Source organism: Tamandua tetradactyla, chromosome 17, assembly GCF_023851605.1.
Source record: "Tamandua tetradactyla isolate mTamTet1 chromosome 17, mTamTet1.pri, whole genome shotgun sequence".
Lineage (NCBI taxonomy): Eukaryota > Metazoa > Chordata > Mammalia > Pilosa > Myrmecophagidae > Tamandua > Tamandua tetradactyla.
In genome coordinates, this window is record NC_135343.1 from 48,869,147 (window position 1) to 48,941,235 (window position 72,089).

At 39.8% G+C, this 72,089-nt stretch overlaps 1 protein-coding gene and 1 long non-coding RNA gene across 2 annotated transcripts; one reads left to right on the top strand and one right to left on the bottom strand.

The window, feature by feature from the left end:
• Positions 1–1,511: 1,511 nt before the first annotated feature.
• LOC143661609 (uncharacterized) lies at positions 1,512–13,766 on the bottom strand. Its single transcript, XR_013164722.1, has 4 exons — positions 13,665–13,766; positions 12,646–12,681; positions 3,383–3,514; positions 1,512–1,630 (listed from the first exon to the last, which is right to left on the bottom strand). It is a non-coding gene; the product is annotated as an uncharacterized LOC143661609 (long non-coding RNA).
• Positions 13,767–23,212: 9,446 nt separating this feature from the next.
• On the top strand, positions 23,213–54,220 carry POLE4 (DNA polymerase epsilon 4, accessory subunit). The gene is made up of 4 exons (XM_077134686.1): positions 23,213–23,436; positions 23,880–23,964; positions 24,660–24,701; positions 53,898–54,220. The coding sequence occupies exons 1-4, from the start codon at positions 23,218–23,220 to the stop codon at positions 53,909–53,911; spliced, it is 360 nt and encodes a 119-aa protein (XP_076990801.1). The 5' UTR covers positions 23,213–23,217; the 3' UTR covers positions 53,912–54,220.
• Positions 54,221–72,089: the final 17,869 nt, after the last annotated feature.

The window sequence follows — 72,089 nt, forward strand, 5'->3', positions numbered from 1 at the left end:
TACAAACAAACTAACTCCAGGAGGGAGGATTTAATTTGAGACAGACAGCAGGGAGCATGCATCTTTTCATCCCTATCAAAGCTGTCAGAGCCAGTTAGCATCAGAGCCCATCAAAGCCCGCAGTCTGCCCAGCAGCCTTCCTGTCACCAAGGAAACCACAAGTCAGAGCAGAAAGCGGTTAGGGAAGCCCCCAGGAACCAGCCTGAAACTCAGTTGCTTGACATATTTGTCATTATCAACTCTGCCTAAGTGCAGCATTCCTTGCAGGAATGATTCTCTGAAATTTCTCCTGCCCCAATCCTCCTACATTATTTCCCAAATCAAGAATATGCCCACCTCTAAGAAAGACAAGTGCTGGCTGGCCAGACAGACAACAGTGTGTGAGGCGGACTGTCTGTTTGCATTGACACCAGGAAGAGTGTCCCTGGGACCCCGCTACCTTCCCAGGCCCTAATGTCTTCCTATCAGCACAGCCCCTGTGGTAGTCAGATTCAGTTGTCAACTTGGCCAGGTGAAGGCACCTAGTTCTGTTGCTGTGGACATGAGCCAATGGTACGTGAACCTCATCTGTTGCTGATTACAACTGCAGTCGGCTAGGAGGCGTGTCTGCTGCAATGAGTGACGTTTGACTTAATTGGCTGGTGCTTAAATGAGAGAGCTCAATGTAGCACAGCCCAGGCAGCTCAGCATACCTCATCTCAGCACTCGCAACTCAGCCCAGGCCTTTGCAATGCAGAAAGGAATCACCCCGGGGAAAGTTGTTGGAACCCAGAGGCCTGGAGAGAAGGCCAGCAGAGATCACCCTGAGCCTTCCCAAGTAAGAAAGAACCTCAGATGAAAGTTAGCTGCCTTTCCTCTGAAGAACTAACAAAATAAATCCCCTTTTATTAAAAGCCAATCCGTCTCTGGTGTGTTGAATTCTGGCAGCTAGCAAACTAGAACAGCCCCTTACTAGTGGTCATCAAGTCTGTCCCCCACCTCCCCCCCACCCCCTCCCACACACAGCAGTCCCAGGACAGTGGGCTCCGCAGCTGTCCTTTCTTCTATCTGAATTGATGTCTGATGTCCCCAACCTATAAATGATTAAGGAAATTTCTGTCTTATTAATGACTGATAACTTCAGACATAACAAGGGGATTCATTCACTCATTTAATCATTCCACAAATATTTGTTGTCTGCTAGACACTAGGCTGGGCATTGAGGTTAATAATAAATTAATCATTTATTGGTGGGGGGTGCAGCTAATAGGCATCTAGGATATTTAGGAGGGCCTTTCCATGGAGGGGGGCAGATCAGCTGGGTTCTAGTTATCTATTGCTATGTAACAAATTATCCCAAAACTTAGTGGCTTAAAACAAGGACAGAGATTGTTTTGCTCATGAATTTGCCATTTAGGCAGGGCTCAGAGGGAACAGTGTGTCTCTGCGCCACACAGCATCCCCTGGGGCAGCTTGAAGGCTGGGTGCTGGCATCAACTGACGGCTTGCTCACTCACAAGCCTGGGGGTTGACTCCAGCTGTTGGCAGGGACCTCCGCTGGGGCTGTCAATCACAACACCAACATGTGACCTCTCCATGTGGCTGTGTGGCTTCCTTGCAGTATGCTGGCCAGGTTCCCAGGGTGAGCCTCCTAGGAGAGCATCCCAGGTGAAGAAAGTTGTATCATCTTTTTTAAATCTCATCTTAGAAGTTACACAGAGTCACGTCTGTGCATTTTGTTTATTAGAAGAGAATCTTCTCTCTAATTAGACTCCATCTTTTGATGGAGACATTGTAGATATGCTTTAAAACCTCTCAAGCTATGATTTAAAGAAGAAACTAACAGAAGAGCCTTCCAGGTAGAGGGAATAGCACGTAGGGGCTCAGAGACTAGAAAAACCACCGTGTGTTCAAGGGAATGAAAGGCCAGTGAGGCTGGAGCACAGAGAGTTTTGAGGTAGACAGAAGCAGTACCCGGAAGTTAGAGGAGTTAGGGTTTTATTCTGGATGCAGTGTGAGCCAATCTCCCAGCAGGGTAGGTTGGTTTCTTTAGATTCACATCTTGAAATGATTGCTCCAGCTGTTCTGCAGAGATGAGCTAGAAATATGGAGAACCAGCTGGACACTACTGGAGTGGTCCAGAGGAGAGGTGATGATGAGGGGCTAGAATGCTAGCATTGGAGATGCGGAGAGGTGGATGGACTTGATTGGCAGGAAGAACTGAGAGGACTTATTAACAGACAGGCTATGAGGGTAAGGGAAAGGAAAAGGAAGGTAACAGAAAGAACTCTCTGATTTCGTGCATGAGCATCTGTATGACTAGTGGACCCATAACCTTTGATTAGAAGAGTATGGGAGGAACTCGCTGAGAAGAGGAAAAGGTAAAATCCAGAGTTTCTTTCAAAACATGTCAATTTTGAGATAATTGTGAGCTTTTAAGGAATAGATCGCTGGCTATATAAGCTTAAAACTCAGTGGAGAGTCTGGGGCTGCAAATATAAATTTGGTGCTCAAAGCCATACCCCTGGATGAGATTACCTAGGAGAATCTAGAATGAACAAAGGAAGTGTGAAGACTGAGCCCTGGAAAGGGCAGCAGGGAGATTGAGGAGTGGCCGGAGAGAGAGAGGAGAAACTAGGATATTGGATGTGATGGAAACCAAGCAAAGAGAGGGTTTGAAAAGGGGGAATTGAGAAAGAAAAATACACAAGGCCCAGTGGCCCAGGTTTCCTTGGCTAACCTGTTCAGGAAACAGAGACAGAGTGGTGTCTGGAATCAGAAAGATGCAAGCATCTTGTACTGGTTCTCTTGCTGCATTGTTTTTCAACACTGGAAATAATGATCAATTGTTTGATCCCAATAGGCTAGTCTTTTTAGAGTTTCATTTGAGGATTATGTCCTATTGGAAGATAAAATGAGGAAGACATCAAATGAGCTAGGGAGAGACTGTGTACTTGCCTCCTGGTCTTGGACATGAACCACCCAAAGAGGTGCAGTGGGCAGAAAACCAGGTTTTCTTATTTAATCCTCCCCAAAGAATTTTTCTTTGCCTTTCTCACACCACAACTGTAATTAATTAACAAATTAATTTATCAATTGCCATTATTAATTTAAGTGACATCTTCCCCATTAGAAGGTAGGGACCATGCCTCACTTATTCCCCTGGTATCCCCAGGGCCTGGCCTGGTGCCTCTCCCATGGCAGGCACTCAATCATGTTTGTTGAATGAATGAATGAATGACTCATAAATCAATGACTTGGTGTATATTATTATCCTCATTTAATAGTAGAGAAAACTGACAGCTATGAAAATATTCTCAATACTCATAATCCAGAGACACAAATGGCATTTCCTTAACCAAAATTAGTTGAGATTAACTGGCATCAGATACCATGTACCAACCTTCAGGAGAAAAACGCACTAGGAGATGCTTTAGCTGGTCCATGAGGAAGGTCATATTTGCCCTGATTTTACTCTAGTGTCCTCTTCCTTCATTGGGATCAGAGATTTGCCAGTCAACAACCTGTTCTTTACCTGTAAATCAATGTACTCACAGTCAGCAGTCAGGTACAAAGCTCAGAGGAGTTTCAGAGAAAACGTATGTTTGCCAAACGCAGTGTGGGGCTGTCAGGGGATGAGTATTTGGCTGCCTCCTGAGAGAACTCATAGGGTGGCAGCACCTCTGCCTAGGGTGTGGTCTCTGTCCTGCAGGTTTAGATACAGGATCTGTCAGCACACAAACTGCAGAACCTCAGGTTCAACTCTAATGAATTCAGCTCAGAAAGCTGATGCATGAAACCAGAATGTCAATATATTGATTCACAAGAGTACTGGAATCACCTCTGCATCTGAAATACTTGTTTTCACGTGGCTTACACATTCTTTCACTGAAGACAGACCTCCAAGGAGGGCAAATTATCAGAAGGTTGCCTAGTGGGCATAGAATCCACATGAGGGGAGTGAGCTAGATGGTTCAAATGTTTGCTGGCACTAAGCTGGGAAAGCCTGACACTGCCCTTTTCACTGCATGGATGGCCTTTCCAATGGCACCAGAATATTCAAAACCATTGGCTGAGCGGCTGTCTCCCACGGGCATTTCTTAAATAGGCTCTGTGGATGCTCACCATCGTGATGCTTCTTTTTCTTTGCTTTCATGCCTAACCACCCTGCTTTGATGCTTTTAATCCTTCTATCTGCTCAGCCTTGCAGACCCATTCTGTCTCTTTGAGATGACTTTACTGGCAACTTCCTGCTTCTGGATCATTATGAGGCCTTCAGTAATCTGGATGAAGACCCACTCTCATTCAGTTGGGCCACCTCTTAACTAAAAGTAACATCCTCAAGAAGTCCTCTTTACAATGGGTTCACACCCACCAGAATGTGGATTAAGATTAAGAACAGGTCTAAATTGGGGTATATCATTCATTCTACCATACTAACTACAGCCCTGGTCACCCCAGCCATCTCATGTATCTTTCCCTAACTATTCATCTGCCTAGGTTGAGGTCTTCATTATCTGCCACATGGGCAACTATACTCACTTCCTAATTGGATTCTCTGCTTTCAGTTTTTCCTCCTGCCCATTGATGCCAAAAAGATCTTCCTGAGGTATACTCCAATTATGTCTGTCCCATGCTTCAAATCCATGTATCAGTGACTCCCCATAGCCTTCATGATAAAGCTCCCTGTGTTAGCATAATAGTCAAGGTCTGTGTCAATCTGATTGAGGGCCAACTTTCTAGTTCCAGAAGTGGAGCTGGAAGCAGGTTCTTTTCCCTCACAGATTCCTAAGACATGGGAAAACTCAGGCATGCGATCCTGCTGCCTCCCATCCTCCTGAGACCCTGTAGGGAAGACAATGGAGAGACTTTGGTCAAGAGAAGGCTTAAGGACTCCAGTCTCTCTTCACTTGAGAGGTGTGGTGGTGATGGGGTGGCGGGGGGAGTTGGTACATCCTGATGCCCAAGAAATAAATAGTGGGGGAAGCATTGCAATGATGGGTAAGGCTGTAGGTGACCAGTCCTTCATACAGAACTGCCCCAGCAACTCTTGGTGTGCACTATAACTCAGTACTGTACTGTAGTCTCAGGGTCTTAGACCTTCTTTTTTATGGAGCTAGCTGAGTGAAATCTTTTTTTAACTTTTTTACTGTATAAAAAGCTAAAAAATTTAAAATATTTTTATCATATATATATGTATCTACAAGACAAAGAAAGAAAAAATCCTGGTTTTCAAACCACTCTTCAATAGTTACAGGACAGATTCCAGAGTTTGTCATGGGCTACCATATCATCATCTCAGATTTTTCTTTCTAGCTGCTCCAGAACATTGGAGGCTAGAAGGAATATATAAATATTTTTATCATCACTTTTTATCTTTTTTGTAAAAAATAACATATATACAAAAAAGCAATAAACTTCAAAGCACAGCAAAACAATTAGTTGTAGGATATATTTCAGACTTTGGTGTGGGTTACAATTCCATAATTTTAGGTTTTTACTCCTAGCTGCTCTAAGATACTCGAGATTAAGAGAGATATCAATATAATGATTCAGGAATCATACTTGTTTGTTAAACCCTACCTTCTCTGTATAACTCCACCATCACCTTTGATCTTTCTCCCACTCTTTAGGGGTACTTGGGCTATGCCCATTCTACCTTTTTCAAGTTGGAAGGGCTGTCAATAATAAGGGGTAGGGAGATGGAACTACCTGATGTTCTGGAAAGGCTGGCCCCTCTAGGTTTCAGGACTCAATTGGTCCAGAGACCCATCTGGAGATTGTAGGTTTCTGGAAAGTTACCCTAGGGCATGGAACCTTTGTAGAATCTTATATATTGTCCCAGGTGTTCTTTAGGGTTGGCTGGAATAGTTTTGGTTGGGGTTTGGAAAGTTATGATAGATTGCAATGCCTAACTGAAGTTTGTGTAAAAGCAGCCTCAGAGTAGCCTCTCAACTCTATTTGAACTCTCTAGCTGAGTGAAGTCTTAACTCCTCATAAGACTTGAGCTGCCCTAACCTACTCACCTTTAAAAGTACATATCTAAAATCCAGTTGCATGCTTACAACTTCTATGTGACATTGAGTCCAAGGCTAAAGTGTTGTGTTATCATCAAATTGCATTGACTAGCTTGACTTGAAGGCTTACTGGCTTCAGCTATTTTAAGGGCAGGATCATCACTAGAACTCTCCAGATTCTCCAATATTTCTTGTCTGGAACTAATGAGATCATTTATATGCAAATTGTTCCCAAAGTGAAACACAAATTCATTAGCTTAAAGTAAAGAGGCCCAAATTTGAAAATTGGTCCAGTCATTGGCTACTTGTGTGAGGATTCATTTCTTCATTTGTTTACTGAACATACTGAATAGCTGCTGGAAGCAAGTTACTGGTCTGGGAACCAGGAAGATAGAAAACCAAATAAGACATGCATCCTCAGTGAGAAAGGGATGGGAAGGGAGGTGTAGATAATAACAGTGATTAAAATATAGCATGCTTCCAAAAGACTACACCCTGTATTTTTCTGTTTATATAAAGACAAAACCAGGCAAAACTAAATGTATGATTTTAGAAATCAAGATCATGGTTATCTTTGTGGAAGAAGGCAGGGGCAGGAGGCAGGATCTGGAATTTCAGTGATCTACTGCTTGTGTGGTGGTTGCACAGGTGTGCTCAATTTGTGATAATTTATGGAGGTGCACAATAAATGAGTGTGCATACATATCACTGGTGTACTTTTCACATGTATGCTGTTTTTTAATCAAGTATGTTAGAAACAAGGATAGACATGAAGAACACTTTTTTATACAAGTAGGAAATTGCACTAATTCAAGTATAATATTATGGGTAAGAAGGTGCTGTATATTTGAAAATATACATATAATGTTATCCATGATGTGGGACTTTCCACATAATAATTCAGTTGAACTATTTCAAACTATTAATAGTAAGAGAAAAAGTGGAGGGACTATTCTATAAAAGAGATGACGAGTCATGAAAATGAAATGAAATGCATATTTGATTGGATCCAAGTTAAAAATAAAAAAACAAGCTATAAAAGATATTGCTGCGGAAGGGGGGAAATTTGAATTTGGACTGGTTATTAAATGATATTATGGAATATTTGTTACTTGCATTTGGTGTAATAGTGATCTCGTGGCTACATAGAAGACTGTCTATGCCTGGTACTTAGGGGTGAAATGTAAAAGTGTCTGCAAACTTCTTTAATGCCAAAATGTTAACAATACTGAATGTAGGTGGAAGATAAATGTGCTTTTCTCTCAACTTTTCTGTCTGTTTGAAAATTTTCACAATAAAAAAGTTAGAAAAATGTATATGATGCAACAAAGGGATTGTAAACATTTCTATGATAAATCAGGAGATAATTCTCTCTTGGAAAGCTGGGCAATTCCCTTAAGTACTCTAGCCTTCTGCTTTCTCACTTCAAGCCAGAGAGGGGATTTGGGTTAGGAAATATTTAAAGTCTCTAATATCCTAGAGTTTGATACAGAATATAAATACACTTGCTTATGTTTGTTCTCCCCTCTTAGACAATAGTCAAAAAAACTTCATCCATTTGATAAATAATCCATTGATGCCACTGTATTTTCTGCATCATATCTCACTGATATTTATATGTTGAGGTTAACTCTGTAAATTTTTAGTGAGCACACTTAAGGATTAAAGAATAATTGAGTTCTAAATTAATTAACCAAAGAACCCCAGTCAGTAAATATTTATTAAGCAAGTACTTTGAAACCTCTCTTTGGTGCTGTCAGGAGTACAAAAGGACATCATCTCTGGTTCAAAGAATACATGTTGCTTTGGGGAAGACCGGAGTGATATGCATAAAGCAGTAAAGGAACAATCAAAGGCTTTGTAGTCACCCAGGGTTTCCAAAAAAGGAAAAAGCCTTGTGGCCAGGAGAAGCGTGGGGAAGAGTTGGCATGAGGAAAGTTGAGAGCACCTTGTTCTATCAAACGTCCACCAGCATTTGATTTGTGTGCATTTCCTTAATTATTTTTTTTTGACTTCCCTTATCAGAGTCTGACCTTTTTAAAAAGCAGGACAGTAGGTCAGGTTAGGAGGGGATATGAGTTTGGAGGGAAGCCAGATAAGGCAAGGGTTTAGGCAGAGGCACAGGTGAAGATGCAGTTGAGAAGGTGAGGGTCAGAAGCTGTGGGGAGCCAGCAACTGACTCCCAGTTATCAAGACTCTGAAAATCTTCCCTCGCAGCTGAAATTTGGGTTTTGGGTTGGTCTCTGGACTGGACTTTGAGACTTTAAGTGATCACAGACCACTTTGATAGAGCTGATGATTAAACATGCGGGGCCATTTGTTAGACCCCATTCTTCTTGAATAACCCATTACCCAACTTTCATGAGAACATCTCTAAAGGAATTTTTTTTTTTAAAACCCAGAAATGTTAAAAATGGCTAAGAAGTTGCTCCACACAGAATACCAAACAAAGGGTGAATTTATTTGTTGAGACTCACTGAAGGCTGGGATTCAACACAAGCACTGAGATCATCTCCCGGGGAAGACAAGTCTTCCTGAAAGCAAACTTCACCTGATTGTAAACATCAGACTGTTAGATAAATTCTAATTCCTCCACATTGGGCTCTGTGTCTTCTTCTCTTCAGCCCCTCAGTGACCATGTCTGTTGTGCTGGTTTGAAAGGATGTATGTCCCCTAGAAAAGCCATGTTTTAATCTAAATCCCATTTCATAAAGGCAGAATAATCCCTATTCAATATTGTATGTTTGAAACTGTAATCAGATCATCTCCCTGGAAATGTGATTTAATCAAGAGTGGTTATTAAGGTGGATTACATGACCACCATTTAGGTGGGTCTTGATAAGTTTCTGGAGTCCTATAAAAGAGGAAACATTTTGGAGAAGGAAAGAGATTCGGAGAGAGCATAGAATGCTGCAGCACCGCAAAGCAGAGAGTCCACGAGCCAGTGACCTTTGGAGATGAAGAAGGAAAACGCCTCCCAAGGAGCTTCATGAAACAGGAAGCCAGGAAAGAAAGCTAGCAGATGATGCTGTGTTCACCATGTGCCCTTCCAGCTGGGAGAGAAGCCCTGACTGTGTTCACCATGTGCCTTCTCACTTGAGAGAGAAACCCTGAACTTCACTGGCCTTGTTGAACCAAAGTGTCTTTCCCTGGATGGATGCCTTTGATTGGGTATTTCTATAGACTTGTTTTAATTGGGACATTTTCTCAGCCTTAGAACTGTGAACTAGCAACTTATTAAATTCCCCTTTTTAAAAGCCTTTCTGTTGCTGGTATATTGCATTCTGGCAGCTAGAAAACTAGAACGTCTATAAAACTGTGTCAGGGACTTCTGGCATTCATATTTTAGTCAGTTGCATCTTTTCTGTCGTAAATTATCAGGACTCTGAAAATCTTCCCTCGCAGCTGAAATTTGGGTTTTGGGCTGGTCTCTGGACTGGACTTTGAGACTTTAAGTGATCACAGACCACTTTGATAGAGCTGATGATTAAACATGGGGGGCCATTTATTAGATCCCATTCTTCTTGAATAATCCATTACCCAACTTTCATGAGAACATCTCTAAAGGAATTTTTTTTTAAAAGACAAATACAATCTCTAATTGTATAAAATGCCTCCAATGAGGCATTTTAAGAATGGAGCAAAATACCAGTGTGCACAGAATTCCTATTTCAATATATTAATCATAATGTTTCTTTTATACACACACACATACACAGATTTTTTTTTTTTTTAAGTCTTTGGTATGTCCAAAGTTTGGTCTTCTTCATTGATGGTTTCTAAATTTTTATCTTGTTCCTGTGGAAAGACCACTATTTCTTGTTGTTTTTTTGTTTGTTTGCTTCATAACCTTTTGTTGCACACTGTACATTTTAATATTTTAATATGAAAACTCTGGGATTTAGTCCCTGATCTGTCTGTTCCTTAAGTTTGTATCCAGCTAATGATATAACAGATTTCCTTGATCCTGATTTCCTGTCAGGAGCTAACAAAATCAAACAAATCAATACCAAAAAGTATCTTTTGCAGTCTTCATAAATTGACTCTGCATTGGCTGGTATTCTCCTTCAGAGTTTAGCCCTCTTATCAAGAAGATTATCCCATGGGAAAGTGAAATGCAAAGTTTTCTCTCCATCTCTTTTGAGACTGCATCTTGTTCTGAACTTGTGATTTCTTGTGGTTTTAGGAATTCCCCAGTGTACAGGTTCCCTCTACTCCCTATGAAATAGACCACCCCTCCCCTTCTCTGGGGTGCTCTGTTGTGTGTATTAATGCCAGGAATCTTTTGCTCCAGGCTGCTTTGACTTAATTGTTTCTTACAATGCTTTGGATGTTCACAAGCTACTTCTGCCTGAAGAGTGCAGAGCATGTCCCCAGAGGGCAAGTCAGAAACGAGTTTCCTTGTTCACTCAGGCTGCCCCCGTTGACTAGCACTGACATACAGGGTAACCCATGCCTGGCTGGCAAATTGTCCCAGCTGAGCCCCAATCCAGGTTCATTAGTCTTGACCCTAAAAGAATTTAGAAACAAGAGAGCTAGTAGGAATTAGTAGTAAAGTTTATTAAAAAAGAGGCATTTGTTAAAAAAAGAGATACATTAAAGAGGTTAATGTAGACGTGCTCAAGGGAGGGACACACACTGAGTGGGTTGGGTTTAGCTCACTTTATATGAAGTCTTGTTGGCAGTAGTTTTCCATATAAGCACTAGATATTTTCTTTGTGTAGGTTCTCACAGTGAGTGACCTTTGATCATTAGGGACTTACATGGTTTGTATTAACCAGGTGCTTACAGTGTTAGCACCTGTTTCAGGAAGAGATAACTATTGATGCCTATGACAAGCCCATCACATATCCAAAATTTGTCTTTGGGCAGATGTTTAACTTCACAACCCCAGGTTTTCTATTATTAACTAAGGGTTTGCTTTGGGTCCAGGATTTTACAGGCTTTTGTGGTTTTGTGAGGTTTCAATGGTTTGGGGGAGGTTTCAGGGCTTTAGGGGAAATTTTTGTCACATGAAGTTTGCAGCTCTGTATTAACTCTTTTGAAGATGAACAGAAGACTAGTGACCACAGCGTTAATGTCCTATTCTACCTTGCTTCACAGGCACTGCAGTATGTGCCTAGGGGTTACTCTGCTTGCTCCAGAAACAGGGCCAGGGATGCACAATGGAAGTACAGGCTGGCTCCACACCATGCTGGGGAACGTGTGGGAGAGTGGCCAGCAAGAACTCCAAGGTTCAACACAGGCTCTTCCACTTTTTGTTTAAGGTCCCTGAAGAGGAATGTACAGCATTGAGAGGTCGGCTTGTGTTTAGAGAGACTAGATCCACATCTGTGTCACTAACAGACAAGGTTTGCCCTCAGCCAAATTGTAATGGAAGGCCCATGGACAAGATGATTCTCTCCACAGCCCGCTTTTCCACTCCCTGTTCCCTCTGCCACAGGACAATTAGCCGCCAGGTTATTTATATCCCTCCAGACCCTGTGAAGTGCTGACAATCAATCAAGAATAATCCTCACTGGGATTTGTTTTGTCTCATAATAACTTCATGTGCACATTTTCCAGATGACATTACACTGAGCAGTCCTTCCATTCATTTATTCATTTAACAAAGAACAAGTACCTACTGAGTGGCAGCGTGGGGGCATTTCAGAGCTCATGATACTAATATCATGGTAAAAATGAAGATGAGGACAAGAGGGAGAGAAGGCATAAAAGAGGGAGAGCAGAGGGAAGGTCAGAGATGCTCGCACAATATTGTGAATGTAATTAACAGCATTGAAATACCTATCCCAGTACGGGTAAAATGGGAAATATTAGTTGTATATATGGAAATAGAGTAAAAATTAAAAAATATACACCCATGGAACAACACTACACAGGGAACCCTAAGTTAAACTGTGGACTGTAGTTAATAGCACAATTATAAAAATGTGCTTTCATCAATTGTGGCAAATGTACTACATCAATGCAAGATGTTCATACTAGAGTGTTCTATGTGGGTCCTGTATTTTACACATGATTGTTCTGTAAACCCACAACTTCTCCAATAAAAAAAGAAGAAATTCATACACACACACACAAAATCATACAATTATAAAAATGCTCTTGTATCAATTACAGCAAATGTACCACACTAAAGTAATAGGTAGCATATGGGAACTCTTGCATTTCATGTATGACTTTTCTGTAAACTTAAAACTTCTCTAACAAAAATAAATAAATAAGGAAGCAAAAAAACCAAAAGCACTGGGAGCATTTCCTACCATATTTAATGCTGTGTTTTCTTGTCTTAGCCCTCGCCCGGCTACCGCAAGCCTTTTAATCCTTTCCTAGAGTTTTGAAGAAGATGGTACTGCCAGTTTTTGCTAGTTGTTCAAAGATTCTGTGGGGGAACAGCCTCCTGAATCATCTTATTCTGCCATCTTCTTCTACCACAAGCTCATATATCCTTTTTTTTAAAGCCAAATGTAAACTTTTATGAAGCTTTCACATTAGTAAATTTGCAAGGTGGCATTGTAACAGTAGCAGTTTTTTCTAATTAATCATTTTAATAATTTTAAAATTAAGCTTGGTAGGGCTTCTTTCTAGCCCTATTAAAATTATATTTAAGGGCGGGCCATGGTAGGTCAGCAGGCAGAGTTCTCACCTGTCATGCTGGAGACCTGGGTTCGATTCCTGGTGCCTGTCCATGCAAAAAAAAAAAAATTACATTAATGATCTATTGTAAGAAATTAGTTTAATGTTTTTCTCTCCAGTTATACCATGAGCTCCAAAGGGCAGAACTGAGGGTACTGTTTCCACCATCACACCATACCTGGCGCGATGCTCAATCTTAGTAGATCTCAACAAATATTTGTGGAATATATAACTGGCTTTTTCATCTAGCCCAGTGGTTTTTGAGTTTTATATATTTTAAGTGTATTTTTAAAGTCAGATTTATCAAGGGATAACTTGCATACAGTGAAATCAACCTGTTCAGTGTATAGTTTCATACCAAATGTATGCAGCTGTGTAATCACTGCTATCACAACTATAGCAGCTTTGCTCTGCAGTATACACAAAGGTAATTGTGTAAGTGTCCATTAGTTCTGATGACATGGGGTAGAAATCATAATTTTTAAAATAGACTTTCTAGCACAACTTAAAAAAATAAATGTCCCTGTATTGGAACAAAAAAGCACCATTATCATGTCGTGATTTTTTTTTAGCAGAAACAGATCCAAGGTACCTCTTATTTACCAGAGGTAAAGTGAATTGCCCAAGGTAAGTGACAGCGGCTGAAACAGGAGTTCACATCTTTTAAACATCTTTTAACCTCCAGTCCTAATGTCTTTCCATTTCAGAAAGTGGATTCTGAATTGTTAAATGACATATGGCATTGAGCATTTATTTCCTTATTCCTGCTTGTGATCGTTATTGTACCTGGAAAGTCTTTTATTTCCCCCTTCTCCTCTTTATTTTCCTTTCAGGTGAGCCCCTGTGCCAGTTTGAATCTATGGTGAACCCCAGAAAAGCCATGTCCTTTAATCCTCATTCAATATTGCTGGGTGGGAGCATTTTGATTGTTCCCATGGAGATGTGACCCACCCAACTGTGGGAGGTAACTTTTGATTAGATGATTTCCATGGAGGTGTGTCTCCACCCATTGATGGTGGAGTTGCTTACCGGAATCCTTTAAAAGAGGAAACATTTTGGAGAGAGTCCCTTTTGTAGAGCCATGAGAAAGCCAGCAGGTACTGTCATGTTCGCCATGTGCCCTTCCAGCTGAAAGAAACATTGAACGTTATCGGCCTTCTTAAACCAAGGTATCTTTCCCTGGATGCCTTAAATTGGACATTTCTATAGATTTGTTTTAATTGGGACATTTTCTCAGCCTTAGAACTGTAAACTTATAACTTATTAATTACCCATTTTTAAAAGCCATTCTATTTCTGGTATATTGCATTCTGGCAGCTAGCAAACTAGAACATCCCCCAATAATGAGGGGTCTGAACCTCCATTGAGCACCCCTGCAGAAGGAAGAAGGCCATGGAATTCTTCTGAGATCCCTGCCTGGCTCCAATGATCTCCTTTCTTGAGATCTTTGGCTCTTCCTTGACATTTGCCAGTTAAAGTCTATTTTGAAGCACAAAACTATTCATAACTGATGAAGATCATACTTTGAAGTCTAACCTTCGTAACAGATGGTTGACTGGACTGGAAAGATTTGGAAACTTGGTTTTGTTTTATCATGTATGTAAACAACCATGTAGGTAAGAAGTGGTTAAAAACCAACCCATTTTAGCCACAGCTTTCCTTAGGGAGAGGGGAGGCTCTTTCTGACCAAGGCAGGGAGGCCAGCCTGGGCTCCGTAGCACCACTCTGCCAGGTGTAGCCATCCTGCCCTACCTCTTCTGCCCCTTGCAGTGAAACCAAGTTCCAAACCCAGATGATGGGGGTGTGGAGGGCAGTATGTCCAAGGGTGGGGGTGGTTGAGAAGTGGAGTCTTTGCTATTTGGGTGGAGAAATGAATAAGGCAAAAAAAGCCCTTCAGTTTTTACCTCTATGAACTTCAAGGCCTTCCATTCATACTGATTTCTCTCTTCCTTTTTTCAGTCTTGTTCTGAGAACATAATCCCGTAGTAATGTGTCCGGAAGGTACTTTTTGGAAGAATGCCCTAAAAGGAACCCTCTGTCCACTACTCCTTATCCCCAAATAATTATGCTTCTGCTTTTCTTAATAAAGAGGTTGAAGCTCCTGCCACTGCACCGGCCAGAGAAGGCGATTTTCGGAAGGCATTAATTAGCCAAGCCAGTTCCCACTAGATTGGGGACAGGTGGTGAGCGGCTCTCCAGTATTTTCACATTGTTAATTGCCAGATAGAAGCAGATACAGCTAGAGCAATACAAAAACAGTCGGGGTAGCCTGTATTATGACTGCACTCCTGGAATCCACCACTTTGTGAATTAGTGGATGTTAAGTGTGAGGTATAGATGTAATACATAAGGGTCCTAAGCAGATTCTGTAAGCGTTGACCTCTCAGGCAATACATAGTTAATAAGGACTGGCAGGCATGCTCACTATTATGGGGAAACCATCCAGTTTGGCTCTGATTTTGCATACCTATTAGGGCTAAGTTGGAAAATCAACTGGAGCAATTTACTGTTTAATGGCAAATCTTCTTCTTATGCAAATAAAAGTTCCTAGTATGCCTGAAAGCTTGAGCTGAATAGTGAGGCCCTGAATGAAGCTTGCTGTTGTGGCCTTCTCTGTGCTGGGGCTTGCTGACCTGGGGTTATCTCCCCAGAAAACAGACCCTCAGCCACTGCCTTCAGTGGCTCTCAATCCTTGGAAATCGATCAAGTAGGAACCCTGTATTATACATCAAAGGACCTACCCCATTTGCCCTATCAGAGAATGTTTGCCCTTGCAAGCTGTATTTTTTTTTTTTACTATATTTTGGTTTTCCTTCTTTTTAATGGGTGATTCTTTTCTTTCTATTACATTTATTTAGTTAATTTTACTTTCTTTAACTTTTTTTGGTCCATTTTACCTTTTAAACTTCTGCTTTTTAATATTTAATATTTTATATTATTTATTCTCAATGTTTATTCTCCTTAATCTCTTTTCTGCTCTTTTAATCTTAATGCTATGCTATTCATATAACTTTGTTTTCAGTACATTCACTTTACTAGCTTTATCTATTCACATGTAAGGTTTTATCTGACTTTGAACATAATTTAAGAGTGTGGGGCAGTGGTGCTATAAATGGGATGGTTATGGAAAGGGCCCCTGGCTATAGGTATCAAAAGGAAATCTCTTTTTCTTGAAGAGAACTTTTCAGCAATCCAAAGTAATTCACCCATTTTTTCTATAGTTGGATTTCCTGTCACCAAATCCCCTTGGCTTTGTACTTAATAGCTCCTCAGGCCTAGGAAAACAATGTCTATACGCACTAATGACTACTGAGACTTTCTGTAGCATCTTGCTTCATGATTGCGCTGGGGTGGGGTAGGAGGTAAAGGGATGGAGACAGACGCAGCTTGAGGAGGGAGTTCAGAGGACAGAGGGGGCAGGTTTGGTGGGATCAGTGATTAGTGGAGGTATTCCTGTTTACAATCTTTGAGTGAACAGTATAGGGAGATAGTGAATTTGTTCATAATTAAAGCTGGCAAGGAGTCCTTACCCAAGGCCATGAGAGAGAGTGAGAAACAAATGAGTAAGCAGGCATGAGAATCAATGCAATGAGAGGCCTGCCCCCCCATACATATTACATAGAATGATGAGGAGATCCCATTCGGCCTTTTGGGTAATCGAGGTTGTCCCTCCTCTGAGTAAGGGTTTCCTTGATCCTGGAGGGCAGAATCAAGCCCAGCATTGACTTTGGGGAAGTCAGGTCTTCTCATGGCAGGAGAAGATGGGGCAATGACCCAAGTCTGGCAGCAGCAGGGGCTCTCATCTGACCGTGGGTGGGTGAGGCTGACAAGCAGGCCTGAAAAGGGCTTCACGCTGAAGATGGGTAAACGGTATTCTGCAAACCAGATTACCCAGTTGTATGACATTCCCTGTAGTTATTTCCCAAAGTTGGTTACCTGACAAGACTTTGGTCATCCTCTTTTTATGTTTTGGCTGTGATTCAGTAGTGTTTTAAAGCTGCGTTTCTCAAAGTGGGTCTCTAGATGTGTTCTTGAGGGAGAGAACGTTCCACAAGAGTTTTCAAGTTTTGTGTTTTTGCTTTGAAGGTGATCTCACAAAAATAAATTTTAAGTGTCCTATCACATTATTTCAGTGCAAGAGGATGAGTTTGTGTTTATCATCATGTTGATGCCAACAGAAGAACAAATATATATCATGGCAGGAAATGGGAATAAAGATTTTGCAGTAAGTTTGACTAGAGAAAAGTGGTGGGAAATTGAGTGAATTCCTGGCTCAACGGCAGTATAGGAATCCTCAGTTCAAAAGGATGCCTTGTCATCAAGCTGTATCATGCTGAGAGCAGACCAATGGAACATCTGGACTTATAGCAATTCAATAGCAGTTAAAAAAACAATGAAAAAAAACAGGAAAAAAAAAGAGAAACAAACAAATAAAAACAAAGAAGTGCTTTTTTGTTCAATGGTACTTCTAATTTTGAGCTCCAACATTGTTTATGCATGATTGTGGAGTATGGATCAGTGGTTTAAACAAGTTTATTAATAAAAAAGATAAATTCTACAATGACAAGGAGAAAGACACAAGTGACCATCCCAAATAGTTCAAATTTAAAAGAATCAAGTGGACAAAAAGTGAAGTAGAAAACACACAAATAACAGGGCTATAAAACCCAACACTGGCAATTTAGTTTTAGGAAAACACCATCCATCACACTGATGCTTTCAATTTGAGTTTGTATTGGTTTTGTAGGTTTGTTTTTAATTTTTAGATTTGTTTGGGTTTTAAAGTAAATAAGATATATATGTGTGTGTGTGTATATATATATATATATATATATATATATATATATGAAATGTATACCAAATTTTATATTTGCCCATTTTAAAGTAAGGTAATAAAAACAACGTAGATCAACAGTAATGATTTATAGATTTTTTTTCTCTAAAAGATAGCTAAACATTACTGAATTTAAGAACATAAATTATAGTATAGAGAATTAGTGGCAAGATTTTTTTGTCTACTCTTTCTGTCTCAGGTTAAAAGGGTCATAGCTCCCCCTGAGGCCAGTATTGAGGTGAGAGAGGCTATTAATGAGAGACAAGGAAAGAAATTTGGGATAAGCATTAGATTTTTGCTTTCGTCTCACCAACAACAGTGGTAAATTACATTTTATTAAGGAAGCTGAGAGTTTCCTTAGATTTTCTAGAATTTATGAGTTCTAAGAACATCATGAAAGAGTTCTGAAAGTTGACAAAATCAAATACAATAATTGTGAGTATTGGGTCAGGGGTAAATTAGAATTTTAGGTCCATGGAGATGACATGAGGCTTATGTGTATCTGGGAAAAGTGTGTGTGTGTGTTAAGGGAATTTTGTTTAATCTGTAGATCAATTTGGGGGTATTGCCATCTTTTTTAACAATACTAACTATTCCAGTCCTGATGTTTTCTAGCTTTTTAGTGTACAAATTTTGTGCTTTTTTTTGGGTTAAATTTACTCCTAAGTATTTTATTCTCATTTTGATGCTATAAAGGGAATTGTTTTTTAAAATGTTTTAATTTCATTTTTTTTTGGAATGTTCATTACTAATGTATAGAAATGCAGTTGGTTTGGGTATTTTCGTCTTTTATCCTGCAACCTTGCTAAACTCATTTATTAGTTCTAATAGTCCTCTTGTACAATGCCTTTTTTGACCTAATCTTGAAAGCTAGACAACATTCTTCCACCACATTCTGGTAATTAGAAGTGAGTAGCTTGGCCCAGCTCACACTCAAGAACTCTTTAAGACTTCACCTTTTGAAGGGGGCATGTTAAAAATCTGTGGACATATTTTTAAACTATCACAATATACTTTTTTTGGGTCTTGATACCAAACTGCCATTCCAGCCTTTACTGCCAGCATCTCCTTGAATTCAACCTCATTCCTAGTCTCCTACCCCAGAGGATAAGAAGTGGTGACGGGGTAAAGCCCAAAGTTCTCTTGTGAAAAACTCTGCATTCTTAAACAAAAAAATATGGCATGGTTTCTTATGACTAGCTTGGATCAGGGAAAAGGACTGTTTGAACCCGGTTTTCTGCCTATTCTGGAAAATTACTGAAACTTATCAAAATGGCCAACAAAACAACTAACAAACCCAACCTCTATGAGCATTGCTAGTGGGAAGTCAAGCTTTATTCGCAGTTGGTATGGACTTTCTCTTATGTACAGATTTTCTTTCTTTGGAAAAAGTACTTTTAATGGTTGATGAATCTCATCCCCATTTGGCCACCAGGATGCAGGCTGTCTCCACATGTGTAAGCTCTTTCTGAGCTCTTTTGCTGAAGGACTTGGCCTTCATGATAACATCTTCGGGTGTGTTCCTCTTTCTAGAACATTGTAGCAGCCCAACTCTACCCCGTCAAATGGCTGGGGTAGTTTTGTCAGCATTGACCCTGGTTTCTTTCACCAAACAAAGGTTGACATTATGTTGAGGCTACAGTCAAGCAGTTGTTCTGTCTCATCTTCAGGTGATAAAACCTCATACTGATCTTCCCAAGTGGGTGATATTTGTCAAAACTGGTTCTGTGCTGAAGCCATGTCTCATGAATTCAGTCCCTTGGGGCCTTCCAGCGCTGGTTCTGAGAGCTTGGCTTGGCTCTGAGACCCTGAAGTTTCCTGGTCCATCCTAGTCTAGATGGCATACTCAGGATGGAGTGGAAGAGCTTGCACAGTTGTTCTATAGAAGAATTTGAAAATTAAATCTGATGAAACATCATCATAATATCCTAAATATTCTCCTGAATTAGGCTTAATTTAAAAAGTACAGCTGATTGTAAGCCGTAATGGGATAACTGATGATATGTAGCCATTTTATTGGCTAAATCATTTCATATAGCAGTTTAATCCATAACCGAAGTGCTTTGGTAACTTTCATTCATATATTTAAACACCTGAATTCTTAGGATCTCCTCTTTTTAAAGTAGTTCCTAAAGACCATACATAGCTCATAATCATTCCACTACTTCCTGAGATGAAGAAAATCCAGCTCTGTAATCTACGAAGCTAAAATGCAATCTACGGGAGATTATTTAGGGGAGCTTTGGCCCTACAAGATTGCTAATCCTGGTAGTTCATAAACTGTTCCAAAGTCTACAAGTCCCAAAGATTAGAGGGTAGAGCAAGTTCAATGCGTGGCAAGTTCAATTGATCAGTTTCCATTGAGAGAAAGCTAAATAAATGAGAGGAAATGATCCAAAGGGATCATTACCAGAATCTATCTCATTTTCAGGCTTTAATAATTTATAAAAGTCAGTCACATTTCTTTCATACTTTCAACATTCCCTGCCATTAAATGAAACAAAACAAACATACAAACTCTAAATTAATTGCCCAAGGCAGTGATTCTGAAGGTTGAAAGGATGGTATTCCCCTTATGAGAGTTACTAGAAACACTTGATTGGAATTTTCAAAGGATACTTTGCCAGTGTCTGATACAACTCTGTAGGCAGGGGTCACTTCCAGGTGAGTCACTGCTGATGAGTCATTCATTCAGTAATCTTCTATTACTAAGTGCCAGACATTGTACCACAGACTGGAGACTCAGGGAACAAAAGCAGAGACACTGCCTGAAAGGCGTTTACAGTCTGGGGTGGCAGGGAAGGGGAGGAGACAAACATTAAATAATCACACTGGCAAATGCAGGCTTGCATTCAATGATCAGTACTAGGAAAGGTGCTCAGTGGTAGGAGGGATTTAACCTGTCTGAGGGAGAGTGGGTTGAAGAAGGCTTCCATAAGGAGGTAAGGCTGGGATTTGAGGAAAGGTGAGAAAAGTTTTCCAGGCAGAATTGCTGAAGAACTGAAGATAAAAGCTATGTGGATAGAGTGTAGAGAGGGGAAGATGTACGATGGGGCTGGGGTGGGGGGTGGTGAGTTTTGGGGGGGATGGCTAGAAGGAGACTGACCATGCAAAGCCTTGACACCCACATTGAGTTTGTATTATTTCAGTCAAAATTGGGGGGGGGGGGGGAATTGGGAGAACTGCCTAAACAATTTCTTTTAACGATGAATTGAGTAAGAGTAATCGTTTCCTTTTTATCTTTTGTTTTTCCTTTTATTTTTCTCTCTGTGAGTGTCTGAGCATTCCTGCATTCCAAGGTTTCTGTGGCCAAGCTCCTTTCCCTTTCCCTTTTTATACAGTCCTATGGATTTTTTTTTATCTACCATACCCTCTGTTTCCTTGTGATTTTTAACCATTTGACCCTCAAACGTGTGTGTACACACAAATGCATATACAATAATATACACATATGTACATACAACATGCACATATATACAATTATTTTTTAAAAATAATTCAGAGATGAAGTGTTACCAGTGTCCTCCACATACATATTTCCTGGAAGAACTCTTACCCCAGCAGGGTAGATGGTAAGCTGTCTTTAACCACTAATTTATTACATAAAATGCTTCACATAACATTTTGTTTTTGTATTAATTTTCCTCTTGTAGCCTTTTAAAGACATTTTTAAACTTTCATTCATTAGAACTGATATGCAAACATTTTATTTTCTTTCTTGGCTTTTTTGACCTTTGTTTTCCTGTTTCTCCTGCCTTTTTTGCCACTGAAATTCAAAGACAGAAAATATGATTTCCCTTTTGAAGATACCTTAATGCCTTTCAGGGCTTGGTCAGGAAATCCTGAGTGGTCTAAATGAACCTCTTTTTGTTATTATAAAACCTGGGAAAGGAAGGTGGGACTGGGCCAAGTGTGAAAATGTTCAAGTGGTGAGGCAAAAGGTGGCATGGGGGGAAGAAAAGGGAAAATGTGAGTAACAGAGAAAAATGTGAAGAAAGAGTGATGGAAGGGAGAAACCTTTAAAAGCCAACTTAACTCACTCCCTACCTTAAGTCCTAACTCATCCTGCCCCCATGATAGTCAACTCTATTTTGCCAACTCAAAATTTTGGCTACAGTTAGTAATTTGTCCTTTGAGATTGCTGAACTGTTGCTCCTGTTAAGTGCTCTACTGAAGATACAAGAATCCCACCATGCCTTTATGGATCTGGTATGGAGCTTTCCATGCATTGTAGTGCCCACAAACTAACCTGATGACGGACTCAAGAGAAGCCTTAAAGTAGGCTCTAGTGAAATTTTCAGTGACTCAAGACTCCCCTTCTGCAGGTTTTAATTCTGGGCCATGCTGTTTGCTGTACTGTAGCGGAGCCTCTCTGTGCTAATTCAGCCACTTGCAGGGTTTACCACATAAATTTTGGAAAGGAGAGTGATTTCCAGTATCATTTAATCCAACTTCATTTGGGTTTTAACCACATTCCAGCTGTGGGTGAAAGATCAACTACTCTGCCTCAATTTCATCAACAGTAAAATGAAGTTAAAATATCACCTGTCTCAATAGGGCATTATGAAAATTATGTAAGGAAATGACTTAGCACTTTTAACCATGCACATAGTAAGTGCTCAAAAAAATGTGAGCTACTACTGTTAAAACTGACAGATTAAACCTGATATTGTAGATATGAACTATTCTATGCTAGTGTGATTTGTCATGGGTCTATGAAGTCAGAACTATTTTTTGAATAACGCTAGGAAGAAATTTCTTTTTTATTCTCGTTCTCTCAAGATGACAGTATTTTTCCAGAGCTACCCGAAAAGTGAAAACGGGAACATATTGATAAAAAAGCAGCTATGAAAATCCAGTTGTCTATTGAGACAGACAAAAACCTAAACCGGATGCCACTTTTCTCATTAAATTCTTTATTTTCGAAGTTACTTGTCATAGCATGTTACTTATGTTAACTTGAAATGGGATTATTATTTTAAATGAGTTAACATTTTAAAATCGTTTTATTCTCTAACGCCCATAGACACAACCTATTGAAACAAAAGCTCTTTGAGGTCCGCAATAATTTTTAAGTGTGTAAAGAGAACCCCGAAACCAAAACGGTGATGAACCAATGCTCTGGCGCAACCCATCATCAACACGGCGGCCGCCCGCCCTCACACCTCTGCGCTCTCCAGCCTCGGCGACTTTCTCCTCGGCAGGGAAACAACTTCTTCCGTTTCTGCAAGCCAGAGCCAGAGCCAGAGCCCCACCCCTCCCGTAAGAGCACCTAAAACTTGGCTCTCCCCGAGCCGGCTCCGGATCTCGCGCCCTCTTCGGCACCCCCGGCCCCGGATGCTGCGCGCGCCCGGGCACCCCGGCCTCCCTCCGGCATTTGCTCTGCCCGCCGAGGGTGATTGCCTCAGCTGAAACCCTCTCAAGGGTCGGGTCTGGACAGCCCGGTCCGATCATCGATTTTATTAAAGGACGGTACCTAACTAGGCTCGGCCGCACCGGAGGGTCCCTGGAGAACGGCCACGGAGTTACCGGGGGCCCAGCGGCGGCAAGGTACGGGACAGAGTTCACCCACAGGCTGCACACTCCCTACCGGCCCCCGCCTACCCGCCGGGCTTTCCCCGGGCCCCGCCGCGAGAGGGGAGGGGCCACGTGCCCTCGGGGGCGTGGCCTCCGCCCCGCGCGGGAAAGGGGCCGGCGCCGCGTGCGCGCGCATAGTCGGTGGCCGCGCGCAGCACGCTGGGGGCCGGGATGGCGGCGGCGGCGGTGGCGGCGGCTGGGAGCGGGTCGCCCCGGGAGGAGGAGGGGCCTGGTGGGGAGGCGGCGGCTTCACAACCGCCAGCCCCGACGAGCGCGCCTGGGGCCCGTCTCTCGAGGCTACCTCTGGCGCGAGTGAAGGCCTTGGTGAAGGCAGACCCCGACGTGACACTCGCGGGACAGGAGGCCATCTTCATTCTGGCGCGAGCCGCGGTGCGGTGCGCCCCGGGGACTGTGTGGAGCGGGAGGGCAGTGAGGGGCGGGGCGGGGCGGCTGGGCGAGGCTCAGCAGTGGGGGGCGCTGCCAAGTAGGTGCTGGGAGACCGAAGGGAAGGGGCAGATACCTACAGTAGTTGTGTTGCTTTGTTCATACTTGTGGGCATAGTCTTTAATTTGCTTTTTCAGTGCCTAACAGAACTTGTAGGAGTCACGGGTGGGGTGAATTTACAAGTAAGGGAGGAGGGCCGCGTCATTCTGTGCTGCTAAGGGAAGGGGGAGGAGAGGAATAGACCTTTATGACGTCCAGAAGGACCTTTAATTCCCATGAGAACCTCCCCATCTATTCCCAGAACCGCTTCTTCTCCGTCCCCCGCAGGAACCTATCTGTTCACCGCAATTGTGCTGGAATCCACTGATAAACTCTTGTTTGTTTAACAGGAACTGTTTGTGGAGACCATCGCAAAAGATGCCTACTGTTGTGCTCAACAAGGAAAAAGGAAAACGCTCCAGAGGCGAGATCTGGGTAGTGTGTCCCTGTGGTACCTGGGAGCGAACAAAGGAGGTTGGCCCAGGTTTCCCCATTCACTGCTTGAGGGGGCCTCGCTGTGCCGCTGTGCGGTGAGGGTGCCACAGGGTCTCTCACAGTGCTGTTTCCTGTGGGCGTGCCGTAGTGCCTGAAGGCTCTACTTGAGAGTTTGTGGGCATTGGGTAGCTGGAGGGGCAGAATATGAAAGGAGGTAGGGGTCTCCAAAGCAGGCTAGGCCCCTTCACACTCTGCCCCGTGGTATCAGGCTTGACATGTCTTTTTCCGTAGAAACTGTAGGTTTGATTTCTGGCTCTTCTCTCTAGCTGGTATTGTACTGCCCTTTTACAAACTTTCATAGATCATTTGCTCAAATTTCTTTGATGACTTTCAGAGCAAAGGGGATAAATCGATTTAGGTTTAAACCAGGAGTGTACTAAGGACCTCTTTCACCTTCCCCCAGTGAACAGCATATGCCCTGACTTTTCTTACTCTTGTGGGGAGACAGTTGATGTGTAGGAATTGATGGTGGAGCAGAAATGGATCTCAATGCAGGCTCAAGACAGCAAGGGGCACATTTTATGAATGTTCTCTTTTGCGTAAAGCTCATGCCCTTCATTGTGTGGATTGTACCGTTTTGGGCTGAGGTTCAAAAGACCTCAATTAATCAGGTGTCTCTTTTCCTTGTTTTTCAGATAATGCAATAGAAGCCGTAGATGAATTTGCTTTTCTAGAAGGTGAGTTCTTCTATCAGTGGGTAATCAGTTTCTTCTGTTCTAATGATCTGAGTTCACAACCTTACAAATTGAATGCCTGATTTGTCCTGTTTGTGTTGGGATAATTCTTTCTTCCTACTTCCTATTAGTATAGGAGAAACTAACTTGCTTAGTTTTCCTCCTTTGGGGAGTTAGAACTTCTACCTGAAAATTGCTAGCCATAAGGAAATAGGAGGGAATAAAAAAAACCCCATGAATGATGGATTCAGAAACTTGATTCCTACTTTGGTTTCTATCCCTAGATAGAAATCTTTCTCCTCATCCTCATGTTAGAGATAAACAACTGCCAACATTTAAAGGGCAACTTTTTTGTTCCTTTTTCTTCTTCAACAATCTGTGTAAAAAACATTTTTTTTTTGTATGCAATGAGAGTCTGTATTTCACTTTGTTCGTAGGAATTTTGGGTTAACTCATGTATACTAACTAAATCTTGTCATTGAAAAAGTAAACATTTGAAGCATCTCAGTTTAGCTACCTTTTCTCAGAACTATTTCTGTTACTTAATTCTTAAATCTGATTAGTTTATTTTTCACTAAACAAAATTCTGATTGAATAGCTTTTGGAAAGCCATGTGCCCTCAGTTCATTCTCCCTGCCGTGGTGTTCTCATTATCTCCTTTAAAATTTACTACCTTCCAGAAACCTTTTCTTGATTTATTTATTTCACTTGTTTTTTTAAAAAACTCCTTTCTTCTCCATCTCCATATTTACCTAGACCCCAGGCCCTTTTCATGTATCTTTTAAATGTCTTCTGGATACTTGCGTTCTTGCTAATTCCCATGGCTATCTTCAAGACTAGATGAATTTAACTGCAAATTTGTATATTAGTCTTTAACTTCTTTTTCTGCTCACTCATTTTTTCTTAATTTAACTTTAAAAAATTTCTTAATTTTTGTCCTTTTAGTTGCCTACCTAAGGCAGTCAGCTTCCTGTGAAGTTCTCCAATCAAAGATTTTGGAGCCTGTTTTACCTGTTCATATTTAAGTATCAGCCTCTTAAAGCAATAGGTGATATGATCAAAGTTGAGTTTTAAAGAGGTACTGCTGCTTCCTGGTGGACAATAAATTGGAGGATGCCAGGAATAGAAGTAGAGGGATCTTAGGTGATTTTCTACCCCACACTTCTCTGTGGCTCTTGATATCCAAATCTGCCTCCTCTTTGCATTCCATGGCCAGTGTCAGCTACTAAGGAGTTTATTCTTCTCTTCCATAGTATGGGGCAGTTCTTAATGTGCCATCTAGCATTTACCTTGTATTGTTTAGTTGTTCCGTGTATAATTGGTATCCTCTTATAGACTCCAGCCTCCAACGTGAAATAGTGCCTAGCCTGAATTTTTAATAAATGGCCGTTTATGGAGTATTTGATGTGTATCTTCATCCTCCCCTCCACTAACCTCAGTAATTGAATCCTTTTTCTCGATTTTGACTGTTTTAGCGACTGTGGACTCAATCTGTATGTCTGGTAAAATAATGTTCTTATGTCCTTAGATGTGTTTGTTCTAAGTAGATAATTCTTTTTCTCTTTTTTGGTCAAGGTAATATATATCTATGTTTAAAAAAATTAATGGATTATGAAATGAAGCTGCTAGCTTCCCCCCACTCTTGGTGTTCCTACTTTTAGCTTTTCAGGTGGTTATTTAAATTTCTAAATAGTATGCTTACCCCTTGATTTTTCAACTGTAGCCATTATTTATTGACTTCTTGCTAGGATAGATGGAGACTTGGCTAACCTACACCATCCAGTAAATTCTCTCCCTCCTTTCTGATTTGGTAGTTGTATCACTATTTTTAGTTCCTTTATTACCTTTGCAATTTAAATAATATACTAAAATATCTTTTTGTTGTGCTCAGCTTTCAATAGCACTTCTTGGTTTCCCACTATATAAGATGAGTTTGTGTCATCTATGCTTGTGCTTTGACATTGTTGAGGTTATTAACATTTACATCTTCTTGTGATAATTCTTTCATATGTTATTTGTAGGATGAATGTAGACGTTAAAAAGTAAACATTTGAGACATCTCATATCTTCCTCAATGCTCTATCCCTCAGTCCCTTATATAATTTCCCTGTCTGAAGGCAAATATTACTGTTTCTTTTGTAATTTTCTTGGTGTTTCAAGCAAATATGTGTATATATTTATTCTTTTCTAAACCTTTCCATATGAAATGTAACATGAGACACATGCAAAGTCAATACATAATTACAAAATAGACACCCTTATAACCATCACCAAGACCAAGAGATAAACATTGACAGCTCCCAGAGGCCTCACACATTCTTTCCCCATCATCATACCTCTCCCCACCCCAACTTTTTTCTTAATTGTTGCTTTTTTTTTTTAACCACATAAGCATGCGTCCTTAAATACTAGGGATTAGTTTTAAGTTTTTTGAGCTTTCTGCAAATGGACCCAAACTCTATGTATTTGTTGGTCAATATCTGGCCAACAGCTGTTTGTTTAGCTTAACACATCTGTGAGATTCATTTATGTGGTTGCATGTAGCTCTAGTTTGTTCATTTTCTTTGTTCTGTCGTATGCCATTGTATGACGGTACCCCCAACTGATCCATTCCATTGTTGATATTTAAATAACTTCTGGTTTTTTTTATTCTGGGCTATAATGAACAATTTGCTATGAGCATTCTTGTACATGTTTCTTTAGAGTATGTATGTGTGTTTGTATAAACTACATAAGATCTCTGGGACAGAAGACGTGTAGGGTGTTTGTATCTCCATGTTTATTGCTGAACTATTTTCTAAAGCGGCTGTACTAGCTCACATTCCCATGGCTCATCAGTCACCGTCAGTTGATATTATCAGAGTTTTTGATTTTTACCAATCTGGTAGGAATATAAGTGGTCATTGCATTGTGATTTTAATTTGCATTTCCCTGATTAATGACCTTGAACATCTTTTCTTATGCATATCCATTTTTTTACTGTCTTATTTTCCTATTGGATATTTATTTTTTGTTAAATTATAATAATGTTTTGTATTTTCTGGATATAAATATTTTTATTTTATGGGAACTAAATATGCTTTTCCAATTTATGGACTGGATTTTCACTAGGGTATATATATATATATATGTATATATATATATATTTATATGTATATATATATATATATATATATTTATATGTGTATATATATATATATATATATATATATATATATATATATATATATATATATATATTTTTTTTTTTTTTTTTTGCACGGGTAAACACTGAGAATCAACCCGGGTCTCCGGCATAGCAGGCAAGAACTCTGCCACTGAGACACTGTGGCCTGCCCTCTTTAGGATATCTTTTTTTTTTTTTTTTTTTTATTAATTAAAAAAAAATTAACAAAACAATTAGAAATCATTCCAATCTACATGTACAATCAGTAATTCTTAATAACATCACATAGTTGCATATTCATCATTTCTTAGTACATTTGCATCGATTTAGAAAAAGAAATAAAAAGACAACAGAATAAGAATTAAAACAATAATAGAAAGAAAAAAAACAAAAAAAACAAAAACAAAAAACCTATACCTCACATGCAGCTTCATTCAGTGTTTTAACATAATTGCATTACAATTGGGTAGTATTGTGCTGTCCATTTCTGAGTTTTTATATCCAGTCCCGTTGTACAGTCTGTATCCCTTCATCTCCAATTATCCCTTCTCTTTTTTTTTTTTTTTAATTAACGGAAAAAAAGAATTAACCCAACATTTAGAGATCATACCATTCTACACATGCAATCATTAATTCTTAACATCATCACATAGATGCATGATCATCATTTCTTAGTACATTTGCATTGGTTTAGAAGAACTAGCAACATAACCGAGAAAGATATAGAATGTTAATATAGAGAAAAAAATAAAAGTAATAATAGTAAAATCAAAACAAAACAAAACAAAACAAAACAAAAACCTATAGCTCAGATGCAGCTTCATTCAGTGTTTTAACATGATTACTTTACAATTAGGTATTATTGTGCTGTCCATTTTTGAGTTTTTGTATCTAGTCCTGTTGCACAGTCTGTATCCCTTCAGCTTCAATTACCCATTGTCTTACCCTGTTTCTAACTCCTGCTGAACTCTGTTACCAATGACATATTTCAAGTTTATTCTCGAATGTCCGTTCACATCAGTGGGACCATACATTATTTGTCCTTTAGTTTTTGGCTGGATTCACTCAGCATAATATTCTCTAGGTCCATCCATGTTATTACATGGTTCATAAGTTTATCTTGTCTTAAAGCTGCATAATATTCCATCGTATGTATATACCACAGTTTGTTTAGCCACTCTTCTGTTGATGGAGATTTTGGCTGTTTCCATCTCTTTGCAATTGTAAATAATGCTGCTATAAACATTGGTGTGCAAATGTCCGTTTGTGTCTTTGCCCTTAAGTCCTTTGAGTAGATACCTAGCAATGGTATTGCTGGGTCGTATGGCAATTCTATATTCAGCTTTTTGAGGAACCGCCAAACTGCCTTCCACAGTGGTTGCACCATTTGACATTCCCACCAACAGTGGATAAGTGTGCCTCTTTCTCCGCATCCTCTCCAGCACTTGTCATTTTCTGTTTTGTTGATAATGGCCATTCTGGTGGGTGTGAGATGATATCTCATTGTGGTTTTGATTTGCATTTCTCTAATGGCCAGGGACATTGAGCATCTCTTCATGTGCCTCTTGGCCATCCGTATTTCCTCTTCTGAGAGGTGTCTGTTCAAGTCTTTTTCCCATTTTGTAATTGGGTTGGCTGTCTTTTTGTTGTTGAGATGAACAATCTCTTTATAAATTCTGGATACTAGACCTTTATCTGATATATCATTTCCAAATATTGTCTCCCATTGTGAAGGCTGTCTTTCTACTTTCTTGATGAAGTTCTTTGATGCACAAAAGTGTTTAATTTTGAGGAGTTCCCATTTATTTATTTCCTTCTTCAGTGCTCTTGCTTTAGGTTTAAGGTCCATAAAACCGCCTCCAGTTGTAAGATCCATAAGATATCTCCCAACATTTTCCTCTAACTGTTTTATGGTCTTAGACCTAATGTTTAGATCTTTGATCCATTTTGAGTTAACTTTTGTATAGGGTGTGAGAGATGGGTCTTCTTTCATTCTTTTGCATATGGATATCCAGTTCTCTAGGCACCATTTATTGAAGAGACTGCTCTGTCCCAGGTGAGTTGGCGTGACTGCCTTATCAAAGATCAAATGTCCATAGATGAGAGGGTCTATATCTGAGCACTCTATTCGATTCCATTGGTCGATATATCTATCTTTATGCCAATACCATGCTGTTTTGACCACTGTGGCTTCATAATATGCCTTAAAGTCAGGCAGCGCGAGACTTCCAGCTTCGTTTTTTTTCCTCAAGATGTTTTTAGCAATTCGGGGCACCCTGCCCTTCCAGATAAATTTGCTTATTGGTTTTTCTATTTCTGAAAAATAAGTTGTTGGGATTTTGATTGGTATTGCATTGAATCTGTAAATCAATTTAGGTAGGATTGACATCTTAACTATATTTAGTCTTCCAATCCATGAACACGGTATGCCCTTCCATCTATTTAGGTCTTCTGTGATTTCTTTTAGCAGTTTTTTGTAGTTTTCTTTATATAGGTTTTTTGTCTCTTTAGTTAAATTTATTCCTAGGTATTTTATTCTTTTAGTTGCAATTGTGAATGGGATTCGTTTCTTGATTTCCCCCTCAGCTTGTTCCTTACTAGTGTATAGAAATGCTACAGATTTTTGAATGTTGATCTTGTAACCTGCTACTTTGCTGTACTCATTTATTAGCTCTAGTAGTTTTGTTGTGGATTTTTCCGGGTTTTCGACGTATAGTATCATATCGTCTGCAAACAGTGATAGTTTTACTTCTTCCTTTCCAATTTTGATGCCTTGTATTTCTTTTTCTTGTCTAATTGCTCTGGCTAGAACCTCCAACACAATGTTGAATAATAGTGGTGATAGTGGACATCCTTGTCTTGTTCCTGATCTTAGGGGGAAAGTTTTCAATTTTTCCCCATTGAGGATGATATTAGCTGTGGGTTTTTCATATATTCCCTCTATCATTTTAAGGAAGTTCCCTTGTATTCCTATCTTTTGAAGTGTTTTCAACAGGAAAGGATGTTGAATCTTGTCGAATGCCTTCTCTGCATCAATTGAGATGATCATGTGATTTTTCTGCTTTGATTTGTTGATATGGTGTATTACATTAATTGATTTTCTTATGTTGAACCATCCTTGCATACCTGGGATGAATCCTACTTGGTCATGATGTATAATTCTTTTAATGTGTTGTTGGATACGATTTGCTAGAATTTTATTGAGGATTTTTGCATCTGTATTCATTAGAGAGATTGGTCTGTAGTTTTCTTTTTTTGTAATATCTTTGCCTGGTTTTGGTATGAGGGTGATGTTGGCTTCATAGAATGAATTAGGTAGTTTTCCCTCCACTTCGATTTTTTTGAAGAGTTTGAAGAGAATTGGTACTAATTCTTTCTGGAACGTTTGGTAGAATTCACATGTGAAGCCATCTGGTCCTGGACTTTTCTTTTTAGGAAGCTTTTGAATGACTAATTCAATTTCTTTACTTGTGATTGGTTTGTTGAGGTCATCTATGTCTTCTTGAGTCAAAGTTGGTTGTTCATGTCTTTCCAGGAACCCGTCCATTTCCTCTAAATTGTTGTATTTATTAGCGTAAAGTTGTTCATAGTATCCTGTTATTACCTCCTTTATTTCTGTGAGGTCAGTAGTTATGTCTCCTCTTCCATTTCTGATCTTATTTATTTGCATCCTCTCTCTTCTTCTTTTTGTCAATCTTGCTAAGGGCCCATCAATCTTATTGATTTTCTCATAGAACCAACTTCTGGTCTTATTGATTTTCTCTATTGTTTTCATGTTTTCAATTTCATTTATTTGTGCTCTAATCTTTGTTATTTCTTTCCTTTTGCTTGCTTTGGGGTTAGCTTGCTGTTCTTTCTCCAGTTCTTCCAAATGGATAGTTAATTCCTGAATTTTTGCCTTTTCTTCTTTTCTGATATAGGCATTTAGAGCAATAAATTTCCCTCTTAGCACTGCCTTTGCTGCGTCCCATAAGTTTTGATATGTTGTGTTTTCATTTTCATTCGCCTCGAGGTATTTGCTAATTTCTCTTGCAATTTCTTCTTTGACCCAGTCGTTGTTTAGGAGTGTGTTGTTGAGCCTCCACGTATTTGTGAATTTTCTGGCACTCTGCCTATTATTGATTTCCAACATCATTCCTTTATGGTCCGAGAAAGTGTTGTGTAAGATTTCAATCTTTTTAAATTTGTTAAGACTTGCTTTGTGACCCAGCATATGGTCTATCTTTGAGAATGATCCATGAGCACTTGAGAAAAAGGTGTATCCTGCTGTTGTGGGATGTAATGTCCTATAAATGTCTATTAAGTCTAGTTCATTTATAGTAATATTCAGATTCTCTATTTCTTTGTTGATCCTCTGTCTAGATGTTCTGTCCCTTGATGAGAGTGGTGAGTTGAAGTCTCCAACTATTATGGTATATGAGTCTATTTCCCTTTTCAGTGTTTGCAGTATATTCCTCACGTATTTTGGGGCATTCTGATCGGTGCATAAATATTTATGATTGTTATGTCTTCTTGTTTAATTGTTCCTTTTATTAGTATATAGTGTCCTTCTTTGTCTCTTTTAACTGTTTTACATTTGAAGTCTAATTTGTTGGATATTAGTATAGCCACTCCTGCTCTTTTCTGGTTGTTATTTGCATGAAATATCTTTTCCCAACCTTTCACTTTCAACCTATGTTTATCTTTGGGTCTAAGATGTGTTTCCTGTAGACAGCATATCGAAGGATCCTGTTTTTTAATCCATTCTGCCAATCTATGTCTTTTGATTGGGGAATTCAGTCCATTGACATTTAGTGTTATTACTGTTTGGATAATATTTTCCTCTAACATTTTGCCTTTTGTATTATATATATCATATCTGATTTTCCTTCTTTCTACACTCTTTTCCATATCTCTCTCTTCTGTCTTTTTGTATCTGACTCTAGTGCTCCCTTTAGTATTTCTTGCAGAGCTGGTCTCTTGGTCACAAATTCTTTCAGTGACTTTTTGTCTGAGAATGTTTTAATTTCTCCCTCATTTTTGAAGGATAATTTTGCTGGATATAGGAGTCTTGGTTGGCAGTTTTTCTCTTTTAGTATTTTAAATATATCATCCCACTGTCTTCTAGCTTCCATGGTTTCTGCTGAGAAATCTACACAAAGTCTTATTGGGTTTCCCTTGTATGTAATGGATTGTTTTTCTCTTGCTGCTTTCAAGATCTTCTCTTTCTCTTTGACCTCTGACATTCTAACTAGTAAGTGTCTTGGAGAACGCCTATTTGGGTCTAATCTCTTTGGGGTGCGCTGCACTTCTTGGATCTGTAATTTTAGGTCTTTCATAAGAGTTGGGAAATTTTCAGTGAAAATTTCTTCCATTAGTTTTTCTCCTCCTTTTCCCTTCTCTTCTCCTTCTGGGACACCCACAACACGTATATTTGTGCGGTTCATATTGTCCTTGAGTTCCCTGATGCCCTGTTCAAATTTTTCCATTCTTTTCCCGATAGTTTCTGTTTCTTTTTGGAATTCAGATGTTCCATCCTCCAAATCACTAATTCTATCTTCTGTCTCTTTAAATCTATCGTTGTAGCTATCCATTATTTTTTCTATGTTTGCTACTTTATCCTTCACTTCCATAAGTTCTGCGATTTGTTTTTTCGGTTTTTCTATTTCTTCTTTATGTTCAGCCCATGTCCTCTTCATGTCCTCCCTCAATTTATCGATTTCATTTTTGAAGAGGTTTTCCATTTCTGTTCGTATATTCAGGATTAGTTGTCTCAGCTCTTGTGTCTCATTTGAGCTATTGGTTTGTTCCTTTGACTGGGCCGTATTCTCAATCTTTTGAGCGTGGACAGTTATCTTCTGCTGCTGGCGTCTGGGCATTTATTCAGATTTCTCTTGGTGTTGGACCCAGCAAGGTTGTAATATTTTTCTGTGAAATCTCTGGGTTCTGTTTTTCTTATCCTGCCCAGTAGGTGGCGCTCGTGGCACACGTTTGTCTGCGGGTCCCACCAGTAAAAGGTGCTGTGGGACCTTAAACTTTGGAAAACTCTCGCCGTCCTGGGGGTTCGCTAGCCGAAGCGGCTTGAGCCGGCCCGGGGTCCGAACGCAGGGAGGGTGTCTGAACGCAGGGAGGGTTGCTGGTCGCCGCAGCCAGGGAAAGAGCCCGTCCGAATTTCCTAGTCGGCCCTGGGCAACAAGCGTGGCGGGAGGGCGCCAGCGGCAGCGGCCCGCCCGAGAGAGTGCACGTTCCCCGGGAGTCACGGGTTTGGAAGGGGCCTCCCGCACCCGTCACCGTTCTCCACGGCCTGGGGGTTTCTGATCCAATTCTCTCAGTTGGTCCGGGGGCTGCGCGTGGTGTGGGCGCCAGTCGCCTTGGTTTCAGGGGACCACCTCTCCAATTCTCCCAGCCGGCCCGGGAAGGGGGAAGGGAGTAACTCCGGCCGCTTGCCACCCCGCCCGGTAAGGCCCGCGCGCCTCGGCGATCTCACCCGAGCTGCTTCTCTCAGCCAGCCAGCCGTTCCAGGATGGGGTACGCTGTCTTTTTTATCTCTGTTGTGGCTTTGGGCGCTTTCTGTATCGTTTCTACTCCCCTAGTAGGTGTCCTGGAGAAGAAACTAAGATCCGCGCGTCTTACTAAGCCGCCATCTTCCAGGAAGTCCTAGGATATCTTTTGATAAGCAAGAGTTATTAATTAACTCTCATCAAGCTTATAAATTTTTCCTTTATAGCTAGTGCTATTTATATCCTGTTTAAGAAATATTTTTCTACCTGGAAGTCAAAGAATTTCTCCTTTTGTTAAAACCGTTCCAGTTTGTCTTTCACAAAACTGGAGTTAATTTTCTATATTAGATTGAGGTAGGAGCGTAATTTTATTTTATCTTTTTCTTATTTAGTTATCTACTTGTTCATATTATTTTGTCACTGCTCTTCAGTACCACCTTTGCCATAAATCACGACTGTTTCTGGGCTTTCTATTTTCTCTCATTGATCTGTTTGCCTATTGCCACATCAATACTATACTGCAATTCAGGTAGCTTTATCTGAAAGAGCAGATCTTCCCACCTTGTTCTTTAAGTGCTTTGGTTATTTTTGACTCTGACTTTCACGAATAGTTAGAGTCTGCTTGCAAAATTCCACAAAAAGGGATACTGATTGGGATTACATTGATTCTAGAGATCACTTTGAGGGAAAAAATGATATCTTTTCAATACTTAATCTTCCAGTACATGAACACGGTATACCTATCCATTTATTTAGGTTGTTAATGTTTTTCAGTAAACCTTTTTTATTTTACCTGAAAGAGATCTTGTGCATATTTTATTAGATGTTTTTCCTCTGAGTGCTAAATATTTTTGGTTCTGTTGTTTTTGAATGGTATCTTTTCTAAAAAAAATTTCATTTTCTCAATGCTGTTAGTATTGTGTTAATTTTATATTTAGCATCTTGCTCAACTCATTAATTCTAATGACTTATCTATTGATTCTTTTGAATTTCCTTAATTACACTATAGAATTGTTTACCAGTAATGACAAGTTTGTGAAGTTCTTTCTGGTTCTTATCTTTAATTTCTTTTTCTTGCCAGACTCCACTGGTGGGAATCTCCAGCATAGTGTTGAAGAGAAGTGGTGATAGCAGGCATCATATTTCAAAGGGGAGGCTTTCATTGTTTCTCAGTAATTATGTTTATTGTGGGTTTTTTTGTAGATTCATTTTTACAAATTAAGGAAGTTGCCTTCGATTCGTAGTTTGCCAAGGCCTTTCAATCCTGAATGAATATTGAATTCTATCACAGGCTCATAGTGCATCTGATGAGATGATCATATGATGTTTTCTTCTTTAATGTGTTGAAGCTCCTTGTGACTTCTCTCTGGCTTCTCTCTTTCAGTTTTCCATTTCCTTTTCTCTGAAGGATTAAGTCTACTTTCGTGCTTTTGGGAACACCTTAATTGATAGCATCTTCAAAGGTCCCATCATTATAAATGGGTTCACATCCCCAGAACCAATGTTGGTTCAGGCTGAGACCTGAACATCCCTTTTGTGGGGGGCATGATTCAGTCCCCAATACTGACCACTCATCTCAGTGTGGGATTTTCTTGGCGGGAAAGATTTTTGATTACTAATTCAGTTTTTTTTTTTTTTTTTTTTTTGCATGGGCAGGCACCAGGAATCGAACCTGGGTTACTGTCATGGCAGGCGAGAACTCTGCCTGCTGAGCCACCGTGGCCTGCCCTGATTCAGTTTTTGAAATGGTTTTAGTACCATTCTGGGTGTTCTTCTTTTCTTGAGACAGTTATGGTAAATTATGTCTTTTCTGGGAATTTGTACATATCATATAAATTTTCAAATTTATTGGCATGAAGTTCTTTACAGTGTTCTTTTACTATTTTTGTAATGTATTTATGTTGTTTATTGATGTTCCTTTTTTTATTCTTGATATTATTAAGGCCTTTTTTTCCCCTGATCACTTTTATTAGAGGTTTAACAATTTTATTAGTTTTTTCAAAGAACCAACCTTTAGCTGTGTTGATTTTTCTCTACTATATATTTTTGTTTTATAGTTCATTATTCTGCTCTTAATGATATTGTCCCTTTTACTTTCCTGGGGTTTAATTTGTTGCTCTTTTTTTTTTTACTTCCTGGGATGAATCTTTAGCTTATTTTTTAGGCTTTTTATCTACTATATACGTAATGTTATAAGTTTCTGCTAGGTACTGCTTTCATTGTATCTCACAAGTTTTGATAGGTCATATTTTTATTATTATTTGATTTGAAATATTTTCTAATGCTATTTTTTTGGCCTGTGAATTATTTAGATGAATATTTCTTATTTTCCAAGAATATGGGCATTTTGTAGTTGTTATTCATGAAAATTGCATTATGTTTAGAGAACATACGCTGTTATTCCTGCTTTTGGAATATGTGGATTTGCTTTATGGCCCAGTATTTGGTCAAACTTGTAATTATCCTGTATATGCCTGGAAAAAAGTTTATTCCACAGTTATATGCTGTGGTAGTTAGGTTCAGATGTCAACTTGGCTAGGCGAAGGTGAGTAGTTCTGTTGCTGTGGGCATGAGCCAATGGCATGTGAATCTCATCTGTCACTGATTACATCTGTAGTCGGCTAGGAGGTATGCCTATGGCAGTGAATTATGTTTGATTTAATTGTCTGGATGCTTAAATGAGAGAGCTTGATGTAGCACAGCCCATGCAGCTCAGCATACCTCATCTCAGCACTTGCAGCTCAGCCCAGGTCTTTGAAGATGCAGAAAGGAATCACCCCAGGGAAAGTTGTTGAAACCCAGAGACTTGGAGAGAAGGCCAGCAGAGATCGCCCTGTGCCTTTCCATGTAAGAAAGAACCTCAGTTGAAAGTTAGCTCCTTTTCCTCTGAAGAACTATAGATTTTTAACAAATAAATCCCCTTTTGTTAAAAGCCAGTCATCTCTGGTGTGTTGCATTCTGGCAACTTTTGCAGACTAGAACATGTTCACTGTCGGGTTTGTTTATTGCATAGTTTGGTTTTGCTATGTTCTTATTGAAATTCTTTTGTCTGCTAGTTTCATCAGTTACTGAGATTTGTGTGTTAAAATTTCCTACGGGGATTGTAGACTGTTTTCACTTGAATTTCTAGGTCAATTTTTTCTTTATGTATTTGAGATCATGTGGTTAGGTGTATTAAATTGTTCTGTATTGTTGGTTATGGAATCTTTTATTATCTAGAAATTAACCATCATTATTTCTAGTAGTGCTTTTGCCTTAAAGTTTATTTTGGCTAATATTATTGAAGCTTACCATTTTTCTTTAGTATTTGCATAGTATGTTTCTTTTCATCTTATTTTCATGTTTCCATGTATATTTTTAAACAGTATATTCTTAGATTGTTTTGTTTTAATTTAGATGGACAGTCTTTGTCTTTCGCCTGAAGCATTTAGTTCATTTACATTTATGGTGATTAGTGATGTGTTTGGGTTTAAATCTATCTTATTTTGTATTTTCTACTTATTCTGCCTGTTTTATGTTTTATTTTTTTGTTCTTAATTTTTTGCTTTCTTTTGGATTATTGTGCATTCTGTTTTTTCTTCTACCAGTTAGAGAAGTTGTATTCTCTTATTTTTGTTCTTTTAGTGGTTGCTTTCTCAATTACAACATGCATCCCTAATTTACCAAAGCCTAAGGTTAACCAATACCTTTCCCATCATCCTGGACAAAATGCTGTTTTGTCATTTTTTTTTTTTTATGAATTTGTTTTAATATTTTTCTTGATAAATCTTAGCATACAAACATTCTTAACATACAACATTCCATACATGGTGTACAATCAGTGGCTCACAATATCTTCACATAGTTGTGTATTCATCAGCACGATCATTTTTTAGAACATTTGCATCACTATAGAAAAAGAAATAAAAAAAAAGAAAAAAACTCGTGCATACCATAACTCACTCCACTTTGTCATTGACCACGAGCATTTCAATCTACCCCATTTATTTTAACCTTCCCCCTCCATTATTTGTTTTTTTATTAATTAAAAAAAATTAACTAACACAACATTTAGAAATCATTCCATTCTACATATACAATCAGTAATTCTTAATATCATCACATAGATTCATATTCATCATTTCTTAGTACATTTGCATTGATTTAGGAAAAGAAATAGAAAGACAACAGAAAAAGAAAGAAAACGATAATAGAAAAAAATTTAAAAAAATTAAAAAAAAAAATAAAAAAAAACTATACCTCAGATGCAGCTTCATTCAGTGTTTTAACATAATTACATTACAATTAGGTAGTATTGTGCTGTCCATTTCTGAGTTTTTGTATCCAATCTTGTTGCACAGTCTGTATCCCTTCAGCTCCAATTACCCATTATCTAACCCTATTTCTGTCTCCTGATGGTCTCTGTTACCAATGACATATTCCAAGTTTATTCTCTAATGTCGGTTCACATCAGTGGGACCATACAGTATTTGTCCTTTAGTTTTTGGCTAGTCTCACTCAGCATAATGTTCTCTAGGTCCATCCATGTTATTACATGCTTCATAAGTTTATTCTGTCTTAAAGCTGCATAATATTCCATCGTATGTATATATCACAGTTTGTTTAGCCACTCATCTGTTGATGGACATTTTGGCTGTTTCCATCTCTTTGCAATTGTAAATAATGCTGCTATAAACATTGGTGTGCAAATGTCCGTTTGTGTCTTTGCCCTTAAGTCCTCTGAGTAGATACCTAGCAATGGTATTGCTGGGTCGTATGGCAATTCTATATTCAGTTTTTTGAGGAACCGCCAAACTGCCTTCCACAGTGGTTGCACCATTTGACATTCCCACCAACAGTGGATAAGTGTGCCTCTTTCTCCGCATCCTCTCCAGCACTTGTCATTTTCTGTTTTGTTGATAATGGCCATTCTGGTGGGTGTGAGGTGATATCTCATTGTGGTTTTGATTTGCATTTCTCTAATGGCCAGGGACATTGAGCATCTCTTCATGTGCCTTTTGGCCATTTGTATTTCCTCTTCTGAGAGGTGTCTGTTCAAGTCTTTTTCCCATTTTGTAATTGGGTTGGCTGTCTTTTTGTTGTTGAGTTGAACAATCTCTTTATAAATTCTGGATACTAGACCTTTATCTGATATGTCATTTCCAAATATTGTCTCCCATTGTGTAGGCTGTCTTTCTACTTTCTTGATGAAGTTCTTTGATGCACAAAAGTGTTTAATTTTGAGGAGCTCCCATTTATTTATTTCCTTCTTCAGTGCTCTTGCTTTAGGTTTAAGGTCCATAAAACCGCCTCCAATTGTAAGATTCATAAGATATCTCCCTACATTTTCCTCTAACTGTTTTATGGTCTTAGACCTAATGTTTAGATCTTTGATCCATTTTGAGTTAACTTTTGTATAGGGTGTAAGATACGGGTCCTCTTTCATTCTTTTGCATATGGATATCCAGTTCTCTAGGCACCATTTATTGAAGAGACTGTTCCATCCCAGGTAAGTTGGCTTGACTGCCTTATCAAAGATCAAATGTCCATAGATGAGAGGGTCTATATCTGAGCACTCTATTCGATTCCGTTGGTCGATATATCTATCTTTATGCCAATACCATGCTGTTTTGACCACTGTGGCTTCATAATATGCCTTAAAGTCAGGCAGTGTGAGACCTCCAGCTTTGTTTTTTTTCCTCAAGATACTTTTAGCAATTCGGGGCACCCTACCCTTCCAGATAAATTTGCTTATTGGTTTTTCTATCTCTGAAAAATAAGTTGTTGGGATTTTGATTGGTATTGCGTTGAATCTGTAAATCAACTTAGGTAGAATTGACATCTTAACTATATTTAGTCTTCCAATCCATGAACACGGTATGCCCTTCCATCTGTTTAGGTCTTCTGTGATTTCTTTTAACAGTTTTTTGTAGTTTTCTTTGTATAGGTCTTTGGTCTCTTTAGTTAAATTTATTCCTAAGTATTTTATTCTTTTAGTTGCAATTGTAAATGGAATTCATTTCTTGATTTCCCCCTCAGCTTGTTCATTGTTAGTGTATAGAAACACTACAGATTTTTGAATGTTGATCTTGTAACCTGCTACTTTGCTGTACTCATTTATTAGCTCTAGTAGTTTTGCTGTGGATTTTTTAGGGTTTTCGACGTATAGTATCGTATCATCTGCAAACAGTGATAGTTTTACTTCTTCCTTTCCAATTTTGATGCCTTGTATTTCTTTTTCTTGTCTAATTGCTCTGGCTAGAACCTCCAACACAATGTTGAATAATAGTGGTGATAGTGGACATCCTTGTCTTGTTCCTGATCTTAGGGGGAAAGTTTTCAATTTTTCCCCATTGAGGATGATATTAGCTGTGGGTTTTTCATATATTCCCTCTATCATTTTAAGGAGGTTCCCTTGTATTCCTATCCTTTGAAGTGTTTTCAGCAGGAAAGGATGTTGAATTTTGTCAAATGCCTTCTCTGCATCAATTGAGATGATCATGTGATTTTTCTGCTTTGATTTGTTGATATGGTGTACTACATTAATTGATTTTCTTATGTTGAACCATCCTTGCATACCTGGGATGAATCCTACTTGGTCATGATGTATAATTCTTTTAATGTGTTGCTGGATTCGATTTGCTAGAATTTTGTTGAGGATTTTTGCATCTATATTCATTAGAGAGATTGGTCTGTAGTTTTCTTTTTTTGTAATATCTTTGCCTGGTTTTGGTATGAGGGTGATGTTGGCTTCATAGAATGAATTAGGTAGCTTTCCCTCCACTGCAATTTTTTTGAAGCGTTTGAGCGGGGTCGTACTAATTCTTTCTGGAATGTTTGGTAGAATTCACATGTGAAGCCGTCTGGTCCTGGACTTTTCTTTTCGGAAGTTTTTGAATGACTGATTCAATTTCTTTACTTGTGATTGGTTTGTTGAGGTCGTCTATTTCTTCTTGAGTCAAAGTTGGTTGTTCATGCCTTTCTAGGAACTTGTCCATTTCATCTACATTGTTGTATTTATTAGCATAAAGTTGTTCATAGTATCCTGTTATTACCTCCTTTATTTCTGTGAGGTCAGTGGTTATGTCTCCTCTTCCATTTCTGATCTTATTTATTTGCGTCCTCTCTCTTCTTCTTTTTGTCAATCTTGCTAAGGGCCCATCAATCTTGTTGATTTTCTCATAGAACCAACTTCTGGTCTTATTGATTTTCTCTATTGTTTTCATGTTCTCAATTTCATTTATTTCTGCTCTAATCTTTGTTATTTTTTTCCTTTTGCTCGCTTTGGGGTTCGTTTGCTGTTCTTTCTCCAGTTCTTCCAAGTGGACAGTTAATTCCCGAATTTTTGCCCTTTCTTCTTTTCTGATATAGGCATTTAGGGCAATAAATTTCCCTCTTAGCACTGACTTTGCTGCGTCCCATAGGTTTTGATATGTTGTGTTTTCATTTTCATTCGCCTCGAGATATTTACTAATTTCTCTTGTAATTTCTTCCTTGACCCACTCGTTGTTTAAGAGTGTGTTGTTGAGCCTCCACGTATTTGTGAATTTTCTGGCACTCTGCCTATTATTGATTTCCAACTTCATTCCTTTATGATCCGAGAAAGTGTTGTGTATGATTTCAATCTTTTTAAATTTGTTGAGACTTGCTTTGTGACCCAGCATATGGTCTATCTTTGAGAATGATCCATGAGCACTTGAGAAAAAGGTGTATCCTGCTGTTGTGGGATGTAATGTCCTATAAATGTCTGTTAAGTCTAGCTCATTTATTGTAATATTCAAATTCTCTGTTTCTTTAGTGATCCTCTGTCTAGATGTTCTGTCCATTGATGAGAGTGGGGAATTGAAGTCTCCAACTATTATGGTAGATGTGTCTATTTCCCTTTTCAGTATTTGCAGTGTATTCCTCACGTATTTTGGGGCATTCTGGTTCGGTGCATAAATATTTATGATTGTTATGTCTTCTTGTTTAATTGTTCCTTTTATTAGTAGATAGTATCCTTCTTTGTCTCTTTTAACTGTTTTACGTTTGAAGTCTAATTTGTTGGATATTAGTATAGCTACTCCTGCTCTTTTCTGGTTATTTGCATGAAATATCTTTTCCCAACCTTTCACTTTCAACCTATGTTTATCTTTGGGTCTAAGATGTGTTTCCTGTAGACAGCATATAGAAGGATCCTGTTTTTTAATCCATTCTGCCAGTCTATGTCTTTTGATTGGGGAATTCAGTTCATTAACATTAGTGTTATTACTGTTTGAGTAATACTTTCCTCTACCATTTTGCCTTTTGTATTATATATCTCTCTATCTAATTTTCCTTCTTTCTACACTCTTCTCCACACCTCTCTCTCCTGTCTTTTCGTATCTGACTCTAGTGCTCCCTTTAGTATTTCTTGCAGAGCTGGTCTCTTGGTCACAAATTCTCTCAGTGACTTTTTGTCTGAAAATGTTTTAATTTCTCCCTTGTATTTGAAGGACAATTTTGCTGGATACAGAATTCTTGGTTGGCAGTTTTTCTCTTTTAGTAATTGAAATATATCATCCCACTGTCTTCTTGCCTGCATGGTTTCTGTTGAGAAATCTACACATAGTCTTATTGGTTTTCCTTGTATGTGATGTATTGTTTTTCTCTTGCTGCTTTCAAGATCCTCTCTTTCTCTTTGAGCTCTGACATTCTAACTAGTAAGTGTCTTGGAGAACACCTATTTGGATCTATTCTCTTTGGGGTGTGCTGCACTTCTTGGATCTGTAATTTTAAGCCTTTCATAAGAGTTGGGAAATTTTCAGTGGTAATTTCTTCCATTAGTTTTTCTCCTCCTTTTCCCTTCTCTTCTTCTTCTGGGACACCCACAACACGTACATTTGTGTGCTTCATATTATCATTCAATTCCCTGAACCCCTGCTCAAATTTTTCAATTCTTTTCCTTATAGTTTCTGTTTCTTTTTGGATTTCAGATGTTCCATCCTCCAGTTCACTAATTCTAACCTCTGTCTCTTGAAATTTACCATTGTAGATTTCCATTGTTTTTTTCACCTCTTCTACTGTATCTTTCATTCCCATAAGTTCTGTGGTTTGTTTTTTCAGACTTTCCATTTCTTCTTTTTGTTCATCCCTTGCCTTCTTCATGTCCTCCCTCAATTTATTGATTTGGTTTTTGAAGAGGATTTCCATTTCTGTTCATATATTCAGAATTAGTTGTCTCAGCTCCTGTATCTCATTTGAACTATTGGTTTGTTCCTTTGACTGGGCCATATCTTCAGTTTTCCTGGTGTGATTTGTTATTTTTTGCTGGCGTCTGGACATTTAATCAGATTTCCCTGGGTGTGAGACCCAGCAGGTTGAAAGACTTTCCTGTGAAGTCTCTGGGCTCTGTTTTTCTTATCCTGCTCAGTATGTGGCGCTTGTCTGTCTGTGGGTCCCACCAGCAAAAGATGTTGTGGCTCCTTTAACTTTTAAAGGCTCTCCGTGCTGTGTGCGTGGTAGAGACAGAGGAAAGGTTGTAGGCTGGTTTTAATGGCTTCAAATTGCGAAGTCCTGGGATCTGAATTCCCTGAGAGAGGGACTCCACCTGAGTTGCGTTTCACCCCTCCCGTGGGGAAGGTTCATGTGGTAGAGAGCCCTGAAAGCAGCCTGTTTCTGTGTTTGGGGCAGTTGCACCTTGTGTAATCCTGGCGCTGAGCCCAGAGGCAACCGAGCCTCCGTAGAAACACCCGCGGAAGGTTCTGTTTCGCCCCCTTTCCTCTTTTTCAGTTAGCCCAATAGGCGACTTCCGCCTTGATCAGTTTCGCCTGAGCTGGGGGCCTACTTCTAGTAGTCAGAATTTGTCCATTAACACCACTATTGGTGTTTGGTTGGGCTCAGTCCCCGCTACTGTTTGGAGACTCTTTCCTTTCCCTCCGGGTAGCCGCCTGTGGGGGAGGGGCGCCGGTCGCTAGCCGCGGCTTGGGAAACTTGCGATCCGAGACCCTCCGCCGGACCTGGAAGCCACCTGTGGGGGAGGGGCACCGGTCACCGGCCGCCTCAGCCTGGGAAACTCACCGATCCGAGACTCGTAGCCGGTTAGGGAAGCCGCCCGCGAGGGAGGGGTGTTGGCTGCCGGCCGCTGTGGCTTGGGAAACTCGCCTCTCCGAGACTCCCAGCCTGTCCGGGAAGGAGGGAGGGAGGGGCGCCGGCTGCCAGCTGCCGCGGCCCAGGGAAGCGCTTGCCGCTCGGGGAGCTCACTGCAGTGTATTCTCGCAGCTGGACCAGCCAATCCAGACTGGGGTACACTGTGTGTCCGGTCCCTGCCGTGGCCTCGGGAGCTATTCTGCACTGTTTCTGGTTATTTGGTAGTTGTTCTGGAGGAGGAACTAAGACGCACACACCTTACTAAACCGCCATCTTGGCCCCTCTGTCTTGTCATATATTTTTGTTTTGTCTTTGTTAGTCTATGAAAGACATTATTACTTTATTGTACACTCAACAATCATTTGGATTTATGCATATACTTACTATCTTTGCTCCTAATTCCTTTTTGTGTTTCAGATTCCTATTAGTGATAATTTTCTTTCTTCCTGAAATAGCTCCTTTAGAATTTTCTTTAGTATGGATTTTCTGGTAGTTAACTCTGTTTTTTTGTGTTTCTTCTGTTTTTTTTTTTTTGTTTTTGGTCAGCAAATGCCTTTACTTTCACTGTTGAAGAATATTTTGCTGAATGTAGAATTCTGGGTGTGAAATTATTAGCACATTGAAGCTGTTATTCTACTGTATTTTGGCTTCATTGTTTCTATTGAGAGGTCCTTGAAACAGGTATTTGTTGTATAATTTGAGGCTTCAATTGATGAAAAAATCCAAAAAGGATTTGTCATTTACTTCTGCAAGGCATCTAGGAGGCATTACCACTGTCACACCTCCTTATTCTAAAGCCAAAGCTTGAGGCAGTGGTATCACAAACCCAGGCAAGTTTGGGAGCAGGCTGATTTATTTCCACTTCAGCCTTACTCTGAGGATGTAGTGTATTGAGACTACAAAAAGGGTGATTATTAGACTTTTCCCATTTAGGCAGACTCTGGGGTTTGACTCTTGGTTTCCTCTGCCAGCCCAAACCACACCCCAATTTTGCAGCTGTATCTTTCAAATTGGCAAATGCCACACAACAAAAGCAGCTTTGGAGGCTGATTTACTCTGTCTTCTTGCAATCTCTTGATTTTGGATTTGCCTTTTCTTGATAGCTCTTCAATGTCTGAAAGATTTTTTTTCCCCAGTTGTGTTAGTTAGATTCAGTTGTCAACTTGGCCAGGTGAGCATACCTAATCTTGTTGCTGCGGACATAAGCCAACAGTACGTGAACCTCATCTGTTGCCAATTACATCTGCAGTCGGCTAGGAGGCGTGTCTGCTGCAATGAGTGACGTTTGACTTAATTGGCTGGTGCTTAAATGAGAGATCGCAACATAGCACAGCCTAGCAGCTTGGCATTCCTCATCTCAGCACTTGCAGCTCAGCCCAGGCCCTTGGAGATGGAGAAAGAAATCACCCCGGGGAAAGTTGTTGGAACCCAGGGGCCTGGAGAGAAGACCAGCAGAGACCATCCTGTGCCTTCCACGTAAGAAAGAACCTCAGTGGAAAGTTAGCTGCCTTTCCTCTGAAGACCCAACAAAATAAATCCCCTTTTATTAACAGCCAATCCATCCCTGCTGTGTTGCATTCCGGCAGCTAGCAAACTAGAACAGATTTGGTACCGAGAGTGGGGTGCTGCTGCAGTTTGCAAATGCCAGATCTGTTGAAACTGTGTTTAGGATGGCTAAGGGGAAGACTCTGGAGGAACTGTGAAGAGATTGATGGAGAAGTCCTGGAGGGCTTGAAGAGACTGTTGATGTAAATGGAACCACTGCCAATCTTGGCAAAGGAGGACACAAAAGGGAGAAATTGGAGTTTGCAGAGTAAGAACCATAGAAGCTCGGGTCTGAAGCCAAGAAACCTCGGCCAGGAGAGTGGACCCACCCATATACATGGAGAGGGTGAGTTTAACCTGAAGGGCGAGGATGAGTCTCCCCTCTCATTGCAGTGGAAGAGTTGTGCAGCCTCTGGCCTTGGAAAAGGCATAGCACGCTCCTTGGGGGACTGGGAGAGCCTGGCTGCCACCGTGTGGAGGGGTTGAGCGTGTGCCCCAGAAATGGCAGAGAGCCCAGGGGTGGCCCTGATGCCTGGAGAGAGTGGAGCCCAGAGGTGGTCTCCTCGATGTTCCCCGAGGTTGATTTGGAAAGAGGTCGGCCACTGCATAGGCCCTTGGAAGGGGTGGGACTGCCACTTCCTATAGCCCAAGGATGAATGACTTTCGGACTTTGAAATCCCATGGCGCTTGCCCTGCAGGTTTTACATCTGTGTTTCTTCCAATTTCTCCCTATGGAAATGAAAATCTGTATCCTGTGAATATCCTCCTTTGCTTTTTGGCACCGGACTTGTTTTGAGATTCACAGGTCCACAGCAAGAGAATTTTTTGCATCTGTTTAAGGTGATGCTTGATTGCCAAATTGACAAGGGGTGGACATGTGTTAGTTAGATTCAGTTGTCAACTTGGCCAGGTGAGCATACCTAATCTTATTGCTGCGGACATAAGCCAATGGTACGTGAACCTCATCTGTTGCCAATTACATCTGCAATCGGTTAGGAGGCGTGTTTGCTGCAATGAGTGAGTTTGACTTAATTGGCTGGTGCTTAAATGAGAGATCGCAACATAGCACAGCCTAGCAGCTTGGCATTTCTCATCTCAGCACTTGCAGCTCAGCCCAGGCCCTTGGAGATGGAGAAAGAAATCACCCCGGGGAAAGTCGTTGGAACCCAGGGGCCTGGAGAGAAGACCAGCAGAGACCATCCTGTGCCTTCCACGTAAGAAAGAACCTCAGTGGGAAGTTAGCTGCCTTTCCTCTGAAGAACCAACAAAATAAATCCCCTTTTATTAAAAGCCAATCCATCTCTGGTGTGTTGCATTCCGGCAGCTAGCAAACTAGAACACCAGTTATTTAGTTCTTTTTTATTAGAGCAGTTCTAAGTTTACAGAAAGGTCATGCAGGAGGTTCCTATAAACCACTGCCTCACGCAGTTTGCATTATTAACATTTTGCATTAGTGTGATACCTTTGTTACAATTGATAATAATATTGATAAACTAATGTTATTATAGGTTATTATTGTTATATTATTAACTATAGTCCATGGTTTACATTACAGTTCACTCTTTGTGTTGTATAGTTGCTTTTTTAAATTTTTATTTTCATACATATACAATGTAAAAACTTTCATTTTAATCACTGAAAGAATTAAAAAAATATTTTATTTGGCTTTGTCATAAATTCATCTCAGCAGGAACTTGACATTATCAAAATCAGAGACTTTTTTAAAAACTTTTTTATTGTATGGTATGACATATATACAAAGCAGAGAAATAAGCTTTATAATATGTTTTGAAGTCAGGGAGTATTAACTCCTCCCACCTCGTTCTTCTTCTTTCTTATACTTTTAGGTATGTGAGGTCGCTTTCCCTTCCAGATGAATTTGGTAGTTAGCTTTTCCAAATCTTCAAAGTAGGTTGTTGGAATTTTGGTTGGTACTGTATCGAATCTGGAGATCAATTTGGGGAGAATTGACATCTTAACTATATTTAACTTTCCTATCATGAGCAGGAAATGTCTTTCCACCTATTTGGAACTCCTTTGATTTCATTAGCAGTGTTATGTAGTTTTCTGTGTACAAACCCCTTTACGTCCCTAGGTAAGTTCATTCCTAAGTATTTGATTCTTTTGTTGTTATTTTTAATGGAATTTTTTCCTTAACTGACTCCTCAGCTAGGTCATTGCTTGTGTATAGAAATGTTACTGATTGTTGCACATTAATTTTATATCCTGTCACCTTGCTGAATTTATTAGCTCAAGTAACTTTGCTGTAGATTTCTCAGGATCTTCCAAGTATAGTATCATATCATCTGCAGACAATGAGAGTTTTACTTCTTCCTTTCCAATTTGGATGCCTTTTATTTCTTTGTCCTGCCTGATTGTTCTAGCTAGAACTTCTCGCTAGAAATTCTAGCACAGTGTTGAATAATAGTGGTGACAGTGGGCATCCTTGGCTTGTGCCTGATCTTAGAGAGAAGGTTTTCAGTCTCTCTCCATTGAGTATGATGCTGACTATTGGTTTTACATGTATTCCATTTATTGTATTGAGGTAGTTACCTTCGATTCCTATCTTTTGGAGTGTTTTTACCAGAAAAGGATGCTTAATTTTGTCAAGTGCTTTTTCAGCATCAATCGAGATGATCATGTAATTTTCCCTTTTAATTTGTTAATATGCTGTATTACATTAATTTATTTTCTTGTGTTGAACCATCCTTGCATTCCTGATATAAACTCCACTTGGTCATGGTGTATAATTCTTTTAAGGTGCTGTTGGATTCGATTTGCTAATATTTTATTGAGAATATTTGCATCTCTGTTCATTAGGGAGATTGGCCTGTAGTTTTCTTTTTTGCATGGGCAGGCACCAGGAATCAAACCTGAGTCTCTGGCATGGCAGGTCAGAACTCTACCTGCTGAGCCACTGTGGCCCACCCAGTTTTCCTTTCTTATGGTATCTTTACCCGGTTTTGGTATTAAAATATTAGCTTCATAAAATTAGTTAGGTAGAATTCCTTTTTCCTCAATTTTTTTGGAAAAGTTTGAGCAGGATTGGTGTTAGTTCTTTCTGGAATGTTTGATAAAATTCCTCTTTGAAGCCATTTGGCCCTGGGCTTTTCTTTGTAGGAAGATTTTTTTTTTTTTTTTTGGAGTCAAGAAGACTTTATTAAATAAAAGGCAAAAAACAAAAGTAATAGAAGAAATGATCAATACATGCTATTACATTGCTTTTAAAACTCAGTACAAAAATTACATTACTAAGTGTTTCAGTTTACTAATGCTGCTAGAATGCACGATACCAGAAATGGATTGCCTTTTATAAAGGGGATTTACTATAAATTACAATTTTAAGGCCATGGATATGTCCGAATTGAAGCACCCAATAAGAGGATACCTTCTGGGGAGAAAGGCCAATTTTTTCTTTCCGGGTTCCTCTGTCACATGGGAAGGCACATGGTGACATCTGCTGTCTTTCCTTCTGTAGGAAGATTTTTGATGACTGATTGAATCTTTTTACTTGTGATTGGTTTGTTGAGATCTTCTGTTTCTTCCTGAGTCAGCTTAGCTTGTTTGTGTGTCTCCAGAAATTTGTCCATTTCACCTAAGTTGTCTAGTTTATTGGCATATAGTTGTTCATAGTATCCTGTAGTTGTTCATAGTGTCCTCTTACGATTTCTTTTATTTCTTCAGGATCTGTGGTAATACCCCTTCTCATTTCTGATTTTATTTGCATCCTCTTTTTTTCTTTGTCAGTCTTGCTAGTGGCCCATCAATTTTATTGATTTTCTCAAAGAACCAACTTTTGGTTTTATTGATTTTTTTCTGTTGTTCTTTTGCTCTCCCATTCATTTATCTCTGATTTAATCTTTGTTATTTCTCTTCTCCTATTTGCCTTGGGGTTAGTTTGCTTTTCTTTCTCAAGTTCTTCCAAGTTTGCTGTTAAGTCCTCGGTTTTTGCTCTTTCTTGTTTTTTAATAAAGGCATTTAAGGCAATGAATTTCCTTCTTAGCACAGCCTTTCCTGCATCTCATAAGTTCTGATAAAGTGTATTCTCATTTTTATTCATCTCCAGATAGCTACTGATTTCTCTAGCAATTTCTTCTTTGACCCACTGGTTGTTTAAGAGTGTGTTATTTAATCTCCATTTATTTGTGAATGTTCTTATTCTTTGGTGGTTATTGAGATCCAGCTTTATCCCACTGTGATCAGAGAAAGTGCTTTGAATAATTTCAGTATTTTTAAATTTATAAAGACCTATTTTGTGTCCCAGCATATGATCTATCCTGGAGAATATTCCATGAGCACTACAGAAGAATGTATAACCTTGTGCTTTGGGGTGCAGTGACCTATATATGTCTGTTAGGTCTAATTCATCTACCGAGTTATTTAACTTTTCCATTTCCTTGTTCATCTTTGTCTGGTTGTTCTATCTATAGAGGAGAGTGGTGTATTAAAGTCTCCCACTATTATTGTTGAAACATCTATTGCTCCCTTTAGTTTTGCCAGTGTTTGTGTCATGTTCTTTGGAGCCCCTTGATTGGGAGCATAAACATATATGATTGTTAATATCTTCTTGGTGAATTGACCCTTTAATTAGTATATGGTGCCCTTCTTTCTTGTATGATGTCTTTACATTTAAAGTCTATTTAGTCCAATATTAGTATAGCTACTCCTGCTTTCTTTTGGTTACAACTTGCATAGTAAATCTTTTTCCATCCTTTCACTTTCAATCTGTTTATAGCCTTGTGTCTAAGATGAGTCTCTTGTAAGCAACATATAGCTAGATTGTGTTTCTTAATCCATTCTGCCAATCTGTATCTTTTATTTGGTAAGTTTAGTCCGTTAACATTCAAAATTATTATTGAAAATGTGTTTCTTACTTCCACCATCTTGTCTTTTTTATTTTGTTTGTCAGATCTATATATTCTTTTCCCTCTTTCTCTTTGTATTCTTTAAATTACCCTTAGTGGTACTCTTCAATTCTGTGCCTTCCCCCAGACCTCCCTTTCCTGCTTTTTTCTTCACCTGGCAGAACTCCTTTTAGTATTTTGTATAGGGCCAGTCTCTTGTTGACAAATTCTTTCAGGACTTCTTTGTTTGTGAAAACTTTAATTTCTCCCTCAGTTTTCAAGAACAATTTGGCTGGGTACAGAATTCTTGGCTGGAAGTGTTTCTCTTTCAGAATTTTGAATATATCATACCACTACCTTCTCACCTCCAGGTTGCTAGTTGAGTAGCCTGAATTCAGTCTTATTTGATTTCCCTTATAAGTAGTAGATTGTTTTTCTGTTGCTGCTTTCAGGATTTTTTCTTGCCGCTTTCAGGATTTTCTGCTTCTCTTCAGCATTTGACAGACTGATTAGTATGTGCCTTGGGGAAGGCCTGTTTGGATTTACTATGTTTGGAGTTCTTTGGGTTTCTTTGACTTGTATATTTATGTCCTTTATGAGGGTTGGGAAGTTTTCCCCCATTATATTCTCAACTACTCTTCCTAACCCTTTACTTCTCTCTTCTTCTTCTGGTATACCAATGATTCTCATATTTGCGTGCTTTGTTTTGTCTATCATTTCCCTGAGTTCCCATTCAATTTTTTCCTTTTCTTCTGTCTCTTCAAATCTGATGTTGTGTGCCTCTAGTATGTTTTTTATTTGGTCAACAATAATATCTGTGATATCTGCTATTTTTCTGTTTATCCTTTTAAATTCTTCTTTGTGCTCTTCTACTGTCTTCTTCATCTCCTTTATGTCATTTGGTATCCCATTTATTTTATTAAGTAGAGTTGTATGAACATCTTTGAGTAGTTATTCCAAAGTCTGTGTCTCTGCTGGTGTTTTAATTGGTCATTAGGCAGGACTATATCTGTCTGCATTGTGATATGCTTAGTGATCTTCTGCTATCTGTGTTGCATGTAAATATCTTGATTTATTTACTTTGGGAGGTGATTTCTTTCAGTTGTCTAAGGCCTTGTATTTTGGGGATGGTTGTACAGCACGGAGCAGGGCATGGGGTGGAGTACGCAGTATGGTGATATGTTTCAGGGCAGGGCACGTTGGGGATGTTTAGCTGATGTTTGTAAATGTGGGTGCCCAGCGGCCAGGGAGGATGTAGCTGTGTGGGTGCACCGGTCTTGTGGGCATAACCCTGGTGTACGCTGATCTAAGGTACAGGGGCCTCTTTGCACATGTGTAGAGCTGTGGCAACAGGTTGGCATTACGCCTTAGTGGACTGGGGTCATATATGACCTGGCTGCGCAGGTCAGTACTCTCAGAGCTGGGAAGTGAGGCTGAGGGCTGTGCGCATGCACATTTCTGTAAGGTGCGCTTCCCAGGGCTGAGTGATGTGATTGGGGGCCCATGCACATGCATGGGCCTGGGAGTGCTGTAAAAGGATGCGCTGAGCTCAGGGAGGGTGGGATGGGGCTGTGTGACACTATGGGCGGGGGACGTGGCCTAGATATGGAGGTTAGTGCCCACAACTTTTATGCACTGGCAACAGCCTGCAGAGAACAGGGAAGGGGAGGTGGTGCTCGGGAGGTGTACAGGAGAGGTGGGTTGGGCTGCCCTTGGGGTGGGGGTGTGGGGCAAGTATGTGCACTGGGAGCTGGTGTGGTGGGGGCACCTGGAGTGTGGGTAATGGGAGTGGGTGACGGTTTTTGGGTGTGTGGGGTGAGTCGCTGGCCATGGGGCTGCATTGGTGAGGGTAGCGCATCCAAGGGACATGGCCTGGCTTACTTCCTAGTCCTGTGTTCCCATCCGTGAGCTCTGCGCCTCCGCGTCAGGCTCCAGCTTTCTGCCTCTCAGTTCCTTGGCCTCTGCAGCCAGGGCTACTGCATGTGGTGTAGAAGGCTCTCCCAGGTCAGCCGCACTCCTGAATTGCCGCCTCAGTTGCCCTCCTGCCCCTTCTCTAACTTTTCCATGGAACAGGGCTAATTTCAAGTTACTGTAGTCAGCCGTCTTCCCAGAAGTCTCCCAGAGACTATTTTGTTAAATAAATGGATGTGCTTTTGTTTTGCTTTCTTACGTACTCTTCCAAAAATTATATTTTATTGTAGGTTTTTTGACTTTTAAAATAAAATTTTGTTTCTTTTCACTGGGCATTTGAAAAGTGTGTATGTGTGCATTTGTTTGTCTGTAGGATGCTTATTGCCTGACAGCCTTATTTTAGCGGGAGCATGGGTAGGACTAGATGGATATTGGGGACCCGAATGGCCAAAATGTGGAAGGCTTTATTGTGGGGAGCTGGCATTCTTAGAAGCTGCTCTAGTTTTCTTAAGACAGTTCCTTTAGTTCTTTAGAGGAGAGCCCTCTGATATTTTTCCTGAGTTATGTTTAAATATCTGTCTCATGGTTGCTGTATGCAGGCTGGCTTGTGGGGGATAAGGTCAGCTCTTTCTCATACATACCCTTGACTGATTAACCCCTCTTAGCCTCATGTCTTACTCTTCTGCCCAGTAATCCTGGAGTTTCAGTCTGGAACCTCTGCGCTAGTCTCCTAGGCAGATGGGCTCCCTTCTCTGCTGCAGCCCCCACTGTTGATTTTAGGCTTATTTTTTCCTTCGTTCAATTCAAAAGCTTACTACGGTCATCAAAAGGAAAAAAAAAAAAAGATTTTTAGAGAACTTATTTATTTGTATCACTCACACCTTGTATGGCCTCTACAAATATTTATTGACAACACAACAATTTCTTAACTCTTTTCTGACTTCTAATTCTAACTCTCCAGACCAGTGTGCTTAATTACTACAGTCCACTTTTCTGTAATGACATGTTTTCTCCAGGAATGTTTTGAACGGGTATTCCTCAAAACTTCTGTTTTGGCCTTGGAGAGCTACTGCCAATATCAAAAGCAGTTTCTGACTTTTTCCCATTTTGTTACACAAATCCAGCTCTCAAGGCACTTTGTTTCACACACCACTCTTTGTATTCCTAGGTACTTTGGACTGATTGCTGAGCTGGGCTGTTTGTGAGCCTGCACCTGCTTCCCTCAGCCAGCCCTCTCCTGCAGGCCTCGGCTTTGCAGAATGCTGTCTTTGGGACATTGCAGTTACTCTTCCTGTTCTACCTTCACCAAAGGCCGGATGAACAGAGGTCTCCGTTGTTACCTTTGCTCTGCGGAGTCTTCCACTTCTTGTGTCTGTCTTCCACTTCTGGGCTGGGTGCAGCTGCCACTGCTTCACATGGACATGAAGGGGGTGATTTGTATAAACTGTTATGAATAATGAGGACCCAAATAAAGGTTTCTGATCAGTTTCAGTCCAGTGTGTTTTAGAATCCTGCCTTTTTTCTTGCCTTTATGCCTGGAGAGCCACTGTGCTGTCTCAGACCCTCCTGATCTTCCCCAACAGCCATTCTAAACATCAGTTCTTTTATTTACCTTAGTCATTCTTCTAGCATGTCCCCAGATCATGGCTGCAGAATTTAAGGGATTCCATATCAGGTCCTCACAAGTTTTGAATGAATGTGGCCCTAGATTTAAAACCAATTTAAATTTTGGTGTTTGAAGGAAAGTGTGGGTGACATAGCAAGAAGGAGGCAGGGTACTTAGAAAGCAGTGGTTAAGGAAAGCAGCAGGAAACCTGGGGTAATGGTTCTTAAGTATTTTTGGATTGTGGGCCACATTGAAGATACAAAATCTATGAATCTTCTCCCTAGGAAAATGTGTAGAGGCTCAGTCCTGGTAACTGTTAAATAAATTGTTTATTTTAGAGTTTTATTTAGAATAATTTTAGATATATAGAAAAGTTGTTAGAAAGATAGTAAAGAGAGTCCCTGTGTACCCCTCATCCAGATCTCCCGTTGTTAACGTATTCACAGGTGTAACACCTTGGGGCAAAAAATCACGAGGGCCAAATTCCGTCTACCACATAATTTTATACAATAACTTCATACACGTATATAAATGAAGCAAATTAAACAAAATAATACCCTTAATAAATTCAATGCTCTGATGTTCATAGTACTAAAGATATGCTGGTGGTGATCTATTACCATGATTTCATGGTCCACTAATGGGCTGCAACCTATAGATTGAGTTTGTTTTGAAAAAAGATCAAAATGCCCTTTTGAATTCCCATTTGCAAAAATTGGAGGCTCATAGAGGGACCTCAGATTCTATGTGATCCCTGAAATCTCGGGCAAATGTTGTGTAACTAAATAATCAGCAAGAAAAAACCAGCCCAGCCCAGGTTGGGGAACATTCTACAAGAGACCTGGCTAATACTATTCAGGGTTGCCAGGTCATAACGAACAAGGAAAGGGGTGCATGGGTAGTTCAGTAGTAGAATTCTCAATTGCCATGTGGAAGACATGGGTCTGATTCCTGGCTTGTGCCCCACCCCCCCAAATAAAATAAATGTTGTGAACAAACTTCCTTATGATATACATACCATATATCTGCTTTTGTGTGTGTGTATGTGTGTTTGTGTATAGATAAAAAAAATACATATATGTAGGAAGAGGGTGGGCCGTGGTGGCTTAGCAGGCCTAGTTCTTGCCTGCCAGGCTGGAGACCCGGGCTCAGTTCCCGGTGCCTGCCCATGCCAAAAAAAAAAAAAAAAAAGTATGTATATGTAGGAAGACATTAAAAAAAACGAACCAAAACAACAGCAACAAAAAAGCAAAGAAAAAACTGTCACAGAGGTGACTGGAGAAACACAGCAACTAAATGCAATGTGGTCTCCTGGATTGGATCTTGGACCAGAGAAATGATATTAATAGAAAAGCTGGTGAAATAAAAGTAGTGTGGAATTAACTAAAAAATTAATGGTAGTATAGAAATGCCAGTGTCTTTTTTTTTATATTGTGAAATATAACATATACAAAAAAGCAATAAATTTGCAAGTACATTTTAACAAGTAGTTATAGAATAGATTTTAAACTTTGGTATGGGTTACAGTTCTACTACTTTTTGTTCTTTCTTCTAGCTGCTCCAAGACATGGGAGACCAAAAGAAATATCAATATAATGATTCAGCAGTCATACTTATTTGTTAAATCCTATCTTCTCTCTTATATTCCTCCTCTTTTTTTTCTTTTTGTGAAAAATAACATACAAAAAAACCAATAAATTTCAAAGTACGTTGCAACAATTAGTTGTAGAACAGATTTCAGAGTTTGGTATGGGTTATAATTCCACAATTTTAGGTTTTTACTTCTAGCTGCTCTAAGGTACTGGAGGATAAAAGAAATATCAATATAATGATTCAGCAATCATAATCATTTATTAAACCCTACCTTCTCTGTATAACTCCACCATTTGCCAGTTTTTAATGGTCCTAAACCAGTCTAAATCTAGCCTGCCACTTGTTTTTGTATAGCCTGTGAAATTAAGAATGGCTTTTACATATTCAAATGGTTGAAAAAAATTAAAGGAAGAACATTATTTTGTGACTTGTAAAAAAAAAAATAAAATTCAAATTTTTGTGTCCATAAAGTTTTATTGGAGCACGGCCATGCTCATTTGTCTGCATATTTTCTGTGGTGGCTTTTGCGGTAATGGCAGAATTCGGTAGCTGTGATAGAGACTGCAAAACTGAAAATATTTATTATCTGGGGAAGAGTTTACCCATGGTCTAAAGGTGTCTGTCCTGCGAAGTAGCACAAACTGTGAGGGAAAGAGTGGAAAACAAAGCGAAGTTTGGCCTTCCTGGGACTGGAGCACCTAAGTCTGGTGCTCCTAAAACGTATGATGCCGGATCTCCCGAGTGAATCTGGGTTGCAGAATGTTGTGTTTTGTTTCATGGTTGTTTTTAACCAGCAGTTTTATTGAATATTTTGTTGTATTTTTAAAAACTAAATATGTTGCTGAAATTTAGAAATCAGAATATTTTGCATATAAATCTGGATTTGCAGTTTCTCTCCAGTTGGCAAAAGTCCCCACCTGGCCACACGTTAGTTGCCTGGCTTGATAGATATTTGAGTTTGCAACACTTGCATCAAAATGTGTTTAGTAAGAGCCCAGTCTTTGGAGTCATACATTAGGTATGAATCCTGGCTCAGCCACTTACTTACTAGTTGTGATACAGTATCTTTGTTTTGACAAATACACTACTGTGTTATACAGTCCCAAGTTTTATCCTCCAAGTTTCCTTCAGTATAATATGCAATCCAAAACTTTCCCTTTTAACCACCATCACACACATAATTTAGCACTGTTAATTACATTCACAATAATGTGCTACCATCACTTCTATCCATTTCTCAACATTTACAATCAACCTAGTTAGATATTTGTACAATCTGTACAAATTAAGCATCAGCTCCCCATTATCTATGCCTGTTCTATCTCTAGGTAACCTATACTCCAGATTCAAACTCTATGAGTTTGCTTATTATAGTTTATATCAGTGAGATCATACAATGGTCATCCTTTTGTGTCTAGTTTATTTCACTCAACCTAATCTTTCTAGCTTATTTCACTCAACTTAATGTTGGGCAAGGTTCATTCCTGTTGTCACATGCATTAGAACCTCATTCCTTTTTACAGCTGATTAATAAAATATTGTATATATACTACATTTTGTTTTTTCATTCATTGGTTGATGAACACTTGGATCGCTGTCCTTAAAAGCGAGGGAGAGTTTAAAATATTCACAGATAAACAGAAGCTGAGAAAGTTCATTAATAAGAGGCTGGATCTGCAAGAAATGCTAAAGAGAATTCTGCTGGCTGAAAAGACAAGAGAGAGAGATATCTGGAGGAGGATACAGAATGAAAGAGTATTAATAAGGATAACTTAAAGGATAAAAAGAAAGACAAACAATAGATCTGACGATTAAAAATCAAATGATAAGATGGCTGAATTAAGAACTGCCTTTACAGTAATAACTTTGAATATTAATGGATTAAATCCCCAATCTAAAGATACAGATTGGCAGAATGGATTTAAAAGTATGAACCATCTATATGCTGTTTATAAGAGACTCATTGTAGAACCAAAGAAATAAATAGGTTGAAAGTAAAGGGATGAATAAAGATATTCCATGTAAGCAGTAATAAAAAAAGCTCAGGTAGCTATACTAATATCAGACAAAATAAACTTTAAAGGCAAAAATATTATAAGAGATAAAGAAGAATACTATATATTGATAAAAGGGCAATTCAACAAGAAGAATTAACAATCATAAATATCTATGCTCCTAATCAAGTGCCCCAAAGTACATGAGGTAAACACTGGCAAAACTGAAGGGAGTGTTCTAGTTTGCTAAGCTGCTGGAATGTGATGTACCAGAATTGGAATGGCTTTTATAAAGGAGAATTTAATAGGTTACAAGTTTACAGTTCTAAGGAAGTGAAGGTGTCCAAATTAAGGCACCAACAAGAGATTACCTTCACTCAAGAAAGACCAATGGGTCGGGTACACCTATGTCTGCTGGGTAGTCACGTGGCTGGCATCTGCTGGTCCCTTGCTCCTGAGCTCCGTGCTTTCAGCCTCTGTTCTTTTGGGGGTTGCTTCTCTGGGGTTGGCTTTCATCTTTTGGCTCCCCTTGTTTCTCTTCAGCTTCTGGATTGCTTAACATCTCATGGTGATGCCTGCTGGGCTCATCAGGCATCTCCAAATATTTGTTTCTCCATTCTGTGAAGCAACTGTTCTCCAAGCATCTCTGCTCTGAAGTTTCTATCGATTCTGAGGCTTCTGTCATTTCTACTTCTCTCCAAAATGTTTCCTCTTTTAAAGGAATTCCAGTAAACAAATCCAGACCCACCTGGAACGTTTGGAGTCACATCACCATCTAATCAAAAGTTCACACCCACAATTGGGTGTGTCACATTTCCACGGAGATAATCTAATCAAAAAGATTCTAATCTACATTATTGAATCAGGATTAAAAGAAATGGCTGCTCCCATAGGATTAGATCAAGATTAAACATGACTTTTCTGGGGTACATAGTACTTTCAAACTGGCACAGGAAGTAATAGATGACTCTACCATATTAGTGGGAGACTTCAACACACCACTCTCTCCAATAGGTAGAACATCTAAACAGAGAATCAATAAAGAAATAGATAACCTAATATGATAAATGAACTAGACCTAACTGACATACATAGAACATTGCACCTCAAAACAATAGGACATATATTCTTCTCAAGTGCTCATGGAACATACTGAAAGATAGACCATATCCTGGGACATAAAACAGGTCTTAATAAATTTAAAAAGATTGACATTATACATAGCACCATCTCTGATCATAATGGAATGAAGCTAGAAATCAATAACTGGAATACACAAATATGTGGAGAACAACATGCACTTAAATAATCAGTGAGTCAAAGAAGAAATTGCAAGAGATATCAGTAAATATCTTGAGAAGGATGAAAATGAGAACACAATGCATCAAAACTTATGAGATGCAGTGGAGGCTGTGCTGAGAGGGAAATTTATAGCCCTAAATGCCTACATTAAAAAGAAGAAAGAGCTAGAACCAATGATCTAACTGAACAACTGGAGAAACTGGAGAAGGAACAACAAACTAATCCTAAAACAGACAGAAGGAGAGTAACAACAAAGATTGTGTCAGAAATTAATGAAATGAAACTCTTCTGGGTATACATTGAGTATTGGTATTGCTGGGGCATGGGGCAGCTCAATATTTAGTTTTCTGATGAATTACCAAACTGTCTTCCACAATGGCTGCACCATTATACATTCCCACCAGCAGTGAATAAGTGCTCCAATTTCTCTCACATCCTCTCCAACATTGGTAGTCTTTATTTAATAGTAGCCATTCTTATAGGTATGAGGTGATATCTCATTGTTGTCTTAGTTTACATCTCCCTGATAACCAGTAAAGATGAGCCATTCTTCATGTTCTTTTTAGCCACATGATCCTATACTTAGGAAACTTTGAGAAATCTACAGCAAAGCTACCTTCCTAATAGACTAATAAACAAATTCAGCAAAGTGGTGGGATACTAGATTGATGTACAAAAATCATTAATGTTTCTATACACAAGCAATGACCTATCTGAGGTGACAATTAAGGAAAAATTTCATTCAAAATAGCGACCAGAAGAATCAGGTATCTAGAAATAAGCCTAACCAGGGATGTCAAGGACTTAAATTATAAAAATTGCTAAAAGAAAAAAAAATGATCTAAATAGATGGAAAGACATTCCATGCTCATGGATAGGAAAGTTGAATGTCGTCAAGATGTCAATTCTACCCAAACTGATCTACAGATTCAATGCAATAGCAATCAAAATCCTTATAACTTATTTTGAAGTCTTGGAAAATCTGGTTATCAAATTTATATGGAAGGGAAAAAGAGCCTGAATAGCTAAAAATATCCTAAAAAAGAAGAGCAAAATGGGAGGACTACCACTTCCTGACTTTAAAGTTTACTATCAAGCCACAGTGGCCAAAACAACATGGCACTGACACAAAGACCGAAGGGTCAACCAATGGAATAGAATTTAAAGTGCAGAGATAGACCATCAAATTTATGGACATTTGACCTTTGATAAGGCCCCCAAATCTACTGAACTGGGAGAGAATAGTCTTTTCGATAAATGAGCATGGAGAACTGGATTTCAATAGTCAAAAGGAAGAAAGAGGACCCCTATCTTACACCCTATACAAAAATGAACTAAAAATGGATTAAAGACCTAAATGTAAGAGCCAGTACCATAAAACTTCTAGAAGAAAATGCAGGCAAACATCATCAAGATCTAGTAATAGGAGGTATCTTAAACTTTACATCAAAAGCACAAACAGCAAAAGAAAAAATAGATAAATATGAATTCCTTAACATCAAGAGCTTCTTGCCTTAAAGGACTGTTAAGAAGGTGAAGAGGAAGCCAACTCAATGGGAGAAAATATTTGGAAACCACATATCGGATAAAGGCTTGATATCCTGTGTATGTGAAGAAATTATACAGTCAAAACAACAAAAGAACAAAGAACCCAATTATAAAATGGGCAGAGGCTATGAATAGACCCTTCTCCTGCATTTTTGGAGGACATTTTTGCTGGATTAGGAATTCATGGCTGGCAATTTTTTCTTTCAGAATCTTATATTTTTCAAACTACTGCCTTCCTACCTCCATGTTTTTTGATGAGAAATCAGCACTTGTTCAGATCCCTTGTATATGGTGAATTGCTTTTCACTTTCTGCTTTCAGAATTCTCTCTTTATCTTTGGCAGATTAGTACATGTCTCATAGTAGGTCTGTTAGGAGTTATTCTGTCTGGAGTATGTTGCAGTTCTTGGACATGTATATTTATGTGTCTTTTAAGAGTTAGGAAATTTTTGGCATTATTCCCTCAAATATTTTTTATTTCCCATTTCCCTCTTCTTCTCCATCCATGACAGGTATGTTTGTGTGCTTCATGCTATCTTTTAAATTCCTGAGGCACTGCTCATTTTTCCCCTTTCTTTTCTCTCTCTTTTCTTCTGTCTGTAAAATTTTGATGGTCCTGTCTTCTAGTTTGCTAATTCTTTCTTCTGCCTGTCCACATCTCCTGTTGTATGCCCCTAGTGTATTTTTAATCCTTTCTGTTGTGTCTTTCATCCCCATAATAACTTGTTTTTCTTTTAATGCTTTCAAATTCTTCTTTATGCTCACATTGTATCGTGCCTTCTTAATATCATTTATTTCTTTAGCCATATTCTCCTTCATCTCTTTGAATTAATTTAAGAGATCTGTTTGAACATCTTTGATTAGTTGTTAGAAATTCTGTCTTCTCTGAAGTTTAATTAGTTTCCTTGACTGGGCCATGTCTTCCCATTTCTTAGTATGGCTTGTAATTCTTTTGCTAAGGTCTATGTATTTGATTATCTTGGTAAGTTTACTCTGAAAATCAGATTCTCTCTCTTGTCTAAGGTTTTATTGTTGATTGGCTTTGTGTTAAGGCTCTTCTTTGACTGTTAGTCCACCTTATTCTATGCCTTCAGAATAGCCAATTTTTTTCAATATTTCTTCATCTGATTCTTGCAATACAATTTCTGTGATTGTACTTTTTGTGCAGTTGTTTCATCTCTTGGAGAAGGCTTCCTCTCCTCTGTTCCTTTACTGGGAATCATGATCGTTCTCTTTGTTTTTGTTTGCTTGTATAGTTTTATGCTCTTTTAATTGTCACTAGCTGCTTTTGCCTGGAGGACAAATTCTGGGAGGAGGATCATCCCAGAGAAGACTTTCCTAAATAAGTGTTTTTCAGCCCAGACAGAGTCAGGGATCCACAAAGGGGACACAGACCAGCTCAAAAGTACCCTAGGAAGGGGCTTAGGGAGGTGCCAAATTGCTTTGATGGTTCCCAAATCTGTACTTTCTTGGCCTGCACAGCAAATGTAGCCCTTCAACCAACCATCCCTCTGAGCCCTGAGGAAGCCCTGAATCTTTAAATCTCCACCACCTCCATCCTCATCCAGGGCCTGCCACTGCCTTTGTATAGGGTGGGTTGAAATAATAGCTCTGAGCCTGGATCCAGCAATCTGAATTAGTTAATCAGAAGCCATGATCAGTGATCCACTGCTCCCACCTCTGTGCTTGAGGAAGAGGACTTTTATGTCCCTTTCTGTCCTCAGTGAGCTAGCCAGGGAGTGAAGCTCAAGGGGGCCCACCATGAGAATGGGAGATGGTGCCAGCAGCAGCTGCATGGAGGGAACAACTCAGCTCTTTACTGTAGTTTATAAGCCTCTTCCTTCTGCTCTTCCCTGTGTGCTGTACAGTGTTCTTATGATATCCAGAGTCTCAGAACAGTTATTTCAGATAGTTCCTACCTCTTTAATCACTGTTTTTGTGGAAGGATGAGTCCTAGAGCTACCTACTTCACCATTTCCTCCAGAAGTTCCCTCTGAATTCGTTCCTGTGGTCTCCATTCTGTTCAATTGATCTATTTGTCTATTTTTCCCAATATCATTGTCTTTTGATCATTGTACCTTTATATTAAGTCTTTAGAATTAATTTGTTGCTATCCACAAAATAAATTGCTGGGATTTTGATTGGGATTGTATCAAATCTATATATCAAGTTGGGAAGAACATACATCTTAATAATATTGAATCTTCCTATCATCGAACATAGAATATCTCTGAACTTATTTAGCTCTTTGATTTCTTTCATCAGAATTTTATAGTTTCCTTCATATAGAGTTTATATGAGTTTTTAGATTTATACCTATTTCATTTTTTCAATGGTGCTTGCTTTAGTTTCCTGCCTGCTAAAACAAATACTGTACAATTGACTAAAACAAATACTGTATGTTAGTTTAACAATTGGAATTTATTGGCTGATGGTTTTGAGGCTAGGAGGAGTCCAAAATCAAGGTATCATCAAGTCTCCCTGAAGATTGTGGCATCTGGTGCTGGCTGGTCCTTGGCATTTCCACCACATGGCAATGCACATGGCACTGTCTTCTTCTTCTTCTGGATCCTGTTGACTTCCAGCTTCTGGTTGCTCCCCATGACTTCTTTCCCTCCAGGTACATTTTCCTTTGCTTATAAGGACTTCAACCATATTTAATTGAGTCCCACTCTCATTCAGTTTGGGCACACCTTAACTAATAACATTTTCAAAGGTCCAGGGGTTGGGACCCAAACATGCCTTTTGTTGGGACATGTCTCAAAATCCTCACCAGTGCTAACGCAAATGGTGTAGTCTCATTTCTTTCTAAACCAGGATTCCTAAAACTCCAAATTTTGCTAGATTCCCAATCTCCATTTCTCCCAGGAAAGCTACATGTATACAGAATAGTTGGTGGCTAATAACTAATCACGCTAATGATATATCCTCTTTGAACAGTATTTTTATGTTTGTTCTTAAATACCTCATGTTTCTTGTTCCATCCCCACCTAAACTTTGTCCAAAAATGTGATGTACGTATTTCTCATGTATTAAAGGAAAAACTTAAAAGGCTACTGTAGTAAAACTAAATCATCTACTTATGGCCAAGCAATTCTCCTAAGCATTTAACCAAGGGACATGAAAATATATGTCCACAAAAAGACACATACATGAATATTCATAGCAGCTTTATTAATTGTCATGGTCAGGTTCATGTGTCAACTTGGCCAAGTGGCGGTACCTGTTTGTCTGGTTGGGCAAGTGCTGGCCTGTCTGTTGCAATGAGGATATTTCATAGATTTAAATCATGATTATATCAGCTGCATCTGCAGCTTTGTAATCAGCCAAAGGGAGTGTCTTCTGGAATGAGTGATGCTTAATCTAATCACTGGAAGACTTTTAAGGAGGATTCAGAAGAGAGAGCCTCTTCTTCCTGCTTTGGCCAGTGAGCCTCTCCTGTGGAGTTTGTCCAGACCCTCCATCGGAATCGTCAGCTTCACAGCCTGCCCTACAGATTTTGGACTCTATGGTCCCACGGTTAGGTGAGATACTTTTATAAATTTTATATTTATGAATATTTCCTGTTGATTCTGTTTCTCTAGAGAACCCTAACTAATACATTTATAATAACTTCAACGTGGCAATAACATACGACAGATGTGTTTCATCAACACACAGATGGATAAATAAACTGGTGGACAATGGAATACTACTCAGTAATGAAAAGCAACTGACCACTTATATACTCAACAATATGAATGAATTTTAAAATATTTTTAAGTGAAAGAAACTGTACAAACAAAAGAGTACTTTTCACTACTATGTGATTCTATTTATATAAAGTTTTAGATCAGGCAAAATTAATTTGTGGTGGACAAAAAGCAGAACATCTGTTGTCTCTGGATGATGGATATGGATATTGACTAGGAAGAGGTGTGAGAAAACTTTTTATGCTCTGTATCTTGAAGGGGCATAGGTCACACAGATGTTTATATTTGTCAAAACTTAACAAATGGTATACTTAAGATCAGTGCATTTCACTGTATGTATTTCTGTTTTATCAAAAAAGGCCCATAAGCAAATTTTGAATTCTAGGTATTTTATCAGTGATAAAATAGACCAAATGCTAACAATTAGAGTCTAAGTGCTAGGTTGACTTTTCTGTTTGAAAATCTTTATAATAAAATGTTGGTAAAATAAAGGTAATTGAAATCCCACGGTAAGTTGAGTGAAAGTGGCAAAGTGGGAGGAGAGAGAGAGGGGACCCAAATGGTCTAGCCCACAAATATTTACTGTATTCCTTCTGAGTGCAGCACAGAAACTGAGATGAGTAAGACCCACTCTGGTCTTTCAAGAATTCAGAATCTGTGTAGGAGAGTCCCTTCACCATATATTCCTCTAAAACAAGTGACTATTTTAGTAGAGGCACAAGGTTGTGAGTGTGGGAGAGGAATGTCACATCCAACCAGAGGGAATTAAGATAAACCACCTCCCCACCCCAATGCAAGAGCAGCCATCTCCCAGACCTCCGGGATCCCCCATGCTGAAGTCTCCTGTTACATGCATAAGAGGTAACTATTGCTGGTCCCCTCAACTCCTGGTGTAGAATAACTGCTCTCAGTTATGATGGGAATGCACTGATAAATGGATGACAGGTAACATGATGAATAAGAGTTATAATTGACTTTGAGATAAATTTATTAGAGTGGATTTAAAGTTCTCCCTGGAAGAAAACCATTCTCGCATGCATTCTAATGTGCTCTTTCCGGTGGGAGCTTATGAGCACAATTAGGGCTGGCTCAGTAAGAATTGCACATGATCAAGGATTCAGACTTTGGAGTGTCACATGGGTGAATAGCACCTGTCGTATAGTTCTTGATAGAAATTCACTTTGGAAATTACTGATTTGAACACTAGTTCCAAAACTCCTCTGTGGCATTTGTTTAAAATGCCAATTTCTGGGCCCCACCATTCCAGACCCAACAAATGAGAATTGCAGAGGTGATTACATGTAATCATCCCAGCACTGGTGCCCAGATTCTTGGTCTACAGGAAAACATAAAGCTTCCTTGAAAGGGCAGGAGGATATAAAGCATGTAGCAATGTCTGGAGTAAAAAGGAAGTATAGGGGATGAAAACTAGATTTCCAGGGCCACCTGATGAGGATCCTGGATCAAAGATCAGACAAAGGTGTAAAGAAAGAGTCAAACCCACGTGGCCCGAGTTTGACCACGTACAGAGCTGGTTTGTTCCCCTAGCTTATAAACACTCCTCACCTGGACAATTCTCATAATGCCTGATACCTGGTTCATGGGTCCTTATACAGGTTTGTTGAAATTATTCATCAACCATAAAAGTAGCCACTGTCATGGTAGGAAAAAGTCTTGGAATGTTGGCATAAAGTATGTCAGGACACCTAGGAATTTATAGGCTTCTTCATTCCCAGGTCTGTGGTGAGTGGAGATGGGCTGGCTCCCCAAAGCCTTTGGTGAAGTGGCCACTCGGTAGAAGTGCTCTCTCTTACCATACTACCATCAGGAGAATTTTAAGAATTTCTTCTGGGTTTTCTGAGCAATATTACATTTTGTCTATAGCTTCTGGCCCTGAAACCTCCCACACTCTGTCCCAGCAGTATAGGGAATGGAATACACCGAGTTCTCACGTATCTTTCCCTGCGGGCTATCTGAGCTCCTGATTTGTGTTATCCCTGCTTGGAAAAATGTTATGCAGTGCAAAGCATGTAAATGTGAGGCTCTTCTCAGGACCCCATGAACAAAGTCTTCTGCACATGATAATATTGGAAATATGAGGCGAGAAGATTGCCTTCTGAGAGCAGAAACTTAATGTCAAGACTTCAGAGGCTAAACTCCTCCCAGACCCAACTTGGCCCAATAAAATATGTCTTAAGGAATGTGTAATTGAGCAGGGGGCCCTGTGAGTAATGAAAGTAGGGGAGGAGTCCCAGAGACAAACTTTGGTAGGCCATCCCTGCACTAGGTAGGGTGGCTAGAACCCTAGCCAGTGCCGCTGAACCCTTGGACCCTATTGGTGAGACTGACTTGCCAGCCTGTCCCATGCAGGTGCCTTTAAATGCAGAACTATATATCCACTTCCCTTTGCTCTGACCCCACCTTCCTCAAGCAACAGTTCATTGATGACCTGGCTTCCCAGGTAGCTCTGCCCAAAGGAAGAGAAGGCTTTGATAATGGGGGGGTGGGGGTGGGGCGGAGAATTTCTATTCACTGTACAGTGGATTTCTTTTTGTAAGTGAATAAGCCCTTTCCAACTATGGTTTGTCTGTCCATGTTGCTACACTACAGACACGAGAGGATGGGATGACTGTTCCCACACTCGGGGTATTTTGGTCCTCATGGGTTGGTCTGCATGGTAGATCATTGACTTGCCAAGCAAGGGATGGACGAGGGCCAGGGGCAAGGATGTCCTTGAAAACAAATGTACAGTCAGAAAATACAGGCATTAAAACATTTTCCCAGAGGAAATAATAATTCAGAAAGGAATTGAGGTATTTTGGTCACATTTGAGAGACTGCAGGCTGTGTTATGTCCATATTTATAAAATCCTGTAAATATTTCAATGTGTCAGAAGAATTTGTCAATGAAGACAGAGGAAACAGGAGCTGTAGAATCAGAAGGTGATCTGCACACACTGAGGGTGTGGGCCTCGTGGACAAGGTCTGAAATAATCAAAACTGGGTAAACAAATCAAAACTGAAATAGTCAAAACTGGGTAAACAATGCAATGAAAAAGTCAGCACTGCCACTCACTGGTTATTGTGCAGAATTGCCTGACAATGACACTCCTAGTGTTTTGTGTCAGGGTAAAGGCTAAGTAAGTGTCTCTAACAAATATGCCCCCAAACAGCGTGGCTGAAATAAATTAGAAGTTTATTTCTCAATTCAACTGGTCTAGGCTAGCAGGGCAGCTCTGTTGCATGGGGCCATTCTACAGTCCAGCCTTCTTCCATCTTACTGCCTCTCCATCCTTTACTCCAGCATGGTTCAATGGAACTTTCTGTGATGGTGGAAATGTTCCATGTCTGTGGTGTACAATGTGGTCGCCACATGTGGTTCCTGAGCAATGGAAATATGACTAGTACAACTAAAGAACCAAATTTTAAATTTTACTTCATTTTAATTAATGCAATCTTAAATATATAGAGCTGCAGGTGGCAAGTGGTCACTGTATTTGACAGTGCAAGTCTAGTTCAAATGTGAGTACTTTCTCCAAGGGAAGGGGAAAGAGAGTGCCAGTAGGACCAAGGACTTTTAAGTCCTTTTAAGTTGGGGATGACCTAGATATTGCACACTTTACTTCGCTTCCCATCACTTTGGTCCACAGCTCATTGCAAGGACAGCAAGGAAATAGTCTCTGGCTAGGCAGCTCAGTGATGGATAGATTTAGGTAGACATCAGGCAGGCTTGGCCAGTGTATCTCAGTTTTTCAACTCTTAGCAAAGGGCACATTTATGTTTTTGACCTCGGTGATGGCTTCCTAAGGTTATTGCTAGGGTCACATGGAGATAGGGCTAGCAGAGTACTCAGCCTGTTTCGGGAGCATCTCATTCAGCCTTTGCTACCTGCAGAGTAGACCTTCAGTGATGCTACTGAGCGTATTCTGAATGTCTCACCTGGGGTAACTGAAAGCTCTAAACCAGGAATGAGGGATGTTCCAAGGACAGAGAAGGGAAACACCATAAATAGAGATGGGCCTGCACATCAGACATTGAGCTTAGTTAACAAAAGTTCTCTTCAAGAAACAGGTTCATTTTAATGTGCCCAAAATCCCAGGTTTCTTAGCATGAGGCATATTCACTGAGACTGTGAAGCGCCTCTTTAAAGACAGATGGAGAGCTTTTACACAAGACAGACAGTATGTCCCTTGTTCCCCTCCCCCCTCCTAATAGGACCTAGTAGAGCAAAGGGAGAAAGCCATGCTTTCAGAAAAGATGTCTGTGCTGGCTAGCTCATGGTGTTTTCCTGACGAGCTGATAATGAGCACATCTCCACCTTGTTAGTGAAGATAAACAAGGACTAACCAGGGCGCCCCAGGCAGTGACAGTTGTAGAAATCATCTGTCCTCATTCCAGGGATGTCACAGCAGTATGTCATGAAACGGAGATCAATATTTAGCTTTTGACGAGTCAAAGATAATGAATTCAATAAAGACTCTCGCTCCTTTTCAAAGAAATACATCATTTCAGAATGAAATAGAGTGGCAGTCTATTTTAAAAGAGTGGGTGATGGGTGGGCCACAGTGGCTCAGCAGGCAGAGCTCTTACCTGCCATGCCAGAGACCGGGGTTTGATTCCTGGTGCCTGCACATGCGAAAAAAAAAGAGTGGGTGATAATATTTCTCATTTGCTTTACCGGCTGTGCGGGTTTGAAAGTGTTATGTACCCCAGAAAAGACATTCCTTTTTTCTTGATCCAGTCTTGTGGGGGCAGCCTTGTTTCTTTTAATCCTGATTCAGTATTGTGGGGTAGAAACTTTGGATTGTTTCCGTGGAGATGTGACACACTCAGTTGTGGCTGTGATCGTTTGATGAGATGGAAATGTGACTCCACCCATTTCAAGGTGGGTCTTGATTAGTTTACTGGAGTCCTTTAAAAAGGAAGCATTTTGGAGAAAGTTCAGAGCTGAAATTGCTTCATAGCTAACAGAGATGCAGCATTTACAGATGCTTATAGTTCCAACAGAGAGCAGACACGTAGACATGGACATTTGGAGAAGCAGAGATGAGCAGACATTCCCATGCACCTTCTATGAGATGCCAAGAAAGCAAGCCAGAACCAAAAGTTGTGTCCTGGAGGAAGTAAGTTAAGCTCCACAGATGCATAGAAAGGAAACTACTGGCATCGAAAGTTGGAAGCAATGGAACTGGGAACAAGGACCAACACATGCCAACCATGTGCCTTTCCACTGACAAACATTGGCCTTTCTTGAGTCAAGGTAGTTTTTCTCTGGTACTGGGGAGAAAAAATTCCCAAGAGAGGTCAAGATCATGGGAAAACTTCAAGCTTAGAGCTTGACAGATAGAGTATGGCCTAAAGTAAAACTTGAGGGCACAAGAGAAGGGGAAACCCTAAGTTGGGGGTGGCTCTGGGGGACAGGAAGGGAGGCAAATGCCAGCAAATTGGGTTGACGTCCTGATGGTGACATGCACTAAATGTCCATTAATGTAGCTCAGGGCCCAGCAGGGCCCCACATGACTGAATAGACAAACCCACTGGCTTCCAGGGCCTGAGGACACTTTAGCAAGGGAAGTGCTGGGCTTCTCATAGGTTTCATTATGAGGTAGTGGTTTAGGATGATGGGGGCAAGTGTCTACTCAGTTTGGCAATGAAAGTCAGGGACAGATGGATGGCAAACACCACCCAGTATTCTAAAAGCCAGAAGGGAATTTTGTAATTGTGGGACTTGAATCATCCCCTTCTGCTTAAAGTCCTTTTGTGACTACCTACTGGCCCTCAGGATAAGTTCCAAACTCTTAATAAGGCATCTCAAGGTCTTTGTGATCCGGACCTTGCTCAACTTTCCAGGCTTATTTCTCTCTACTACCCACCTTGTGCTCCAGCTGCTCTTTGAATTCCCTGAGGGAGCCCCAGCATATGCTGTTCCCTTTGCCTGGTGAACATCTCTGGACCCACCATCCCTGCCATCATTGGAGGAGGACCCAGTGAGCACAGGAGCAGGAAGGAGAAAGGTAGCGTCTGCTTGGAAACAGGGAATAGGAAGGTTTTGGGGAGCCTCTCCCTCCTTCCGCACTCTTACCTTTGAAGTGCTCCCATTGGCAGGGGAACCCTGTGATGTGCACGCCAAGGTCAGCTAACCTCCTGAGGCTCAGAACAGGGCAGAGAAAGGTGAAAAAGGAACGGGGCAGGAGTAACAAGGGCTACAGTGTAATGATAGCTGGGTGCTAAGCTATGATTTTATAAAGGAAAAAGCCATGCCCATCCTCCCTCTTCCTAGTCCTGCTCCCCAGGGACAGCTACCTTCAACTATTCTGGTTCTCCTTAGTATTTACATCCATATTTCTAAGCCGTATACTTATGCTACCATTTTTGGGTTTATCAGTTGACTTCTTTCCTATCCATTCCACCATTTCCTCTTCCTCCACTCCCAGCATAGTAACATCATATGTTGGTTATTCCTGTTGAAGTCAGCAAGTCATTGTTCACATTCTTATGAGTGTGTAAAGATTGTTCACTCCCAACCCAAGGGGTTCATGACGATTGAGTATCCTTTCTTTTAAATTTCTCATTTTTTTTTTGTAGAGTAATAAGCACATTTTTGTTTTCATTTACTTAGCAAATGAAAGTGATTACACTGGGTGAGACCAATGTAATCACAGGAGCCCTTAAGAGCAAAAGAGGAAGGCAAAAAAGTTGGAGGAGAGACAAGCAGAAGGGGAGATCAGAGATGTAAAGCATGGGAATGACCCATGCTTGCTGGCTCTGAAGATGAAGGGAGGGGGCCATAAGCCAAGGAATGTGGGCGGCCTCTAGAAGCAGAGAACAACACTTCAGCTGACAACCAGCAAGGACATGAACCTCAGTCCTCCAACTATATGGAACTGAATTCTGACAACAAGCTGAGTGAGTGCTTTCATTCCCAGAGCCTGTAAAAGGTATGTAGCCTGTTTTTGAAGTACATACTTCTGAAAGAATGTATGTACCCTAGAAAAGCCATGTTTTAATTCTAATCCCATTCTGTAATAGCAGCCATTTCTTCTAATCCCTAATCAGCATTGTATTTTTGAAACTGTAATTAGATCATCTCCATGGAGATGTGACTCAATTGAGTGGTTATTAACTGGATTAGGTGGAGACGTGTCTCCACCCATTTGGGTGTGTCTTGATTGATTTACTGGAATCTCATAAAAGAGGAAATATTTTGGAGAAAGAGAGATTCTGAGAGAGCAGAATGACATGGCCACGAGAAGCAGAGTCTACCAGCCCAGCGACCTTTAGAGATGAAGAAGAAAATGCCTCCGTGGGAGCTTCATGAAACAGGAAGCCAGTAGAGAAAGCTAGCAGATGACACTGTGTTCGCCACGTGCTTTTCTAGATGAAAGAGAATCCCTGACCATGTTTGCTATGTGCCTTCTCACTTGAGAGAGAAACCCTGAACTTCATTGGCCTTTTTGGACCAAGGTATCTTTTCCTGAATGCCTTAGATTGGACATTTCTATAGACTTGTTTTAATTGGGACATCTTCTTGGCCTTAAAATTGTAAGCTAGCAACTGATTAAATTGCCCTTTTTGAAAGCCATTCCATTTCTGGTATATTGCATTCTGGCAGCTAGCAAGCTAGAAC

Bases quoted from the DNA above. Each gene is read 5' to 3' on its own strand.
- POLE4 (XM_077134686.1), top strand. From the start codon at position 23,218: ATGGCGGCGGCGGCGGTGGCGGCGGCTGGGAGCGGGTCGCCCCGGGAG. The intron at 23,437-23,879 runs GTGCGGTGCGCC...TTTGTTTAACAG, and splicing joins TCATTCTGGCGCGAGCCGCG to GAACTGTTTGTGGAGACCAT. The intron at 23,965-24,659 runs GTAGTGTGTCCC...CTTGTTTTTCAG, and splicing joins GCTCCAGAGGCGAGATCTGG to ATAATGCAATAGAAGCCGTA.